The sequence below is a fragment of the Sciurus carolinensis genome, chromosome 5 (genome assembly GCF_902686445.1).
Source record: "Sciurus carolinensis chromosome 5, mSciCar1.2, whole genome shotgun sequence".
Classification (NCBI taxonomy): domain Eukaryota; kingdom Metazoa; phylum Chordata; class Mammalia; order Rodentia; family Sciuridae; genus Sciurus; species Sciurus carolinensis.
Window position 1 is genome coordinate 121,582,720 of NC_062217.1, and position 70,333 is coordinate 121,653,052.

Consider the following 70,333-nt stretch of genomic DNA (forward strand, 5'->3'; position numbering starts at 1 on the left):
GTCTTCATAAAAAGCACACAAACACAGATACATAAATTCTCAGGTTCTGTGGCTGTGGCCACACTATGCTATCTCCCCAGTGGTGGACGCAAACGTTAATGTGGTTATTATTTCAGGACACTGAGAGCAACCAAAGTAGCATTTTTTGCGTTCACCTTCTAAGGCTCTCCCCAGAACTGGCAGAACCCGCGCCTCCGTCTCCCACCAAAGGTGAATCTAGCTAACAGGAGACTCTGGATGGTGACCACGGTGCCTCTGTCCCCACCTTTATCCTTGTCTTAGCTAGTGGCCCTCTGCGGAGCCAAGAGACCCGCCGGCTACGCGGAGGCCGCGCGGTTTCATCATTAAAGCTCCTGAAGGACAATAGCTCATCAAGCCCCACCGAAAGCCCCGGACCCATCGCGGAGCCTGGGCTGGCGGGGGATGAGGCTGAGCGACTCCTCCTAGAGGTGGTTATGTGGAGAAGGAGCAATCCCTTCTCCCTCCTCCTCCTCCCCCCGCTACTATCCGCGGCCCAGAGAACTGCCGCTTGCCGCCATTGACACGCACAGATAAAACCCAAAGAAAGGCAAAGAGTCCTGCCCGGCACCGGCGCCGCGCGGGCCGAACCTGCGCCCGGGGAGGGGCGCGCAGAGGGCACCGGGCGCCCGGAGCCGGCGGCGCAGCACCAGGTGAGCCCGCCATGGCGATGGCATTATTGTTTAGGGGCTCCGGGGTCTGGAAACAAAACGCGCTGCCAGGGCAGCGCAGGGGCCGGAGAGAGCCGCCCCTTCCTCTCCCCCAGCCCCTGCGGGCGCATCCCCAATAGCCGACCCACCCTCTGCAAAATAGAAAAATTAATAAACCAAACTGCCCAACTTGCTTCCTCGGGAAATAAAGGGGGGGGGGGGTGCTAAAGAAGCGGCAAAATTCCTGCGGCCGGCGAGGGGCCGGGGCAGCTCGGGCAAGGAGGCAGGGAGGAAGGAGGGATGCGCGGTCCAGCTGCGGGCCCCGGGCGAGGCTGGCCCTGGAGGGAGCCGAGGGCTCCCAGGGATGCGGAGTTTGGGGCGCAGAAGAGGGAGGCACCCAGACGCGGAGGGGGGCTGCGCCGGGTGCTGGGGGCTGCGTCAGGCCCGAGGGCGCCGGAGTATGGCCGCTCGGGGCCTCCAAAGGTGCCCGGGGTGGGCTTCGGCTGCTCCGGGCTGACAATGGAGGGGGCGCGGAGGCGCCGGGTGGAGGGAAGGGACCGCGGTCCGGGGGCGGGCCGCGCTGGGGAAGGTCAGGCCGGGGACGCCGGGCGGCGCGGGCGAGGGCCGGGGGCTGCTGCGCGGGCGGGCGCACGCCCCGGGGACGACGCGGAGGAGGGCGCGGGGCTGGGCACTCCCCTCCGGTTCCCTTTCCGGGGCGCCCGGTGCCGACGCGCGCTGCGCTTTCACCGGGAAATGGCGGCAGATCCGCGGCTCGTCTGGGCAGTCCCGGCTTCCCGCTTTGCGCGGGAAAATAATAATAATAACAACAACAATAACAGTAGCAATATAAAGAAAAAGGACATAAAAGTGGCCGCGGCGCAGGAAAGAACTGAGGGGTAGAAAAGGGTTGCGCCGGACACGGAGCGAATCGCACGCGGGGCGCGGCGCGCGGGGACCAGCCCTGTCTCTGCAGGCTCCCAGCGGGCAGCCCAGGTGCACCCTCCTTCCAGTCTGGCCAGCCTCCCACTTCGCGCCCGTGGGTGTCTTCTCCCGCCTTTCCTCGTGGGGGCGCCCTCCGCTCCTGCCCTCTTTGTTCCCCGCAACAATGGTCAAAGGTTCATTGGTGCTCCAAGGGCCAAAGAGCCTTCTCCAGGAGTTTCTCGAATCGCGAATAGTTCCTGGGTGACAAGGGCCAGCATGGGCCTGTTTTAGGCCTGCTCATTGCTGGGGCGTTTATGGCAATGGCCCCTTGATGGGTGAAGGGATGGAAGAGGCCAGAAAAAATGGGCTGAGAAGCCAAAGTGTGAGTCCCTGTGTGTTTGACAGAGTGCAATGGAAACCAGGCTCCGCAGTCTGCTTTTCGGGTAGTTCTGGTAATATAACAGCGCTGGGGAGCTGTTGGGGCAGCCTTGTCCAGCTCAGCGGAATTCAGAACAAGGGCCCCTGAAGACCCAGGAACCCCTAGGGCCAATCAATCCGCCATGGCAAATAGTGGCCTCACTTTTCTCATTTGTGTTTCAGTTGAAATACAATCGTACTCTCACTGAGCTGCACAGTTGCTACTGAGACGGGTCAATAGGTGAGAGAAAAAGAAAACATTATTAAGAACGAGAATGTCTTCATTTATGTTGTTTCAAAACACAAACTAAGCTGTATACAATTCTCAATCCATTCATATTTAACTGAAAGTCATCTCTTACCCCACAAGCAAACTCTTCTTATATTCAAATTAAATATTCAGAGCTACAAGATTTGTACTGCGCTTGTGAATTTCAGAATTGCTTTAGCCCAAGATTATCATATAAATAAATACAGGCATTGCCGGGTGGGAAAATGTATCTTGAATTGCACAATTCACATCTTCAAAACTCCTCTTTCCTACATCCATCTTTCCTCCTAAAATAAGCCCACTTTTCCTCTTCCTCTGGTTTTTCCTACCCTAACAGTTCTGCCTTACCGGATCCATTCCTGGTCAGACTGTGGACATTATTAATGGGATCCGCTATTTCAAACTCTATTAAAGAATTTACCTCGTTGGATCCAGAATGACTGAAAGATTCTGGCCCGGCTGCTTCACTATTCTACCCTCTGTTGAGTTCCCGGGTTTGTGAAGAGCTTTTGGTCTGCTGTTTCCCAATGGGTGGGACACCCGCTAGCTATTGTCTGAGACAACCATGTCTGTTTTCTCTGCCTCCTGCCAGCAAAGCAGGAGGTGAATTCTGTCGCAGGCAACTTTAAAGGAAAGAGATCTGTAACTTGTTCTTGGGGAGGGATGGATGTGCAGAAATTCGTCGGGTAAGAATGTTTTTCATTCTTCAGAAATAACCTCAACCAGGCTGGCTGTAATCTGAGAGACTAGGCAGGCTGAGGCGGGCGGATCACAAGTTCGAGGCCAGCTTGAACAATTTAGCAAGCTCCTCAGCAACTTAGCCAGAGTCATCGTCTCAAAAAATAAAAAGGACTAGGGTTGTTGCTCAGTGGTAAAATGCCTCTGGGGTCAACCCCCATTACAAAGACACAAAGAAAGAAAGAACCTCAAACTGAGACACAGGCTTGGGAAATGCTTTTGAAAACTTGCCTAAAGATGAGCAAAACACTTGGAGATCACTCAGCAGACATTTATACCAAGCACCCATTCATAAACACCTCCAAATGGGGGAAGCAAGTGTAAAAGTCACCATCCAGTGCTCACTGAGCTCGCACCTCAGGCCTCGGAGATCAAATAGAAGGGCAGCCAAACCAAGAGAAATGTGATGTTGGTGAACTACGGGGAACCTGGAACTTGGACATACTGCCGGCACGTGTGCACATTGATATAATCAACTTGGAGAGCCGTTTGGGCACTACTAAATGAATAATGTGCACATTGTGTGACCAGCATTTCATTCCTTGTTATATATCCTGAAAAAGTCAGATGTGGTGGCACATACCTGAGGCAGGAGGTTTATCTGCAACATTAGCAAGACCCCACCTCTCAAAACAAATTCATATATAAGGGCTGTGGATGTAGCTCAGTGGTAGAATGCCCCTGGGTCCAATCCTGAAAAAAAAAAAAGTAGGCACACACATGCTCAGCATGTGTAAGGATGTTCATTGCAGAGTTCTGGTTCATTGCTAAAATTGAAAACAACCTAATGGCCATAAATAAGGAATGGCTAAATAAAGTCTGGTACATCTATCTTCTGGAATATTAGACAGCTGTTAAAAAGAATAAAACAAATGTGTCTATACTGAGACAAAGTTCCCCAAAATGCAATCAATGAAAACAGGCAAATTGCCAAACAGTACCTATCATGTGGTACTGTTGCTATAAAAACAATGATATTTTAATTTATAGAAATTAATTTATAAATTAATAAATTATAAATTTAATTTATAAATTAATTTTAATTTATAGAAATATAAATATTTCTATAAATTAAATTGCTAACAGGACAGACAAGCTGCACTTGTCAGGAAGGGCTTTAGTCAACATTATTCATACCCATTTGTTACCATCAATATAATATTTGAAATTTTACACTTTGATTTAATTTATATAATGCTTGGATAATTGAATACAACTAATTTTAAAACGATTGGTAGATAATGTGCATTGAAAGTCAAAAATACTACAGTACTTTTTAACGAGACAAGAGAAAGACAAAGGTGGCATTTTAAGAAATACAAGGAGAACCTGAGGGTGGAGAATTTTTTTCCCTTGGGGACACATTGGGGTGGCTCTTGGGAATTAGGTTAGAAAAGAAAGGTATTTGAGAGCATAATTCATTTCCAAACAATAAATCACAGAAACTAAAGATGCTTTTGAAACAAAATTTAATTTGGTTTCCTTTATTGGGTCACTCATTTAAGGACTGATTGACTGTCCACTGTTAGTACCTAACACTCTGCTAAGCTCACAAGGGACCAGATGGAACAGAGCGTAGGAAAAGCAACCTCAGACCAGCGGTGCAGAAACTCGGGGGCTCTAGGCTTGCTGGCACAGACTGTGGCATGGACGGGCCTTTCAGTACCCCCTGTGCCTTCCAAATCACTTTTCACTGTAGGTAAAATAAGGCGGGGGCGGGGGTAACTCAGTCATCAACCACCTTTCAGTCCTAGATTATGATTTTGTGAAATCCTATGCTTCCAACCTCAAGATGATTGTGAATCCCAGGCAGGTGGAATTTGGAAAATATGGAATTAGATGAGGAGGGGACCAAACGGGCCCAACCTTGGGACGAACAAAGTATTTGTAGATTATGTGACTCGGGCACACCACCTCAAGCCCTATAGTATTGCAGTAACCGCCTTTGAAATGGAGAAACCAATAGAAATGTGCTGGAGAAGATGCTAGAAGACTATAGGCCACAAAAATAGCTCTCTGTGATGTCTTCTTTTGAGGAAGTAAACCTAATGGTTAATATTTATTAAATGCCAGGTCCAGTTCTAAACACTTTTAATTCATTTAATTCTGACAACACCCCTACAGGTAGGTACTTTTTTATACCCATCTTACAGAAAAGAAAAGAGGTGTCCAGAGCCAGTCACAGTGGCACATGCCTGTAATCCCAGCAGCTGGGGAGGCTGAGGCAGGAGGATCTATCTCAAGTTTAAAGCCAGCCTTAGCAACTTAGCAAAGGCCTGAGCAACTCAGTGAGACCCTGTGTCTAAATAAAATATATAAAAGGGCTGAGATGTGGCTCAGTGGTAGAGTGCTTGCCTAGCTGTGTGAGACACTAGATTCGATCCTTAACACCACATGTAAAAGTAAATGAAATAAAGGTCCTTCAACAACTAAAAAACATTAAAAAAAAAAAAAAAAAAGGACTAGGGATGTGACTCAGTGGTTACGTGCCCTTGGGTTCAATCCACAGTCCAAAAATAAACAGTGCTCAGAGTCCCTACTCAGGGAACTGCGGCCCATGCAGCCTGGCTCCGTGGCCCTCCATCTCCATGTCCCCACAGGAAACTGGAGGCGCCACTAGCACCCAGGGATCCTCCGGCTGTGTCGTTTGAAGACTAGGGTATACAAATTTTTATTTAAGAAACTCTTCATTTGCATCACTGTTTTCCCTGACTATGACAAATGAAAGATAAAGAGTTTCAGATTGAGCCACATGACACTGTACTTTAAACTGTCTTGTCACAAAGTATTAAATAAGATAAATCTGGTGGTTTCTCTGAAGCCCTTACTGTTCATTTATCCGTCTCACCATCCATCATACTTTGCCCGATTTATTTGACTGGCATTGCCAATTTGGACCTGGAATGGAGTAAGTAATTCAAGTCAAAATTCTCGTGCTTTGACAGAAATGTGTGTGAAAATATGCATCGACACCGGTCTAGGGACATCTCTCCAGCCGCTCCTGTGACGGCGGGAGAGTTAGCTATGGGACTGTATTTTTCAACCCAAGATGACAACGGCTTCTCTAGCCAGAGATCTGGGGGGTTGTTTCTGGATAAGAGAAGCAGTCCTAATGATTTTTTGGATTCCTAAATTGCAGGGGTAGTGGGGAGGAGTTTCCGTGACACAGGACAAAAATGTAATAAGATCAAATCAGCCCGATCCCGGCCCTGAGGCCCTGTGTTTGGTGGGCTGCACCACTAATGGTATATATACAGACTTATGTATTATTTTGAGCTGCCTTTGCTGCTCAATAAAGCATTAAAATTAAATAGTTATGGTGGAATACAAAAGGGTAAATTGCAATAGTTTATGCGACATACAACATAAACTTTTAGGTCAGATGATAATTCACTGCGTTCCCCATCAGAGTGGTGAACTTCCACATTGATCACTTGATCAGCTTTGCAGAATTTCAATGAAGTGATAATCCACTCAGGTGCCCCTGCCCCCTGCTGCCACCACTAAAATGAATTTTTCCTCAGCGGCTCTGTAGTTGATCATTGTCTGAAGGGGAAGAACAGACCATCCTAGGAGCAAAGTGAAAACAAATCTTTGAGGTTCAGCTTTGCTTTTCCATGAGGATCATAGACAATGAAACAGTGACCGCAAAGGACAGATCCCCTGGATCTGTCTTCCCGCTCGTGGCACCTCTGCAAGCCTAGGTAGCAGGTGAGGGTCGGGAGCATCTTCGAGGAACAGCAGCATCTTTTCAGCTGGAGACCTTGGAAACAGGCAGGTGCTGGGTTCTCAGGTGGGGCTCCTGAGAGCCCAGGGTGGGAAAGGGGGAAACACAGCCACCCGGGTTCCCACCACCGCCCCCTCTGTGTCATACATAAGAGCTCCTATAACTGTTCCAAGTCCAAGAGGATTTTAAAAATCTGATTTGCCTGAGGACAATGGCTGGTCCATGCAGAAGTGGAAACTCCGCCCTGGGCCACCACCCCTGCCCCTTCTAACACTACTGTGTCTCCTTGAGGTTTACCGGGTCTCCCACAAAGGGAATGGCACCATGTGACCAGGGATAGCCTGTCGCTGGCGCCAGTGCCCCCGGGACTGTTGGGTCCCACTGCCTGTCAACAGCACAAACACCACACGTGGAGCCAAAGCCACTGCCTGAGCATGTCTGCAAGGAAGCAGGGTAGCGGGCGCAGGCGGGGAAAGGACGGAGGAAGCGTTGCAGAGCGGCTGCCTCGGCTAAGGGCGGTCTGTTGTTCAAGGTTGGAGAGCAGACACCTGGCCCACCAGAGTGCTCAGCTGCCCAGCCACACTGATGTCTCTGGAAGTCGCTGCTGGATCAGTAGCTCCTGCTGTCTGGTACTGGTACCCTCAGCTCCCCGCCCCCACCCCCCGGATCCTCCATCCTCCATCCTCCATCCTCCGTCCTCCGTCCTCCAACCTCCATCCCCCCTGAGAAGCTCATCACAGCTCAGAGATGCCAAAGAGGCGGCTGCTCACACTAATTGTAGACTGTCCGATTTTGAGATGGTGACGTAGTTTGCCTGCCGCTCCTATTGGTCAATTCTCCAAGAGCCAAAAACACCAGTGACCAGGCAGGACCCTGTGAAGGTTTAGGTTTTTTGTTGTTGTTGTTTGGTATTTGTTGGTTTGTTTTTGTTTTCCTTGAATGAATAGACTGGAGAAGGCAAAAGCCAGCGTGTGTTCTGGGTGACTTTCTCCTGGAACGCATTCCTAACTCAAATTCAAACAAAACTAAAATTGTCGCCCCTTTCTTATTCAACTAGTCCCATCATCAGTGGCCACAGGTTTATATTAGAAAGTGGATGCAGAAACCAACTATAGAGCAACAACTTCTGTTTTCTACTGTAAAAAAAAAAATCGTAGCTCAAGTTCAACCCAGACAAAAAAAAAAAAAAAAAAAGTAAGAGTCTCAGTGCACAGAAGCACAGGTCTCCTAAGTCCCCCAGCCCCGCCCCTCCCCCTCCCCTGGCGCCTCTGGAGTGACCGAAATGGCCACGCAGTTCTGTGCCTCTGAATGACCAAGAACGTGCAGGCAATTGAGCTTCGCACTCCAAGACATGAATGGAAATTCTTTTAAAAAGGGAATGATTTGTTATCCAATAGTATAATTTAAATAAATTGGATTAATGCTTGGTTCTCACATTCATGGTTGGTTAATTTGGTTAATTTGATCTGTGTCATTTTGATGAAACTGCATTTGATATAGCTCTTTACATTATAAATTGTTAATGTGCTTTAACATATATGACGATAAAATTATTGACTATTCTCATTCACTTAAAGGTGGCCCTGGAAGAAAATGGTTTGGAAAGTATTACTTGTGCAATAATGATTTGCCCTTGGAGTTCATAAATGGAAGTGTAATAGAGCAAGTGATTTAGCTGGTATTACTGAAAATGGTTTTTACAGCTACAAAATAATGCTAACAAACTATTATTATTTTAATACAGTACTTAGGATAACACGCCAAAATATAATAGAATGCTATTAGGTGTGAAACTAAGAGATTTTTTTTCATGCCCTTTAAAATGTATTTCTACATATAGTGAATATATTTATTTTGAATCCCCCTATGTCCTACTTAGTTTTATTTCATCTCATTTTATTCTCCCAAAGGATAGTTTTGAACTGACAGAGTAAAGACGGTTCATTTCAGTGTTGGCTTCATTTTTCATAAATATTTACAGTATCAGATATTCCAAAGCACGGTATTGCAGATGAGGGAACTATCCTAGGTAATAACAATAAATAAATTGGAAAAATTTTCTGCAATTTTGAAACAGTACAGAGATCCATTAGAAGATGACACTATAAATTTCATGTTCATGAACATTTTAGAAAACAGTATTTAAAGTTTTTTTTAAGTCATTTTCATCATTAAAAGGCTGTAAGACCTCTTATTTCTAGAGTTAAAATAACATATGTGAAAGCATTTTGATTTGTATGCTTCCGAAGAGCTTGATCTTAAAAGAGTACTTTAAAATAAGCTGTCTTGTATCCTAGATCCTCTAGCAAATGGTTCATCAACCTGACCTTACCTATCTATGACCTATGATTACTGCTTCACCCTCAGGTTACTGATTTCTCTCTCTCTCTCTCTCTCTCCCTCTCCTTCTTTCTCTTTCTCTCCCCCAACCCATGTTCTGTCTTTTTAAAAACCTCTGTGTAGAAGTTTGACTATTAAAAAAAAAAAAAAAAAGGTCATTTAAATTAGGATACTGACTGGGCACAGTGGCAAATGCCCTCAATCCTAGCAACTCCAGAGGCTAAGGCCGAAGGAACGGAAGTTCAAAGTCAGCCTCAGCAACTTAGCAAGACCCTGTCTCTAAATAAAGCGTACAAAGGACTGAGGATGTGGCTCAGTGGGTGACTGTCCCTGGGTTCAATCCCCAGTACCCACCTCCCCCCAAAAAATCAGGGCACTGGAGGGTTCTAACAAACCATCTCGCTGTTTGGCTGAGTTTGTCATGGTCTTTATCAGTTTACCAAAAAAAAAAAAAAAAAAAAAAAAAACCTAAAATGTCAAGGAGTTGTTTGAGACATAAAAAATGCTTCACTCTTTATCAGCTCTTACTACTTGAAAAAGAACTTATTTGAATTAGAGGGAAAATGTTGGTCCAGAGAATCAGACTCTTTAGGAAGGCTTTGAGAGTGTTAAATGAAGTTAGCCATTTCCCACCGAAAGCAATTGATTCATTTGCCTCATAAGGGCAAATACTGAGAGTTTTTCCTTTCTTTCCCCTCCTCCTTTCTGGGATTACAATATAATACTAAATATTGTTTATGGGGACTCCATATGCTACAATCATACAGACACAGACACACTGAATTGGATTCTATTAATGAATCTTATACAATTTCTTGATACTAAATTTTATATTTTTTAATTATCTCCAGACCAGTTAGTTTCCAATGACTCACCTGATGGTAGAAGCGATCTTAATTTTTTAACATGACATTATTATTCAATTATAAGACAGTTGAACTATTTCTTCTTCACCAACACATTCATCTCCAGGCTAATTTGCAAATGACGTATGTTTAAAAAGGTGTTAAGTGAAAATGACTCTTCAGGTTTCCAGTTCAAAGGGACAGACCGAGCACATGAGCTTTGCTTCAGCCCCCTCCTTCTCGAGAGCCCAGAGAAATGATGGTAAATAAACACTCAAGAACAGAGGAAGGGGTCTGGTGTAGGTCATCAGCAAACTGGCAATTTCGAGAAGTTTCTGGAAGACTGAAAGGGCATAGGAACACGTGTGTGCTGTCTCAGGGGAAGCCACAGCTAAGAATGAGCACAGAAGCCACAGTGGGTGAAGGGGGACTGGGGACAGCTGAGTGACTTGACCTCTCTCCCTGCCCTGGGAGAGTCTCTGGAAATGTGTTCATTCACCAAGCTAACAACTTGAGGGTTCTGCTAACGAAATCTAACTACAGGACACATCTAGAATTTCGGGGAGGGATATGGCTCTGTGAAGTAAGGCTCCCTCAGTCTGACGTGTGGGGGCTCTTATCCCCTAATGGGGTAATCTAAGTTAGTCCTGCTAGTTGGCATGCCCTGTACACACACCCAGAAGCCCCAAGCAGGTGCATTCCTACCAAACAATAGCTCTTCTATCTACCTGTGCTTTATTCTGAAATACAAGTGTATAACCAAAGATTTCCAGGCATTTAAAGAAAGGGAAAAACATGAAAGGGAAAAATGAACATAAGTAACTGGGACAACTGCTTGGATAAAACAGAAGGTTACTTTAACACGTTCTAATTAGTTGCAAAGAATTTGAAGACATGGTACATTCATAAAAGAACAGGATGTTGTGAAAAAGGAACAGAGAAAACAAGAAATAGCTCTTGGAGATTAAAAGTATGATTCCCAGAATTAGATATTGAAAGGACTAAAAGGAAAAAGGAAAAATGCAAGAGACTTGGAGAGTAAAGTAGGAGGTTCAACATCTAGTTTATAGATGTTTCAGGAAAAGACAAGTAAAGGGAGACATGGGGGAAATAAAGGGATGCTGGGGTGGGGAATAGTCACACATAATGGGAAGTCCCCAAGGAAAGAAAACCCTCAAGTTTTCAGATTGAACTGGCTTATTGCCTAGTACCCAGCAGGATGAGTGGGATGGGGTGGGGTCATCAATGACTTTGATCGATGATTTTGTTAAAGCAAAATTATTTTGATGCCATCAGTTATACATCCCACTGAATGATAATCCAAGATCACTCAATTAAGACAGTTTCATTTGTGTAAGAAAACAGTCTACTCTTCTATAAACTTCCTGAAGAGTTACAAACCAAGAAAGAGGAATGGCTGGGATCAAGGATAAGCAGGAAGACAGCCCAGGATGACCACTAGGTAAAATAACTAGAGGCCCTCTGGAATGAGTTTCTGGAAAGAATATGGTTCCCGCAAAAAAAAAAAAAAAACATGTAATTGAGAAACTGGGTGATTTGGGAGATAGGATAGTGGTATGTTTTTCTTTAGTCAACAAGAACAAAGAAAAATACAAGCCGAGTATGGCGGCACACACCTGTAATCCCAGCAACTTTGGAGGCTGAGGCTGGAGGATCAAAAGTTATAAGGCCAGCCTCAGCTATTTAATGAGACCCTGTTTCAAAATTTTAAAAAAGTGAAAAGGATTGAAGATGTAGCTCAGAGGTAGACCACCCCTGGGCTCAATGGTTCAATCCCTGGTACCACAAAAGAAAAAAGAAAAATACTGTCCATTCTCATTATTCACTGATAACGTAGGCAAATTTTCTTAGGCCAAAATTTATTTGTAACCCCAAATCAGCGCTTACGGCACTATTGCCGTCACTCAAGGACTGTGCTTGTGCAAAGCTGCACAAAGTGCATCTCCCCAAGTGCGCATTCCCAGCCGAGGGTGAGCAGAGCAAGGCCCACCCTTCTTGCGTCAACACACACTGTAAATAAGCAGCCTTCTTGCTGTCTCTTTGGCGCCCTGCTATTCACCTCTTTGTGGGGTTTGTTAGTGTTCACTCTTCAGTGCGTAGTGCTGAAGAGCTGTCTAGCGTTCCTCGGTGCAAGACTCGAGATGCCATATGGAAAAAATATGGGTGTTAGATAAGCCACATTCAGGCATGAGCTGCGGTGTTGACCGGGAGCTCAGTGTCAAGGGTTCAGTGGCTTGTAGTAAAGAGATGTCTTTGAACAGAGACCCTACCACAGGAGAGCTTGCCTGGGTTCAGTCCCCAGCTCCCAAAAAAACAGCGGCCACAAGATCGGCTGGCCTGATGGTTGTGACCATAGGTGGCAGGAACTCGCCCTGTATCCCCCCTGCAGCACGCGTGTTAATGGGGTCCTGGCTTCTCTGCAGAACGTAACTACCACACTTAACAAGCATCAACTGCGGATAGCGACCTCAGGGGTTAGGGATAAAGGTAAGGTCCAAGTGTGGAGCCAGGAAAGCAGGGAGTGACTTTTTTTAATCTGTTCTTGAGGCTGGACCACAGAGACATGGGAGGCCCTCAGCCCCTTGAATCAGAAGGGAACAGCACGGACAAAGTCTTAATCACACACGTGCTGCCTACAGGTGTGTCATTTTCAAAATAAATCCAGACGAAAAGAGGTGAACGATTTTGTTGTGATTGGGGAACAAAATATAAAATGCGATGAGCCAGGATGATGGAAAGTACAGGAGACAGAGGTGGAAACCGGAGGGAGGGCGGGAGACAGCGGCTCAGTCTACACCATCACCGTGATGGCACGAGAGATGCCTAAAATCCACGGAGTCGGGACAGAGATGGAGACGGGCAGTCAGTGGAGGAAATAAAACTGAAAAGACAACCGCCAATGATTAGCAAAAGGAGGTGCCTGGTGGTGCACACACCTGTAATCCCAGCAGCTCGGGAGACCGAGGCAGGAGGATCGTGAGTTCAAAGCCAGCCTCAGCAACTTAGTGAGGCCCTAAGCAACTCAGCGAGACCCTACTCTAAATAAAATATTTTAAAAGCGCTGGGGATGTGGCTCTATGGCTAAGTGCCCCTGGGTTCAATCCCTGGTGCCAAAAAAAAAAAAATCAGAAAAAGGAGAAGAAAGATGAGTTAAGTTCTCAATTTTCTTAGGCACAGATGGAGACTGTGGGAAAATGAAAATGGATTGAGACATAAAGGTTTAAACTGGAGTTTGAAGGTAGTCACCAGAACTAAAATTTTTAAATTGCTACATGTAGTTGCATCTGGAAGTGAGATTGAGGATAGAAAGAGTAGAATGGGAGACAGTTGCATTTCAGTACCTTATTGTTTTTTGACTATATGCAAGTATTACTTAGATTAAAATAAACTCCAAGCCAGGTACAGTGGTACACCCCTGCAATTCTAGCAACTGAGGAGGCTGAAGTAGGAGGATTGCAAGTTCAAGGCCAGCCTCAGCAACACAGCAAGACTCTGTCTCAAAATAAAAAGTAAAAAGGGCTTGGGATATAGCTTAGTGGTAGAGTGCTTTCTTAACATGTACAAGGACCCAGGTTCAATCCTCAGCACTAAAAAGAAAAGAAAGAGACTAAAACTAAAAACATTAACTCCTTTCATGTTATTTTCCTTTCTTCAGGGTGAACAATATAACTGCAGATGTTCCTCGACTTAACACTGGAGTTATGATCCAATAAACCCATCATAAGTTGAAAATCTCTCCAAATTGCATTCAGTACACCTGATCCACCCAACAGCCTACTTAGCGACACAGCACACTTGAGTCTTGGTGACTCCCCTGGTGATCATGTGGCTGACTGAGAGCTGCAGCCCACCACCCAGCAATTTAAGAGACAATTGTACTGCGTATCGCTAGTTCAAGAAAAGATCCAAATTCAAAACTGGGGCAGGGAGTGCTGGGCATCAAACCCAGGGCATCACACATGCTAAGCAGGTACTCTACCACAGAGCTACACCCACACCCCCAAATTATAAATTGAAGTATTCTTTCTAGTGAATTCTTATACCTTTCACACCACTGTAAAGTAAAAAAAAAAAAAAAAAAAAAAAAAAAAAAAAAAAAAATCCTAAGTCAAATCACTGAAAGTCAAGGGCCATCTAAGTATGTTTAAGCTTGTGGGTGGTCAGCTGTAACACAGAAAATGCCCAAACTTTCTAGAGCTCACAGAGTTCTTAGTGTCTGGCATGAGTGCTTAATGCCACTGGATCAAAAGAAAGGTCTGTCAGTGCTATTTATGAAGAATTTATGCCCTGCCAATGTTCTAGCTATTTGAAAATTAACAATAATGAATTCAGAGCAGGGCACAGTAGCACACACCTGTAATCCCAGTGGCTCAGGAGGCTGAGGCAGGAGGAGTGCAAGTTCAAGGCCAGCCTCAGCAACTGGCAAGGCCCTAAGCAACTCGGCTAGACCCTGTCTCTAAATAAAATACAGAAAGGGCCGGGGATGTGGCTCAAGGGTTAAACACCCCTGAGTTCAATCATCAATACCCCCCCCAAAAAAAGAATATTTTTATTCCATTCTCAAATAACCACAACGGATGGCAAATTGGCTGTGTGCACCTATTGGGCATTCCACAGGTGCTCAGACCTTGGAATCAGATTTTCCATTCCATGTCAATTTTCACTCGGCAAGTTTAATCCCAGCAATGGTCAAAAACAGATCTGGCATTATCAAAAGAAGCCTGATGCGATCTGAAACTGTGGGCCATCATAAACTGGTAGTGGGGATGGGGTCCAACCCGGATCAGGAATCCAAGCTCCGGCCTTCCTCCAGTGCTCCGGGCTCACCCATGGGCCCTGTGAGTTTGGGACCGGTGGCTCTAACATCTATCTGAAGCTTTACTATGGTTCATTATGACCTTTATTATGGTATTACGGTTTACTTATTTTCCAATGCAACTTCATTGGAAAATATTTAAAGACAAGGATCGTGTAAATTCCACAACATCTAATGTGGTTTCTTGTTCAATAACAAATGCTCTATGGATGCCATCTTTCATTGACACTCTGGGTCATTGATTGTACGATGCATACCAATTTCTCGAGACAGTAAAATGAAAAAAAAAAAAAGTGGCTCATAAAATCAGTGAAATACAGTAGTTATTGGAATAGGCTGGTGTGAGTTTATTGCCCGTGTCTGAGTCAGTGCTGCAATTTAATATTTACCCTGTGTTATCTATAAAATCTAACTCATCGGTGGCCTTACAGGCTTAAAACCCAATCAGGGAAATAAATCCTAGAACAACAGAGCCTGAATAGCCCTCTGCCCCCAGCTCGCACACCAGTGAGGGTCTCTGCCGTGCCCTGGGGGTGGCACGGAGGAGTAGGCAGGCTGTGTTCTCCCTCCTCTGAGTTTGGAGTTTTATTTTCCTGCTTCCCACCACCAACAGCTTAAAACTCTCAGATTCACTTTGGAAGGAATTACGAGAGTCTATGCCTGGATCTTTCAACGGTATGGACCAGAAACATCAGAGATCTAGGCTTTTTTTTTTTTTTTTTTTTTTTTTTTTTGGTACTGGAATTGAACCCAGAGGGGCTTAACCACTAAGCCACATCCCCAGCCCTTTTTATATTTTATTTAGAGACAGGGTCTCACTGAGTTGCTTAGGGCCTCACTCAGTGGCTGAGGCTGGCTTTGAACTAGCGATCCTCCTGCCTCAGCCTCCTGAGCTGCTGGGATTACAGGCATGTGCCATTGCACAACTAGGCTTTATCTGGTCCCTAAGTGCCCCCCTGCAGCCCTTGCAGTGCGGGATGCCCCACAGAGCCCCATCCATCCTGTTCAAGCCTGGAAACAAACATAATGTATTACAGTCCTTAAGTTTTGCCTAATCAGAGCAAAATTGTTTTAGAGCAGAAGGTAAATAAATGTAAACATTTAAGTATTAGTCTGATGGAAACAAATTTCCCTGTTCCAATGATTCTTTTCTCTTTAGACAGTAGACCTATATCAGACTCAACCTGCAGAATGTGGAAAAAATCCATTCAAGTCTTTAACTCCTGACTTCCCAAGACCGAATCCAAAAAAAATAAAAAAGACTGAATAGCATGAGAGGACAGGGTATCCTGGAAAAGAAGGAAGTTAGGGGCTGTCATTGCTCCTAACCCCAGGCACAGCTTAGGGGAGGTGTGGTCTTGGGATGCAGGTCCTCTCTCCAGGGCCACATCTCAACTCCCACCAGCCCCTCCTGCTTCTCCTGGGGGTTCCTGGAGTTGATCTGATTTGCACTGACTGGCAGGGGCCTCGTGTCTCTGACACCCAGCCAGGGCCCACAGGTAGGTGCTTGGTTGCTTAAAAACAACACCACGTCTGTAAAGGGGATCACCATACAAAGAACTCTCGGGTCCTGGTGGAAGGACGTCAGTCCCTCATCTCACACTTAGACCTCACCTGGAGCTGCCTCCCCAGCTCTGCCAAGGCCCTGACCTAGAGGAAAGTGAGGCCACAGAAGCGACTCTGGTATAAACTTCTGCGCTTGGGATGACCCCTACGGTTAAGGGCCGTTTTGCAATTTGCGACTGGTGTGTTTCTCTGCTTGCTTCCGCCTCGATTTTCCTTCCTTGGCTGTTTTGTCTTCTTGACTGTTTAGGCATCAGCTCCCTGAAGTCACCTGCTTTTCTTCCTTCCTGGTCCTAATTTCTAATTTTTAGGGCCGTGTGTGACTGCTCTTGACTACTAACATTGGGGAAGTTCCCGAGTAGCTTTATTGTTGAGCTGTTTTATTTGAGGAAAGTGTGTATGTCTATCTGTGTGTGTGTGTGTGTGTGTGTGTGTGTGTGTGTGTGTGTGGAGGGGGCCCTGCCCTTGTGTCATTGCATCATCATGGTGGGAGAACGAAGCTGGGAGAGGTTGTGACCATCCTGCACACTCCGGATCCACAGGGCATGTCCACCCTGTGATGGGCTTTTCAGGTGGTTTCCTTGGCAACCAGACTCACTAATCCTCCCTCCACACAGACCCACACTTACCAGTAACTGGGGGGAGTGGGGAAGCACATAATTGGCTTAGTGGATTCACTAGTGCATCTTTGTAAACCTACAGTCTCTTAACTCTTGAGAACCAACTTCTTAAGGAGGCTAAGCTGCTTTTCTAAAACCATTTGTAAGTGCATTTCAGAAAAATGAGAAAGTTTAAGACCAGAAGGACCCTAAGGATCAATTAGCCTCCCCCCTTGTTGTGTAGATGAGGCTCTGGGGGCCCAAGGAAGTGACTTCGTGAGCTCACGCAACCAGTTATGTAGAGATGGGACCACTCCCGGGCCTCCTGCCCCCTGTCCTGGGCTCTTTCCACTCTATCAAGAACCACCTGCATTTGGAGCCCCCTCCTGGCTAACACACGTGTGGTGTGAGGACAGGGGCTCCTTGACACTGCTGCACACGTCCCCTACCCCTGGGAGGGTACTGGCCACCAGCACATGCTCCACAGTCACATGCCTAGCCTCGGTTTCCTCAAGACGCATTGACACCTGCACCGCTTACTCGCAGGGGCTTCCTTCCCCAAGCAGAGCACGTGGGCAGGGGATTGACTGGCGTGAGCAGCCTCAGACAGCAGCGCTGGAGACTCAGAAATCCTAAACCGAAGATCATGCTTTATCCAACTGTGTCTTGCTGTCAGAGGGGACATTCTAAGGCTACTTTTGCATGTACTTAAGCGATGAACACCCACATCTTTTGGTGGCAAAAGACATATAAAATAGAAAAGTAGTAAGTACACGAGAGCATCCTAAAATAATGTAGGTCAAGTGTCTAACAAAGTGCCCCAAACTCGCCTCATCTACCTGGAGGACAGGTGGGTTTTGAGAAAAGGGTTTGTTCCTCATTCCAGAGTTTTTATATGAAACATTTCAGTCATAGTAGAGTCAACAAACCCTACAGAAAGCTGTTCACGCTTTCGTCCAGATTAAGCAAATCCCAGTTGCTCCTCCGTTTCAGATGAGCCATGCGTTCGTTTACCCCTTTCTTCCGTCAGTTTTAGCCCCGTTCTTCTTGCCATCCTGGCTGTGGGTAAGATGACCCAGTCAAAACTTAGATGGCCTCCTTAATGGGTGGGGACAATTTCCATCTCCAGAGGGATGCTGTTACCCTGGCGCAGAGAGAGAGCTTTGACTCAGCAACACCTTTCATAGAAAATCTCCATCTCCTTGTCCTGGGTCGTGTGTGTGTGTGTGTGTGTGTGTGTGTGTGCACGTGCATGTGTGTGTCTCCTTTGTAATTTCCTTATTCTGAATTATATCACATTTTTGGTCACAATATTCCCTCAACCAATCGTTCAAACACTCCCAAGATCTATTACAAATTATTTTTGGCCTTACAAAGACCTTGTCCAAGAGGATGTAGCTATTTTATTGTCCCCCAATGATGCCTTCCTTAAGTAACAGTGAGTTATACACCTGCATCCTGGGGCACTCTACAGAAGCCTCCTCTTCATGGTTTCTTTAAATCCGTCCCCAAAATCAATCTGGATTCCCCATTCCAAGGAGCAGAAACGGGTTGTATTAGTCTTTTCATTTACATGTTTGGTTACTCCACAGGAGCATATTCAATAAAACTGCCTCCTCGGGGCTGGGGTTGTGGCTCAGTGGTAGAGCGCTTGCCTGGCATGTGTGAGGCACTGGGCTTGATCCTCAGCACCACATAAAGATAAACAAATAAAATAAAGGCACACTGTCCATACACAACTACAAAAATTTTTTTTTTAAATTGCCTCTTCTGGCCTGCTTGTTTTTGGGAAGGCTACATTATTGTTGAACTTAGAAGGGTGTTTCCCTCTGAGAACTGCGAATCAGCTTCAAGTCACATGCATCAAAGCTAACAATGATAATGGGCGTGGTCACATGGGCCGAGAGGACCCGAGTTCGTTCTCTTGATGCTGTGTGTCAATTACCTCAAACTTAGTGGTTCCAAACAGCACAGACAGGGGTGGCGGCACACGCCCGTGATCCCAGCTCCTCGGGAGGCTGGGGCGGGAGGCTTGTCTGAGCCCAGGAGTTCAAGGCCAGTCTGGGCAACATAGCAAGTCCTGGTCTCAAAACATAAACAGTAAAACAACACAAATTTGTTACCTTTGGTCCCAGTTTAAAATGAGTCTCGGTGAGCTACAGGGAAGGTATTGGCAGGGCCGGTTCCTTCTGGAGGCTCCGAGAGAACCTGTTCCCTCCTCTTCATACATCTCCTTTACTCCCTCTGATTCCCTGGCTCTGGGAAGCATCCTGGTGGTTACATTAGGCCCGCCTGATGATCCAGGTGGTCTCCTATCTCAAGGTCCTCAGTTTCATCACAAGGTCCCTTGCCCTGCACAGTAACAGCCACGGGTTCTGGGGATGAGGAAACGGACGTCTTTGGGGATCTCTGTTCAGCTGACCGCAGGCCCATAACCCACCTCTCAGTGACAGTCGGCCTGTCCTCTTGAAGTGTTTGTGGGTGGTGGCCTGACAATGCCCGGCTCCCACCGGCAGCCAGTCCCCACGGAGCCCCCGGGCCACTCCACGGTGCCCACTGTGTCTCCACGTCTCCTCACCCCTGCCTTCTTTCCTTCCCAGCATTGCGAGTGCCAGGAAGCCAGCGTGTCAGCAAGCTGAGAGGGAAACTGAGGCAAGATGTCGGGTCGGAGCGGGAAGAAGAAAATGTCCAAGCTGTCCCGGTCAGCCAGGGCCGGCGTCATCTTCCCCGTGGGGAGATTGATGCGTTACCTGAAGAAAGGGACCTTCAAGTACCGGATCAGCGTGGGCGCCCCGGTCTACATGGCGGCAGTCATCGAGTACCTGGCAGGTAGGGTGACGAGCAGCCGCTGCCAGGTCTCCACCTCCCGGGGCCCCTTTCACACCAGCTGGGGAGGCCTGCTCTGAACCACCCCGTGCCTGGCTCAAGGCGACTGCGGGTAGTGACAGGGTTTCACCTGGCCTGCTCGGCCTGGGGACTCAGAAGGACAGGTGGTCGACATGGAAGACCCACAGTTAAATGGCTCTTCCAGGTCTGCACCCTGCAGGTGTGTCTAGATTGAAGCAAATGCTACCCCATATTCCACCACATAACCGTCACCATCTCATTACCTTATATTCACAAGTGTTCTGTGCATCCTGATTTTGCACCAAAGACAGTTTAGTAATAAATGATTTTTACTTAATCATTTAATAAATATTATTTAATGCTGGCACTTTAAAGCTTCGCATAATGGGTGCATCCCATATTTTTGCAAAAAAAAAAATTTTTTTTGACATACAATCTGCAAGGATTTTGTGGTGAACTACCATATGTAAATATCTAGGCTCATGAAGAAGAGAAACTTCAGGGAGAATTTTGTAAACAGGAATTTTTCCTTTATATCAAATTGCTCATTAAACATCAGTTTTTCCTGGTATATTTAAATTAGGACTCAGTGTCCATCAGTAACACTTATCTGAACATCAAAAGCATCTTCACTTGGTTCCATAAACCCAATGCAATATTCAAATTTTGCCCTCTTTTGAGGCAGTTCTCTGTTTTCTATGGTTACACAGGAAATAGTTTCCATATATGTTGTTAAATTAGTTGTTTTTACTAAAAGGTGAGATTTTTACTGTGTGTGTTCTTCCTATTTAACTTTGTGTTGCTTTTCTCTTATGTAATAGGTAAATTGAAACCAAGCTTCACAATATCAGGAATGTTTTCTAAGAAATATATAACATAAAAATAGATAAATAAGTGTAATTGCTTCCTCATAGGGTCATTTTATCCATGAGCAACAGGGTCTCTAACTTTGCCCAAGATTAACGAAAATACCTGGACACCAAAGATAAGTGCCTTGGAAATTCTGTCAGATTAAAAATTCAGACTCTGCAAACTGTCCCTGGCAAGCGCAGCCCCTGCACTGTAACATGCAAACCCTGGGCAGGTCTCTGCCTCCTGCTTCCTGTTTCTTTCTTAGTTTCTTTCTTTTGGTGGTCCTAGGGAATCAAACTCAGAGTCTTGCTCATGGTAGACAAGGGGGCTCTGCCTGAGCTGTATCCCCAGCCCCCGTTTCCTCTTCCCTCCAGTTCTTCCCTCAGGAGCCATGGCTTCGCCTCCTGGCCACTCCCCAGTCAGCATTTCCTGAAAAGTCTGCCCTGGTCTATGCATGGACACAGTCTCCCTGGGAGTTTCCAACGGGCAGGCCTCAGCACCTAACTTGTTACCAAACGAAGGCCTGATCCTGGACTGGATACCTTTCTGGATCCTTCGGGAGGTTGGAGAGATGACTGGGCGTCTCCAGGACTCAGTCCATTCAAATCCTGCAGAGCAGTGCTTCTCAAAGTGGGGACCCCACAGGAACCGCATTGACAAGGTCGAAGACTCCAGTGGTGCTGCCGCTGCTGGTCCAGAGACCACACTTTGAGTAGCAAGATTGCAGCTGGCCTTCTGGCCACAAGCCCACAGACTTGAGAGATGCTTGTTTCAAATGCAGGTTCCTGTCTGCACCCCAAGGTGGTCTGATTTCACCGAGTCTCAGAGGGACTAAGAAACCAATGGGAGCCAGGTATGGTGGCACATGCCTATAATCCTAGTGACTTTGGAAGCCGAGGCGGAGAATAGAAAGTTTGAGGCCAGTCTCAGCAACTTAGCAAGGACCTAAGCAACTTAGCAACCTGTTTCAAAATTAAAAAATAAAAAGGACTGGGTATGTAGCCCAGAGGTAGTGTGCCCCTGGATTCAATCCCCAGAACCAAAAATTAAAATTAAAAGAAAGAAAAGAAACTGGTGGGAAATTTTCCTAACTCAGGGAGGGAGTGGAGGTCAATGAAGCTTCAAAACAACCCACTGAGTCTAGAAGACACTGAGCAACGTGAAGATCCCTCAGCTTCCAAGTGGGGAGCTGGAATTCGGGGACTTCGACCCCAAACTGTGCACTTTTTTGCTACATATACATGTAATAAATAATAATTATGCTTTTCCTATGTCTCCATTTGGTGCACATAAAAAAAATTTGGTCTTTTGAATCATAGGCCTCTCTGCTCTTTGGCTCAGACACGTTCGATGGGGAATGTTGAGTTTTCCTATCCATTCATTCATTCCGCAGTATTTGCTGAGTCCGCTTTTATTATTATCTGCACATCAGTGCCCGCGGTAAGGCCATGGCTGGTGAGTCCTGGTGGGCGAACTGGCCATGGATGTGGAGCAGGCAGGAAAGGGGAGAGAAGAGAGGCTGAGCAGAGCAGGATGCCATATGCATGACAACCCTCCCTTCCCCCAGCCGGTGCCAGGATCCAGCTGTGTCCTCAGTCCTGGAGGAGAAGGCCTATCCTCTCTCTGTCTCTCTGTGCTTTATGCCTTTTGCCCCCACAGTGTTAGGGTTTGGATCCAGACAAGGGCTTGCTAGGCCAGCACTCCATCACTGAGCTACACCCCCCCAGCCCTTTTTATTTTATTATTATTTTTTTAAATTTAGAGACATGGACTTGCTAAGTTGCTAAGGCTGGCCTAGAACCTGTGAACCTCCTGCCTCAGCCTCCTTGTTGGGATGACAGGTGTGTGCCACTCCATCTGGCTCTTAGTGTTTTTTCTCCCCTCCAAGCTTAGGTTGGAACTGGAGAGCACAGACTGAGATGTCACTTCAAATCCACATTTATCCATTCATCAACTGTTACCTTAACCTCTCTGAGCTTTGGAGTTTTCCAGAGCTAGCTCGTTTAATTTAATTAAATGAGTTCATGCATGTACAATGCCTGGTGCAGAGAATGCACTCGCTAAACAGTATTTCTTTTCCTCTTCCCTCTATGAAGTGTTGATAAAATCATTTGGGGCACAGTATAAATGACTCATTCTGTTAAGGTGGTGTATGCTCAGGTTGAATTTGCATTTTCATGAGACAAGGAACTTTAATTCAACTTCCATTAATTTGATTATATTAGTGCAATTGCAGGCCACCATTGACTAAGTGAAATGGAGGATTTGTGTTTGTTGATTGGTGTTATGGTTTGAATCTGGAATGTCCCCACTAAGCCTCATGTGTTGAAGGCTCAGTCCTCCACTACAGCAGCGTTCTCAGGTAGGGCTTTAACCTCCACAGTGAATTGATCTATTTGATGGATTAATAATTTGAAAACTATTGGGAGGTAGTGGAAATTAGGAAGGTAGGGCATGGTTAGAGGCATATGTCACTGGGGGGCATGCTCTTGGGGACCCTTCCCTCCTCTACCTGTTTCTTGCTGCTATGAGCTGATTCCTTTCCTCTACTACATCCTTCCGCCATGATGTTCAGACCCAAAACAACAGAACCAATCAACCATGGACTGAAACTACAAAGGAAAAATCTTTCCTCCTCTAAGTTCTTCTCGTTGGGTATTTTGGTCCCAGCGATGAAAAGCTAACCCAGCTGGTCAGTCTGTTTTATGAAGGAGCTTCCACTGACTGTGGAAGAAAGTGTGTCCAAAATGTACAAACCTCCTGTCACCCTTGAAGTCACCTTCACAGTCATGGAACAAATCCTGATTGATGCAGCCTTTGGATCAGACCTCCACAGGCAGGCGTGGTAAACCTTCCACATAGTCTGGCAGGGAGGACAAGCAGGAAGCGTGTCACAGGAGAGGAGGTGCATGCTGGGCGGGGTGGGAGGCGCCACCTGATAGGAAGCAGGGCCCTTTAGACCTCAGCCAGGCTCCCCACCCTGGCTTTGCTCAAGTCAATCGGTGTTAAATCGTGATACCAAGAACCCCCCAGAGATCCTGAGGTATGTTCCAGGCATTGGGATTTTTAGAACGTGCCCCAGGTGATTGTGGTGGAGGCCAGGGTGGGGCATGCGTAGGAGCTGGTAGACCCCATGGGTCGGATGGAATAGGAGGAAACAGGAGAGGGGAGGGGGTGAGAGTCCAGGGTTCAGAGGAAGTGTTGGGGGTCTCTGCAGGATCTCAGGAGGTTCGGTGTGTCCAGAACAGGGCTGGGAAATGGCTGTGGGTGTGGGTAAGAGAGGAGACGGAGGCCACGTGGTGCAGGCTGCATTCTGACGGTCCTTGAACCCTGAGAGGATGTGCACGTTTTATACACACAGGGTGGGCTGGGGACACTGAAGGCCAGGGCTGGCACTGGGGGGACTCTAGGTGAAGAACTGTTGTCAAGAAGTAAGTCAGAGTCCAGGAGACCAGTGGGAGCTGTTTTAGTGTCCCCTCTGAAACGGACGGTGGCCAAGACTGGGGCTGCACAGAGGGCTGATAGAAGTGTAACCTGGGGGTGAGGCGGGTGGGGTCCGCTCCGGCCAGTCCTGGACAGGCCAGTGGGAGGGCGTCAGAGACGACGGGCTCGGACTGGCTGCTCTCTGCGGGCCAAGCTGCACAGTGTTAGTCACTTGTTATGGTCGTACCCAAAACACCTGACAGCCTAGGGGAGGAGAAGTCAATTCTCCTGGACTCACTGCTTCAGGCGTTCCGTTGCTTTGGGCCCAAGGCGAGTCAGAACATCACGGTGGATGGCCAGGACAGAGAGCCTGGCTCTGCTCACAGCCACCAGGAAGCAGAGAGCGAGGGGAAGGGGCCACAGGAAAGATGAGCCCTTCCAGGGGACACTCTTGGGGACCCACCTCCTCCAGCTAGGCCCCACCTGCCTACAGCTACCACCTGGTTGGTCCCTTCAAACTAGGATGGAGCGATGGGCCACAACTCATTTCACCTTGGAACATTCCTGCCTAGCACAGGAGCTTCGGGTGGAGACACCTTGTATCCAAACCATAACACCCTCTAGGGCAGCGTCCGTGTGGGCGGGGAGACTGGAGGGTGGGGAGTGAGGTCCCACAGCTCAACGAGGGAGGCAAGAGGGAGAAGCACGGGCAGCCTTCGGGGCTGCGTGTGGGATCTGTGGAGTTTGGGTGTCTGTAAGATGCCCAGGAGGGCAGCGTGCACAGGAAGCCAGATCCTGCCCGGCCTGACCTGGAATCTGACTCTGCCATTTATCAGTTAGGATTCCCTCCCTGGCCCTCATGTTACTGTGAGTACCGCTCAGCACGTTGGCAGCTCTGCAGGGAAGACCTCCTAGGTGTGTCTTTGGCCCAAAGTGACCTCAGGCTGGGTTCACAGAGGAAGACTTGAGGTCCTGGGAGTGAGTGTGGTCATGCAGAGAGAAAGCGAAGCCACAAGACAGAGTCCAGCACCAAGCTCAGGGGATGCCATGGTGCCTTGGTAGAGGGAGAAAGCTGGCAGAGGAAGCAGAAGTGGACAATGCCAGAAAAGCCAGTGGGGTGGGAGTCTGACCCTAAAGAATCTGCTGATAAGAACCAGGCAAGGGCAGAGGATCCACCTGCTCAACGTCATGGAACCTTCCTTGGCTGGGATGAGGCAGGTGGTCAAAGCCTAACTGCAGTAGGTAGGGAAGTGGAAGTCGGAAATGAGGGACAGTGAAGGGGGCAGAGGGCGGGAACGGAGATGCAGGAGTTGAGTGGGTCACGGTTCCCACGGGAGAGGCTCAAAAAATTCTGGCAATGACAGTGATGGTTACCCACGCAACATTATGGATGCGCTCGATGCCACTGGGTTGTATACTTAGAATAATTAAAATAGGAAATTTTAGGTAAAGACCAAGCACCTTTTGAGAAACAAGGCAGCTTGGGCCTTCCTGGACTACCAGAACGTTAGTCCCAGCACCAATGAGTCCTGGGCCCTGCAGGAAGGAGAGCGAGCAGCTGGGGCCTCCGGGACAGGGAACCAGTGGGGAAGCCAGACCAAGGACTCAGAGCTGCCTGGAGCCCTGACCCCACAGTGAGAGGCAGCTCCTCCAGCTCTCAGAAGCGTCTGGAAGCAGGTGCTCAGATCACAGTGTCCTCCTGTTGGGACACGGGTGTCACTTACACACCCTCCAGGATCACGCAGGTACAGCCTCTCCCAAGCCACCCTTGTAACTGAACTTTAAAGTGACGGTGCTCAGTTCCACTCTCCCTCCCAGATCTCTGAGGCAGACCATGAACTGGGTCCTTCTGCTGATACCCTGAGGGCCATGCAGGCCACAGGCCAGGGCTTCCTGAGGCCAGGTTACCTTGCCTCTGGTTTTCACGTCTGTGGTTTCTGAAAGTCACTGCCTCTGGAAGGCGCTTAGGGCCCCAGGAAGGGCCAATCAGAAAAGACTAGGCTGCCACAGTCAAAGGTTGCATAGCTCTCAGCAAAACTGAGTAAGGAAGTGCCAGGCAAGGCAGGAGGGGCTGCCTGACCCACCCCAGGTGCACACACGCAGGATCTGGTCCCAGCTGGTTGGGGAGATTGCATGAGCTGGCAAAGAATGTCACCCACCTGCTCATCTAAAGATCCCGTTGACCCGAACATGCTCAGAACGGTCCGCAAATTCCTATCTCAGTTCCTTGGCACAGAGAATCTGGCAATATTGTCCCAGTTCACATCTCCAGTGTAAGTGGGGAAAAAGCACTGAAAACACAAGCCCCAAAGTTCTGGAAAAAGTATTTTTCACTTACACACACACACACACACATGTGCACGCATTTATATATAACATATATTGATCAACCATACATAATATATATATTTACCAACCATAAACATATTCTAAATGTAAGATATGAGAATGAATTATTTATAACTATTTTTGGTGATAATGTGTTCAGTAATATATTTTTACAGGGCAAATAAGTCTTAAAACAGGGATGAATTTCAGGGCACTCTCGTTAACTCAGTGTGTAGCACAGAAACCTGTCATTTACACTATTTCTAGAAAATTAGGTCTCTCCACTTAATACCAAGCATTTTCTTATCTAAATATTTTTGTTTATTATCCTGTGTTTTGAAAAGATTGCTTTGTCAGCCAGGGTCATGTTTGGGTTGTGCTGGTCACACACTGCACAAGGACACGCCTTGAAGAAGTATGCTTGCCATCAGAGTGCAAAAAAATTGTTTATTTATTATAGAGACTGCCAGCAGATGGCAGTCAAGTGTCTTGGGGAAGGGGCATCTTTTTCTTTTTTGCACAAATGAACCTATGGGCCATCGGGGCCTCCTTAGCATGAATCTGTAGGACAGAACAAGGGCTGGGGAAGTCACTTAGATGCCATTGCAGTTACCTGCGCTAGAAGAGAAGAGCAGCTTCACTCAGGTAATGGAACAGGAGGAGGAAAGGTGTGTAGGACTGATGAAGCCCATGGGGTTCCTGGGAGAAGGGGACAGAGGGAAGAAGAAAGGCAGGAATGACTGGCAGCTCTCCTAGGAGCCATTTGTGGACAGAGCTGCAGTCCCAAGAGAGATGGGAGAGGAGTCGGGGGATATGATTTTGATTTGGAGATGTGGTGAGCTTGGCTGGCCTGTGGACCCCTTGGGGCAGGTAGCATGGGCCGGGCTGGAGGTAGGTGGGCAGGGCTAGAGGGATGGGCTCTCCCACAAGACTGCAGAGCCCAAGCAGAACAGTGGGCATGGACAGAGCCCGGGGGCACTCCTACTTTTGGGGGCAAGAGAACAAGGAAAAAGAGACCAGGAAAGGAAACAGTCTTGAAGGGATGGCCATTCCGTGGCCCCTGTCCCAACCCTACATTTAACGTGGAAGTTCCCATCTTCTGTGAGCTGGAGAAATCCAGTGTTTGTGTGCAGAAAGAACACCCACTCTCCCAAAATAATGAGCGTGAACTTGGCCACACCCTTTGGCTAAAGAAACCATTCCTTAACTCCCTCTCAGCCATCTTCCACGTGGTTGTTATGGCTGGACCCCAAGCGCAGGGTCTGCTCCAGAGCTCTGTGGGCTCCCATGGGTGCTTCAACCACTTAGCAGAATAACAGCCTTCCCACAAATTTTGCAGTAAAACAAATATGTATAAATCCAGTTCCCTGATTGCCAATGTAAAGATTCCTTTGCCCCCGGGATCAATAAAATAGCTCAAGAATATAGCAAGCTTTTATCACCCATATGATAATAACAATGTCATAATAATATTCAGACTTTGAAGGATGATCGATGCCATGTAAATGGTGACATCCCTGTCCCAAAGATGCCCAGACCGAACATCCAAAAAGATAAGCCCAGTCAATCTAGATTTTCTACTCTGTATTATGTAGAAGATTTTAAAGAAAAAAAGTCCTACCTCTGTTTTTTGCACTAGAGCACATGATCAGATTTTCCTCCTTACAAATTCTTTCAGAAGGTCTGATTCAAGAGGGGTTGCGCGTTCGCCGAGTTCCGCCAGCCGAGCTCCGCCAGCCGAGCTCCGCCAGCCGAGCTCCGCCAGCCGAGCTCCGCCAGCGTGCCCCACGCCCCATGTTGCTGTGTGCTAAATCTCTGCCTTTCTCTTCCTGTGCTTCTTTGATTCCAGCAGATTCTCTGTCTGTAGATCTACTGTCCGTGCATTTGTCCGACAAGCTGAAAGCAACCTGATCTTCCTCGGGGGCTTCCTGAAGGCTCCAAGCATACGGAGCTCCCCGTTAGCCCTCCTCTCACATAGATGGTGGGTTTTTGAATTTGGGGAGGATGCTTTTGCTCTCCCTCTAAATGCAGGTAACAGGAGGTGATGGTCCGTGATGCTAAATCCAGTTCCATTGCTCAGAAACTTAAAATTGAGAGGCTCCCAGATCCCCCTCTTTCCATCTAGAAAAGAGAGTGAGCTGAGAGTTCCTTCCTCCAGAATGTGCACTGGGAAGTGACAGTCCCCAGAGCAAGCGGGTGCTGCAAACCCCACTTCCTGGTGCACAGTAAATTGGAACCTAGGGTCTGCAAGCCTACTCCTGCGGGCTCTGTAACCCCATTTCTGGTTGATGTGTATCATTTTTAAGAGAAAGAAAAGGAGAGAGCAACCAATGTAGCAAATTAGACTAATACCGGCATTAATTTCAAATTATCCGTTCCATTGTCCCAACGAGGATGCTCATACTTCTTTGGTTGGGAAAGCACGGATTGTCAGCAAACACAATATACATTGCTTAAATCTGGGAAAGACGGGAGAATGAATTTGCAGCGATTTAGCACTTTTCATTATGGAAATGCCACATAAATATTTAACTCTAATGTTTATTTTATTCTAATTTTTGTTAATCACATTTGCTTAGTTAATATGGCATACTTATGCCAAGTTTTTGTTATTGCCACAGATTTTATGAATGATGGCAATTTCATGTGCTGTTTTATTTGAAATTAGGTTGATTGTAAAGACTCACACAGAATTGCCTGTTAATTTCAGGACTGAGTATTGATGCCACTGTACCAGCAGATTCCCCCGCACACACTCGTGTGACACACACGACATATTCACACAAGGGCACAGACGCACACTCTCCAGCCCCCGATATCGGTGAGACAGTACGCTGGCACATCGCTTCTTCTCTAAGAGGAGGAATCTTTCTTTAAAGCTTCCTTCCTATTTCTAGTGGCAGACAAATGTGATTTGCACAAAATCCTCCTAAAATTAAGGAAAGAAAGAGAAATAACAAAACAAGACAGAGGAGGAAGGTGGGAAGCATCCAGATGGTAGAAACACTATTCATTCTCACATGTTGGACCACAAAACTGTGATAGCGTGTAAAACAGTTGGGACAATTCCTTTTTATCAGCATTTGTTTAAGTATTTCTTTTAGTTGTCAATGGACCTTTATTATGTTTATTTATTTTTATGTGGTGCTGAGGATCAAATTCACTAGGCAAGCGCTCTAACACTGAGCCACAACCCCAGCCCTTATCAACATTTTAAAAATTTTTTTATTTGTTTTAATTAGTTTTACATAACTGTAGAATCATTTATACATTTTGATAGATCATATATAAATGGAGTATAATTTCTCATTTTTCTGATCGTACATATTGTAGGATCACATGGGTCATGCAGTCATATATGTACATGAGGCAATAATGTCTTTTTCACTCTACTATCCTTCCTACCCCCATATATCTTCCCCATCCTTCATTCCCCTCTACCTAATATAAAGAAACTATTCTTCCATGGCACCCCACCCGCTGTGCTTTATTGTGATTAGCATCCACATATCAGAGAAAACATTCAGCCTTTGGTTTTTTGGGATTGGTTTATTTCACTTAGCATGATATTCTCCAATTCCATCCATTTACCAGCAAATGTCATAATTTCATTCTTCTTCAAAGGTGAGTAATATTCCATCGTATATATATATATACCACATTTTCTTTATCCATTCATCTGTTTAAGGGCATCTAGGTTGGTTCCATAGTTTAGCTATGGTGAGTTGAGTTGCTGTAAACATTTATGTGGCTGCGTCACTGTAGTATGCTAACTTTAAGTTCTTTGGGTATAAACTGAGGAGCTGGGTGAAATGTTGGTTCCTTTCCAAGTTTTCTGAGGAATCTCCATACTGCTTTCCATAATGGTTACACTATTTTGCATTCCCATCAGCAATATATGAGTGTACCCTTTTCCCCACATCCTTGCCAACTTTTATCGTTGCTTATGTTCTTGATCATTGCCATTCTGATTGGAATGAGATGAAATCTTAGAGTAGTTTTGATTTGCATTTCTTAATTGCTAGAGATGTTGAACATTTTTTCATATATTTGTTGATCATATATATCAAATATATATATATATCTTCTTCTGTGAAATATTTGTTCAGTTCCTTAGCCCATTGATTGATTGGGTTATTTGGTTTTTTGGTGTTAAGTTTTTTGAGTTATTTATTTATCCTAGAGATTAATGCTTTATCTGAGGTGCATGTGGTAAAGATTTTCTCCCAACCTGTAGGCTCTCTCTTCACATTATTGATTCCATCCCAATTGTTGATTCTTGATTTAACTTCTTGTGCTTTAGGGGTCTTGTTAAGGAAGTCAGATCCTAGGTCAACATGGTGAAGATTTGGGCCCACTTTTTCTTCTAGTAGTCCCAGGGTCTCTGTTCTAGTGCCTAAGTCTTTGATCCACTGAGTTGACTTTCATACAGGGTGTGAGATAAAGGCTTAATTTCATTTTGTTACATATGGATTTCCAGTTTTCCCAGCACCATTTGTTGAATAGGCTATCTCTCCTCCAATGTATATTTTTGGCTCCTTTGTCTAGTATGAGATACCTGTATTTATGTGGGTTTGTCTCTGTGTCTTCTATTCTGTACCATTGGTCTACGTGTCTGTTTTGGTGCCAATACCATGCTGGTTTTGTTACTATTGCTCTGTAGTATAGTTTGAGTGTTTAGTATGAGGTACACAGTTTGAGGCCTGGTATTGTGGTGGCTCCTGCTTCACTCTTCTTGCTAAGGACTGCTTTGGCTATTCTGGGTCTTTTATTTTTCCAAATGAATTTCATGATTGCTTTTCACATTTTCACATTCACTGAATGCCATGCTGAAACCCTGAGAGCTGCCTTCCTGCCCAGGACTCGTGGCTCTCATCATTGGGAATTCACTTTTTAAGCTAAGCATTTCCTCATCCCACAGTGAAAGTCTGTTCTTCCCATCCGCTTGCTCAAAAAAAGAAGGGAGGAAGGAGAATCTCAAGGGATACCAATGGGTCCCCCAGGCAGCCTTTATACCTGTGTCACCATTCTCCAGAGTCAGCCCTGCTCGCTATAGGCTGAAATCCAGATCCTATGTTAAGATTCTGTTTTGGTCAAGATTCACTTCTACCGACAATAAAGAAGAGAGTTATTTCACTCTTATATAAAAGAAATTTAGAAAGATGGCCCCAATAATAAGACTCAGTTTCCTTCTGTCTTGTTGCTCTACCATCCACGACTTCTTGACCATAGATGGCTGCCCAAATTCCAGCCATTGCATCCTCAGTCCACCGGTAGAAAGGAAAGAAGGGCGCAGCTCCTTTATTAATAGATTCTTCTCAGAAGCCCCATACATCACAACTGCTTGCCTTCCATTGGCCAGAACTCAGTTACATGATCACATTTATCAACAGGGAGGATGGGAAATGTAGTCTTTGTTCTTGTGGTTAAGGGGTCAGGAAAAAAAAAATCAGAAACTGGTATACTAAGGAAGAAGAGGGAGAATTAATTTTGAGGGACAACTAGATGACTTTGCTACAGGATCATATAGGAGGTCTTGCTAAAATATCTTACTTATCTATAACCTGAGTTCATTTCAACTTTCTGGATTTCTCAAGCCCAGGCATAAAAATCACAAATTGATGAATGCCGCCAACCTTGAAAGCCATTCCTCAAGAAAAGGAACTTGGACCCCATTCTGCAATTGTCTGTTAATGCCCCCTTGTAATTTCAGCGGAAATCTTAGAACTGGCGGGGAATGCCGCAAGGGACAACAAGAAGGCCCGGATAGCCCCCAGACACATCCTGCTGGCTGTGGCCAATGACGAGGAGCTCAACCAGGTATGACCGAAGCTCAGACAGCCGTGGGATGGGTTTGCCAAGCACACTTCTGCAGGTGGACCCAACCGGCCACGGTCTTCCCTGTGACAGTTCCAAATCCCATCTATGCCAAAAAAAAAAAAAAAAAAATCAGACTGGGTAAGAGAAGGAGAAATTCTGCTATCTCTGTCTTTCAGAGTCAGAGTTAAGTTGCCCCGGAATAGATCCCATTATGCTATCTGGATCTTGCCAGACTCCTCAGTAAAGACAAGCCCCGCGTTGCTGAGAAGGGCAGTGCAGGTTCCGCCCTCCGGAGTCTCTTCACCCAGATCACACTGATAATTTATTCTCACGAGAACAGAGACTCCTTATTTACTTATTGGAACTGACCCTTTGTATTTTGAAACTAAGTCCAAAGTCCAGTGAACGCCCCACTCCCACCCCAGGATACACAAGGCGGTGGGTAAATAGTAGAATTTTTATTAATATTTGTTTTCTAATCTCATTCTTCTCAAGCTGTAGTGGAGAATCATTGCCCAGTGTCCTAGACTCAAACTAGGTAATAAAAATGGATTACTAGGAAAGTTTCAAAAAGACATATGAACTACAAGCCATGACTGTTCGTTATCAGATTTAACAGGTCTGCAATGACTCTGTCAGTTTGCTCTAAACGTGTCTAGACTCTTACTTCCAAATTCTATGCTTCTCTTGTCCCAGTTGGGGAACTAACAGATTAGAGGTGAGCCCTGGTCTCAGATCACCCTTGGGGCCATGCTGGCTTAGGATATGCAGAATATATTAGTGTAGCGGGAAACATCAATTATTTGCAAATAAGGAAGCCTCTCCACGGGAGGTACCTGGCCAGACAGGTTTTACTGATGATCGCGTGTTGGAGAGTATGCAGACCGCGGGTGTGTTGTGAACCGGGCTGGTCTTTGCGTTGACCTTTGAACCCAGTCTTGTTCAGCTGTGCTCCTCCGATGTGAAGCCCTTCATCCTCTGTCGCCTTCTGGAAGCCCTGAGCCCTGGGCGGCACCCCTGGTTTCGACTTGCATGATCCTTTTGTTTTGATGCCTTGCAACCTATAGAGACATGCTCTCCAAGTCCAAGAGGGGAAGCCCATTAAATGTGTACCGTGTCATGTCTTCAGGAAAGCACAGAACTGTTTTAAATCCAGAACCAACGAGCTCTTGGCCGTATGAGTGCATGCATTTCTCTCTTCAGCTGCTCAAAGGAGTGACCATCGCCAGCGGAGGTGTCCTGCCCAGAATTCACCCCGAACTGCTGGCCAAAAAGCGAGGGACCAAAGGCAAGTCGGAAACTATCCTCTCTCCACCCCCAGAGAAAAGAGGAAGGAAGGCCACGTCAGGCAAGAAGGGAGGCAAGAAGTCCAAGGCTGCCAAGCCACGGACGTCCAAAAAGGTGAGCCCAGGCACGCCCCCTAGTGGTCCAGATGTTCATGTCCTCCCACAATTCATAGGCAGAAACCTGACCCCCAAGGGATGGGATTCCGAGAGCCTCTGGCAGGCGATGAGGTCTTGGATGGCTCAACCCTCATACACGAGATCAGAAGAGCCTGAGGGAGCCGGCGTGGTGCTGCACGCCTGCGATCCCAGGGGCTCGGGAGGCTGAGGCAGGAGGATTGTGAGTTCAAAGTCACCCTCAGCAATTTAGCAAGGCCCTAAATAACTCAGTGAGACCTTGTCTCTAAATAAAACTTTTATAAAAAGGGCTAGGGATGTGGCTCAGTGTAAGTTCCCCTGAGTTCAATCCCCGATACCAAAAAGGAGCAGCCTGAGGGAGCCTGCCTCTCCCCCAGCCTGTGAGGACCCAGCAAGGCCTCCTCTATGAGGAAGGGGCCCTCACCAGACACAAACTGCCCGAGGCTCGATCTTGAAACTTCCAGCCTCCAGAGCAATAGGAGTACATTTTGTTGTTGATAAGCCACCCAGTCAAGGGTGTTTTGCTATAGCAGCTTGAATAGACTGACACCCCAGAATGAGAAAAAAGTTTAAGGACAAAATGACGAGGGCACAGTCGGCATCTCCAGAGGACCGAGGGCTCTGCAGCTTTGTGCTTGAAGAACGTGTAGGGGAAAGAAAGGACCCTTGAGATCAGAGCTCTTGTCATCAAACGGGGTGTGCCCAAGATTCCCAGCCCCGAGGTGAGAGAGGTGGAGACAGGAGCCTGGAGTCCTGCTTCTTGTTCCCCAGGGGCATGCTAAACAATCCCCAGTCTCCATGTACGGTTCCCTGGGTGGGCAGGTCAGATGCCAGAGGTCGTGGGTGGCTTGCTAAGCTAAGTGCCTTGTTCAATGGCACCACTTGTGGAATGATATTTTCTTTTTTCCTGTTTTTTTTTTTTCTTTCTTTTTCTTTTTGTGATATTGGAGATCGAACCCACGACCTTGCCCACGTTAGGCAAGCACTCTACCACTACGCTAAACCCCCAGCCCTGGAGTAATTAATATTTTCAGATGCTGCCCCGTGCGGTAACCACCAGTCACGTGTGGTTATTGGAACTTGAATTAAAATTAAGCCACATTAAAAATTCAGTACCTGGAAGGCACTGGCCATCTTTCAAGCCCTCAGTAGCACTCGGCTGTTGACACGGAGGAGCTGCTTCTCGGGAAGTTCCACTGGACAGCGGTGCTGCTGTCGAGGTGGCGAATTCACTCTGCAGACGTCCCTAACATAAAAGATCATTCAGGAGTGGCCGCCCTTACCACGGGCCCCAGCGAGACCCTGGGGAGAGGGGAGGTTGAGCAGTGTGCTGGGACCACCCGCTTGGCCCTGATGTCTGTCATCACAAACTGCAGGCATGGAAGCCTGCAGAGAGGTTGACGCATCCGGGCAAATGAGGACTTCAGGGAGCTGTGAACTCCTTTCATACACTCCACTTTTTTGCAGGACCCTTTTCTTTTCCTCGCGTCGCTGTCCCTTCATAGAATGGCAGGGGGCGGGACCGGAGCTCGGTGGTAGGGTATGAGCTTAGCATGCACAGGGCCCTAGATTTGGATCCTCCCATCAAAAGAAAAGCTTCAGGCGTGGTGGCGCATGCCTGTCATCCCAGTCATGTGTGAGGCTGAAGGAGGAGGATCATAAATTGGAGGCCAGCGCCAGCAAACTTAACTAGACCCCGGCTCAAAATTTCAAAAAAAAAAATTTTTTTTAAAGACTAGGGGTGTAGCTCTGTGGCAGAGTGCCCATGGGTTCTGTCTTTAGATCAAAAGAAAAGAACAGAAAGAAAGAAAAGGAACGGCAGAGCATAACTTCTAAAGACTCCTTTCATATCCAAGTTGGCTGCATCGTGGCGAGAGCTTAATGCAGCCACACTGGGCTTTCTCTGAATTATTCTCATCTGTCCTGATTTTTTACCAACAGTCCAAACCAAAGGACAGCGATAAAGAAGGAACTTCAAATTCCACCTCCGAAGATGGGCCAGGGGATGGATTCACCATCCTGTCTTCTAAGAGCCTTGTTCTAGGGCAGAAGGTAATAAAGAGAATCGTAATGTGCTGCTGTAAAACACTATTGCATTTTTATAACCTACTCTTTCCAAGCAGTGACGCCGCCTTCGTCCCTTGCTTCCTTAATATGACTTTCACCCTAGCCTTGAATTATTCATTTCTAAACTAACGAGCTATGGTGATTTCTACACCGTGAGAAAGAACCAACAGTTGAGTGCTGAGGTTGGCCATGCCGACCTTGGTCAGCCAAAGGTAACATAGAGAAGCTTTCTGGTCGGTAGATAGGATGACATTACATTCCCCAGATCCCAGTTATTTCTGCACCCACCAAAAAAAAAAAAAAAAAAAAAAAAAATCCATAGCTAACTGCCTCCAACAGCTTCAGAGAGACCTGTCTTCAGGGTCTGATGTCATTTATCAGAGGAAGAAAATAGAAATACATGTTTCCTGAATACCCCTGGTGTTGGAAATGAATTATTTGCCAATAAGTCAGTCTGCTTGCCTTCCCTGGCTGCAGAAGGAAAACAAACAGGGTTATACATTTGAACAGTCTCTAGCAACACAACAGCCGCCCAGCCAGACATGCAAATAATTCATTCCCACAAGTGTGAAGTTTACAGAGCAGACAATTTATCTACCCAGTCAACTGGGGCTCAAATAAGACACACGGGGAAATAGCCGGTTAATCATCTCTCTGGTCCCTGAGCACTCACCGCCTGACAATAGAGTGAACCGCCACTCCAGCCTCTAGAAAAGCGTGCGGTAAGAAGAGCATACATGTGACCAGTTCCTAATTCGTCTCTGCCCAAGCAGAGCAGGAAGCAAAGAGGAGGAATTTATGTCCCCTCCAGGGGTTCTCCATGGTGACATGATGATTAGCTTTCCCTCTCTTATCTAGGGGATTGCCAGGTTCTTGTTCACCTGGGGGAAACTCCCCACCAATGTGGTCCCCCAAAGGCAAGGTCGCAAACCCAGAGCCCATTCACCCCTCCTGCAAGATCACTGGCCTCAGTGCCGTACCCCAAAACTCCAGGGCTGCTCAGGGGGAAATTCAGAACCCTGAGAAGAAAATGCCGGCCCTGAACCTCTCTCCCTCACAGACGCTGCTCAGAGGATGTTGCACAAAAAAAAAAAAAAAAAAAAAAAAAAATCAAGGCCACCGGGTTGGGAACCAAAGGCGTAAACCATCAGGGAAAGAAATGAGAAGTTCCATTCTTGTTCAGGCAGATTTGTTGCATTCTCTAGCCTCAAAGCGAAAATCAAATCCACTGAGCTCGCACGAGCTCTTCAAACCCAAACACCAGCTGGGTGCGGTGGCGCCCTGTCTCAAAATAAAATAAAGTCAAATAAACAGAGCTGGGCATGGAGTTCAGTGTTTAGAGTGCCTCTGGGTTCATTCCCTCAAAATAAAAATAAGTGTAAAGGGCATGGGGGCACGTGCTTGGAATCCCAGCAACTCGGGGGACTGAAGAGGATTGCAAGTTCAAGGCTGGGTTGGGCAACCGGACAAGGTCCTGCCTCGAAATAAAATGAAAAGGGCTGGGATGTGGCTCGGGGGAGAGCGCTTGCCTAGCACGCACAAGGCCCTGGGTTCCATCCCCAGCACCATAAGGAAAAAATAAAACCCAAACCTGGGAAACGTTTGCTCCACATGCGGCCCCTGTGTTGACGTTCAGTATGAATTATTGAGAGTGCGTGGAAGATTCTTCCATGGAATTCGACCTTTCCCATATTTTTCCTCTTTTCTTCCTAACTCAGCTGTCCCTGACCCAGAGTGACATCAGCCATATTGGCTCCATGAGAGTGGAGGGCATTGTCCACCCAACCACAGCCGAAATTGACCTCAAGGAAGATATAGGTAAGGTCCTGAGACTTCAGCAGAGGTAGCACCCGGTCAGGCACGTCCTCATAAAGTCAGCCATTGTCCACAGGGTCCCCTGTCGAACTCCATCTCTGTATGTCATTGAACAGCATCCCTACAGAGTAACTCAGACACATTTCGTGAGATTCATATTGAAGTATCGGGTAGAGACACATCGTCAGCGTATGACTTGATGAATTTTTCTCAAAGCAAATACCACCAAGCCACCAGCACCTAGGTCAGGCAGCGGTCCCTTAGGGCACCCCGGCAGCCTCCGCGGCCGCGCCCCCCCCAGGCTGCCGTCTTCTCCAGGGGTCACCTTGCCCTCTCTTCTCACACGTGGAGGGGCTTCGTCTCTTGAACTTTATTGAAGTGACATCAGGTACTCTCCTGTGTCTGGCTCCTTGTCCTCAGCATTGTGTCTGTGAGATCCAGCCGTGCTGCTGAGCGTGGCTGTGTCCCCTCATATTCTGGGCCGCACAGCATTACTCTGGACAGATAGACCCCAGTTTATCCACCCCTTCTGCCATTGATGGCATCTGAGTAGTTTCCAGATTATTCTACATGTTTTGGATGAAACCTCATGCCCTTTGTAAGGCATACTGAGGATGCTGTTGGTACAAGGGAAACATGCGGTGGTCTGTAAGGCCCTGAGCACTGGGTTATCTTACCGTTGGTTTCCACCTGTCGCAGGAGGGGGGAGGGCCCTGGAAACACCAGCACGGCGAGTGGTCACCACCCCACCCACTTGTCACCATCTTGTCCATTTTTACAAGACAGAACTGCCTTCGCTCCCCATTGAAAGGGTACAGTGAACACAGGAAAGGCCCTGTTGTCCCCAGGGAGGGGGCTTGCCTCTTGTGGGGGCCCTGAGAGGAGAGATGGGTGGAAAGGTGGCCAGATGGTTAAGAGAGCAGGTTTTGAGCCCACCTGATCTGTGTCCTGGCTTTTACAAATCAGCTCCCAGGGCTGGGGATAGAGCTCAGTTGGTAAAGTGCTTGCCCGGCAAGTACAGACCTTGGGTTCAACCCCAGCACCGAAAAATAAATAAATAAATAATCTCCTCCTGCTCTGCGACCTTGGGAAGTTTTCTTTTCTTTTCTTTTCTTTTTTTTTTTTTTTTTGATGTTTAAAATACCTTTATTTTATTAACTTATTTTTATGGGGTGCTGAGGATCAAACCCAGTGCCTCACACACACCAGGCAAGTGCTCTACCACTGAGCCACAACCTCAGCCCTGGTCAGTTTTCTTAACGTGGCTAAACCTCCGTTTCCTCATCTGAAACTGAGAATAGAATTTGTCTCACGTTGTGCTGTGAAGATTAAGTAGATAACACACACACGGGGCTCTGTGAAGAGCTGGGCTCACGACAGTTAATAATGAGAGTCTGTTATCGTTGCTGTGTTGTCAGCAGGCCCAGCCGTCCTGAATCAGTTCTCCACCATGAACCCAAACCAAGCATCCCGTGCAGCAAAGACCATGATTTATCCTTTTTTTTTAAGGAATTGAACCCAGGGGTGCTCTGAACCACCACCCACACCCTGTTTTAGGTCTGTATTAAGACAGGGTCTCGCTAAGTTGCTGAGCCTGACCTCAAACTTGCAAACTTCCTGCCTCGGCCTCCTGAGTTGCTGGGATTACAGGCGTGCACACCGTGCCCAGCAACATGCTTTATTCTTTTAAAATATTCTGTTAGGGGCAGTAAGTGTAATTCAGTGGAGAAGTCCAGGGTTTGATCCCCAATTCCCTCTGCATGCGAAAAAATAAAAATAAGTTATTACAAAAAAATTTTAGCATACACACAAATAGGAAAATGTAATGGACTCTTCATCAGATGCAAGAGTCAGCTGCAAGCGTGATCTAGCATGTTTCAGCTTTTAACCCCTCCACATGCTTCCAGACAAGATATTATTTTATCTGTGAGTGGTTTAGAACATTCTCCAAAAGATAAGGCTAATTTTTAACAACATGAGCATAATACCATTATTATGCCTTAAAAAAATAAATTCATATCAACATATAATGATATTCAGATTCCAATTGTATCATGAATGTTAATTTTTTCAATTGATTCAGAATCCAAATGAATCCACACACTGCAGCTGGCTGATAAGTCTCTGAGCTCCTCAGTTCCCCTTTCATCTCTCTTTTTCATTTCTTTGCAAATTTATTTGTTGAGGAAACCAGGTCATTTGTCCTGGAGGGTCTCACACAACGTAGATTTTGTTTGTTTGCATCCACATTAAACATCTTTTCTTCTCTGTATATTTTTGTTGTTTTATTTTGTTTTGTTTTTATAAATTGGTAGTTGGATCTAGAGACTGAACGAGTTCAAGTTCAGGAAATCTGGGGCTGGGGATGAAGCTCGATGGTAGAGTACAGGAGGCCTTGAGTTCAGTTCCCAACACATAAATAATAATTTGAACCAGACTCCTCGGCCAGGGATGCCTTTTTGGAACAGGATGCGGTTGCCTCTCTGGGTGACACTGGCAACCACAGGCGCCCTTCCTAGCTTGCCCGTTTGCCGGGGTTGCTAAGGATGGATAGTGTGATTCTAGCGTTTCTTCATTCCTCATGGGACTGCTTCCACAGAGAGAAGCTGCCTCCCCAGCCCTCCAGGCTGCTTTGTTCTTAAGAGTTTAGTGAACAGGGTGGCCTCACCGTGCCTCTACATATCTCCATTGGGTCCCTGACCTGAAGGCAGGGTGCAGTAGCTTTGGTTTCTCGGCTTCTCTGTATGAACTGCCTCCCAGCTTCGGTTACCAGCCTTCCTCAGGCTTCTGGACCCAGCAGATCCATACTGACCGGGAGTCTGGGAGCCAGAAAGGAGACTCAGAGGTGGTTGACATAGCCTGCAACCACCACTTCCTGGTCATATCATTGAAACCCAAGTACCAACTGGACTAGGTGGTGCATGCCTATAACCCCAGTGACTCAGGAGGCTGAGAAGGGAGGATTGCAAGTTCTAGGCTGGCCTCAGAAATTTAGTGAGCCCTCAGCAACTTAGCAAGACCCTGTCTCAAAATAAAAAATAAAAAGGACTAAGGATGTAGCCTAGTGGTAAAGGTCCCCTGGGTTCCATCCCCAGTACCAAAAAAAAAAAAAAAGAAAAGAAAGAAAAGAAACCCAAGTTTTGCTCCTGGCGGAGGACCAAAGCAGAGGAGGGAGGCAGCAGGCGAGACTTCAGCAGTCTGAGTCCATGGTTCCCAATGCCCTGTGGTTTCAGTAAGTGCCCCACTGGCTGGAGGAAGATGCCACAAGAGTGACTTTGGATTCACCCACAGCAGGCAGGGGCTGTGACCAAGTAGAGTCAACAGCCAGCTTCAGGTGTGGCCTGTTCTCATTCAGCTACAGTTGCTAGCTACACTGCCCAACAGGCTCTAGCGGCGCTCGCACAGTTACTGCTGCCTAGGCATGCGCAGCCGGCACAGCTGCAGTTACCAGGCCCAGTCCTACAACAGCTGTTGCTCTGGAGGCTACCCCCGGCACACACAGCAACAAGAAGCCCCACCACCACCCCCAGCAACTACACAAAACCAGCTCCTGGCTGGGCACAGTGACACATACCTCTAATCCCAGCAGCTCGGGAGGCTGAGGCAGGAGGATCACACGTTCAAAGCCAGCCTCAGCAGCTTAGCGAGGCCATAAGCAACTTAGTGAGACCCTATCTCTAAATAAAAAATAAAAAGGGATGGGGATGTGGCTCAGTGGTTGAGTGTCCCTGAGTCCAACAATTCCTGGTACAAAAAAAAAAAAGTCCGCAGCTGCTGTTGTAACTTACAATCATAAGCAGTTAACCAACAGCCAGCAGCAAGGGCTGTCGCTCGGTGCCGCAGTCAGGCCTCAACTGTCTATTGCTGAAACCGGCCACCACACGGCCCCCAAAGCAGGTGGTGGCCAAGGTGCAAGTCAGTATACTCAAGCCCAGGAAAAAGAGAAAAGAAAAGGAGAAACACAAGCCCCTTAATGAAGAAGCCCCCTCCCCAGAGAGTGACTGCTAGAATCGGCATTTGTCCTGACTGATCTGCACAAATTGTGGCTCTCCAAGAATACTTGAGTGTCTCGAGTGTAGAAAATCTATCACTGAGGCCCTAGGGAGGCCCCTGAACCGGGTGACGATGACGATGGTGATGTGGATGATGACGAGGATCCCTTATGCAAAATGTTGGGGATCCCTTATCCAAAAGTGTTTCAGAGTTTGGATTTTTTCAGATTTGGGACTATTTGCACATACATGAGAAATCTTGGCGAGGGGACCCAAGTCTAAATACAAAGCTCATTTAGGTTTCATTTACACTCATACCCGTAACCTGAAGGTAATTTTATATGATATTTTCAGTGCACTTGAGTTTTGAGGGTGACCCACTCATCACAAGAGGTCAGGTGTGGAATTTTCCTTATGGTTCCATATTGATACTCAAAAACTTTTGGATTTGGACCAATTTGGATTTGGGGATTTCAGATTAGGATGCTCAATCCATAAAGATAACTAATAAAAAGAGAACTGAGACTTGCCCCAGACATTCAGATCACCAAATTCACTAGAAGATGAGAACTGCTGAGGAGAAACAGCTCATTGCCCATGGAGAATAGCCGCCATCCTAGTCTGACCAACACCCATGGCCTCTCAGAGACATGGGAACAGGGGAAGAGGTGCTGGGTCACCTGGTGAGCCCAGATGAGGTTCCTGCTTGACCAGGACAGCATATTTCCGCTGTCTCTTGGGGGCCCCAGTTGACCTCTGTAGAGGCCAAACCCCACGATATTGAAGAACTTGCCCGAACGTCAAAGTTGGGGCAGCTCTCCCCACAGGAAGTCCTTGGAGATTGGCCTCCCAAATTTCTGCATGTTTCCACTACAAATTGAGGCCTCCACTGGAGGAGCGGCATACTGGGCTGCCCTGGGCCTGTGTCCATCCTCTGACCCAAGGACTTAGAACTTGCGGCTGATGAGAGCAGGTCTACAGAGCTCTGTGACTGCTGAACCCGTAAAGCAGAACTGGCATCTCAGCCAGAAGAAAGAAGGAAATAAGTCATCTCCAGGGCTGGAAATCACCTCTTAAAAGTCCTTTAAAGCAGCTTGCTAACCAGCCGGGCACAGGAGCTCATGCCCATAATCACGGCAACTCAGGAGGCTGAGGTGGGAGGATTACAAGTTCAAGGCCAGCCTCAGCAACTTAGCAAGACCTTGTATCAAAATAAAAAATAAAAAGGTCTGGAGATGCCGCAGTGGTCGTGCATCCCTGGGTTCAATCCCCAACCCCCAGTACTGGGAAAAAGAGAGAGAGAGACTTGCTAACCTAAGTCGGTTACACCAGAGGCCCAAAGACCCCCAGACCAGTGATCCCTGGCAAACCAGGATGACAGCCAGGAAGTAAAATTTCTAGTGTCTAAGGATGCCCTCCCCCGCCTACTAAGAATATGGCCAACAGTGTGATTATATTGAAAACACACCACGCAGCTTCCCTTGTTCTCCTCTGCAGGAAAAGCCCTGGAAAAGGCTGGGGGCAAAGAGTTCTTGGAAACAGTAAAGGAGCTTCGCAAATCCCAAGGTCCTTTGGAAGTGGCTGAAGGTAAGCATAGAACGGGCTCCTCCCGCCCCGCCCCGTCCTCGCCAGACTCTGGCCTCGGGCGCACGCGTATCCAGTGTCTGCAACAGAACATGCCGTAACTAATCACCAAGCGATTTCAGCATCTGATGACTTGAGCAGGCCCGTGGAGATCACTTCATATGCTCTGGGGACTGTAAGTGTCTGGATAGTTCATGTCCATGTACATCAGATCCCCGCAGAATGGCGGATTTTGTGTCTGCAGTGAGATACGTAGGACTTAAATCTTGCCATTGTAACCATCTAAAGTGCGTGAATCCAGTGGCACTAGGTACTTGACGATGTCATACAGCCATGGCCACTGCCTACCTCCAGAGCTTTTTTATCACCTTGAACAGAAACCCCACCCCATTGAGCAGTCACCCCACTCGCACTTCCCCAGGCCCTGGCAACTACTGATCTACTTTCTGTCTCTGCAAATTTGCCTACTCTGGACAGTTCGCATCAATGGGGTCATACAGTGAGTGGCCCTTTGGGTCTGGCTTCTTTCACGTAACATGGTATTTTTGAATTTCATCGAAGTGGTAGCATGTATCAGTACTTCTCTCCCTTTTATGGCTGAATAGTATTCTACCTTGTTTATCCATCCAATTGTGGGGGGTGTCCACCTTTGGCCACTGTGAATAGAGCTCCTGTACACCTGTGCAGCTTTTGGTGTGGACACCGGGTGTCATGGCTACTGGTAAGGGGATCCAACTTCAGAGCCACGTTCCCACCACAGCATCCCCAGATCAGTCCCTCACAGTGCTGCACTAATGCAGTGACCGCAGAGGTCAGGGGAACCTGCTGCTGTCCTCAGACATAATAAATCAGCACTGAGGGGAAGGTGTTGGGGACGCTGACTCTTTGGGGCGGGACACTGTGACCGTGGTCATGAGCAAGCAGGGAGGAGAGAGCAGCAGCCAAGATGAGCTGAGCCCACGGGCTGCGTGATGAGGTCTGGATCTGACTCTGTATGGACCAGAAAGGCCACCTGGAAGTTCAGGCAGGGGACTGTCATGATCAGACTAGACTGTTCGAAAAATAATGGGAGTTCCCAATCTAGAAAGAACAGGAGTCCATACTTTAAAGTCCACATGCAATGTGGGCAAAATGTCCTTTTTTAAACTGTTAAGACAGCGCCTTTGAACATAGGATCAGCACGTGTGCAGATGGAAATAGAAGACTTGTGAGCAGCCACCACAGGGGCATTGCAACCACAGGGTCACCAGGATCCAGGGCAGGGACTCTGCAGAGCCACAAGGTCAGCTCTTGCCTGGTGATGGACGGCAGTCACTGGTGGAAGGAGCAGAGCTAGGCTCACTGCTCAAAGCAAAGGGCTGGAGAAATCTCCCCTAGTCTTTCCCAAGGCAAAGCTCTGACCACCTCCCAGGACTTCGGCTTGGGTGAAATCTGGCTTTCCGGGGTAGAGAAAGGGGTCCGATCCCCTCACCCAGACCCGAGGCCACATTGCCCACTGACCTCAGTGTCTAGATGAACCACATCCCATCACCTTGAGATAAAACCCAAAACCATTTAAGGCTGCACCTGGTCTGGGGGGTTGGGGTCTGGGGGAGGCTCCCAGCCCCCTGCCCGACAGGGTGGGAGGGAGAGAAAAGTAGCTGCTCTCCCTAGAATGAGGGGCTCTGGCACACTTCTAAACGGTTCTAGAAGCAGAAAAAACAAGACGTAGAAGCAGTATTTAAAAAGATCATAGCTGAGAATTTTCTAGAAGTAAACATGAGCCCTCCGATTGAAAATATCAGGCATTATAAATGAAAATAGATCCAAAACCTGACCCATTCTAATGAAGGGTCAGAAGTTCAGAAATCAAGAGAAACCTCCAAAGCAACCCAAGAGAACAGGTCGGTCATTTGTAAAGAAATGACAGTTCCGATGACTGCAAACTCCCCGTCAGCAACCTGATCCTGGAAACAGGAAAGAAATGTCTTCAAAGCACCAAAGGGAAAAAGAAAAACATGCCAACCAAGAATTCCGCATGTTGCTATGTTTTCATTCAAGAGTGAGGGTTAGCAGGGCAGGATGGCACATGCCAGAAATCCCAGCAACTTCGAGGCTGAGGCAGGAGGATCGCAAGTTCAAGGCCAGCCTCAGCAACTTAGCAAGACCCTCTCTCAAAATAAAAAGTAAAAAGGGCTGGAGATGTAGCTCAGTGGTAAAGCACCTCTGGGTTCAATCCCCAATACAAAAGAGAGAGAGAGAAAAAAAGAGTGAGAGTAAATAATGCACAATTTCAGACATGCAAAAATTGAGAGGCAGACATTCAGAACCTTCAGGAAGGAACCAGAAGTCAATCAGAAGGAAGTGGAGAGTTGCAGAAAGCAGTCATAAATTGATGCAAATATGTTGTGTCTAAGTATGTGCAGTCTGGGGCCAGTTAGGGCTCGCAGCCTGGGAAGAAGGGAAAAGGGGAGAGAGTTCATTAGGATCTGACTTCATGTTTCATTTAATTAAAAGACACCTTGGTTTTAAGATATGCCTTTATTGTATGGACCACTAAGATTAGATTTCAAAAGTGGGCTAATAGGAGACCCCACATGAGGCTGGGACGTTCAGATTAAGAGCATGGTGATCCACCTGCAGAAAGGACGGTCAGTACCCGTCTTGACTTTGGCATTGGGTGGAAAGAGGTGGGGAGGAAAGGCCGCTTGCTGGTCAACCTGAACTGCAAACCAGTACTCCTGCAGGTTTGCAGCCAGGCCCAGTGCTGCCCAAAACCTCAGGTAGAGAGGTCGGTGGGGTGCGACCTCTGTTTGGTAGTGTCCCCAGGGGACATAGAAGGAAATGCAACTTTTTTTATGAAAGAACTCAGCTTCAATCTTGGCTGACAGCAATTGTAAGATGCATCCTGATTTCAAAATTATTAAAATAAGTAAAAAAATTAAATGGCCTGGGGGTGTGACTCAGTGGCCGAGCACTTCCCTAGCATGCACTGGGCCCTAGGTTCAATCCCAGCATCACCACGACAAAAAAGACAATTTAATAATTTTTTTAAGTGCACTTGGGATGGATAAAGAAAGCAGACCAATGACAGTGCAGTCCCACCCTGATGTTACAGGGTGTGTCAAGGGCACATTAGGAAATATTTTAGGAGCAGCACCAGTGAGGGGCAGCACCACATAGCAACTTAGTCAGGAGGGGATGCCAAGAATGGATGCAGGGTTTACAGACTGAGTAAGTGGATGGAGAGTCAGACTTCCCACTCATCCTGTGGTTATTCAAGCACCTGCCCTGCCACATGCTGCCCTGGGAAGTGACAGAGACTAGGCAAACACATCCCTGAATTTGTTGTTGGGGTCAAGCCAGTTTGAGTTAAGCATCTGCAGTGCACACTGCAGGGTGGGAGTAGGGGCTGTGGTTGTGAAGGTGGTCCCTGCACACTCCTGTGGGAACTTGACGAGTGAATGACGAGTTTGCTGGGTACATGTTGGGCCTGGGGCACCAGAAAGGTCACAGGGTGCAGGGTGCTGTTGAAAGCTGACGGGGAGATGGCTTGCAGATGGATCCTGCAGCAGGCGAGAGCCCTGGACCCCGCAGGCAGGAAGACCAAGGCGGCTGTGGGAAGCCGAAGCCCCATTAGAAGGAAGACCGTGGTGTCATGGAGACCAGGAATCCGCAGTGCCCCCAGCAGGACAGCAGGGTGCCCTGCAGTTCCTTTTTGCTGTGGTGATGCCTGAGAACATGTCAGGTATTCCACACTGTGACGGTCCCCTGAGGGAAGGTTCTGGAAGCTTGTAGCAGCAGCATGCCATCCTCAGAAAGCACCTCAGCAGGTGAAAGTGTTCCACCAGGGGACATCACATCAGATCAGAGATGGCTGCCGGCCAGTCGGTCAGTAGGGTTAGTAGGTGTTATACCAAGTGCTTATACCAACAGCGTGACCCGTCCCCGGCACCTCCCGGGAGCATCATAAGCCACGGCAGCTGATGCCATTTCCCATTTCCAGTTGCCATGGAGATGCTGTGCTCTGGATTGAAGTGCTATCATGGGCTACCTTCAAAATCATTTTTCTCCCCTTGATGGAATGTTTCATGCTGCCAATAGGCATATTCCTCTTGTTTAAAAATGACTTTAGATTCAGAAGAATATCATTCAGCTGGTAACATGACCATAGTTAAAAAACATACAAAATAAATCAGTCATGGGTGTGAAGAACCAACCCCTCCAGCCCATGAGAGCAGCGAGAGCCTCAGAAAAACTGCCCCAATCAGGGCCAAATCCAGGGTCCCAGGTTCTCTGCAGAACAGCCCCAGGTTCCAGGTTCCAGGGCACCATGTCCAGATCAATCGGCCACATTCTGCCTCTGCGTACAAACACACAAGGTCGTAAAGTCGTAAACCCACTGGGAAGGTGAGGTACTTACGGTCTACTGACTGACTGGGGGTCCCCTGGACCTAGTCTCCAGTCATCCAAGCAAGTAGTTACAGCATCTCTGACACTGTCGGATCACTAGGACGCACTTCTCATAAACTAGGTGGGCATCACGTACTTCGGATAAATCTCCCAAGCCAACCCCACACCTGGCTCCAGAGCATGGCAGACACGTGTATGTCACAAGCACTGCCCTGGTGGCCATGACTGCCCCAGAGTGCCAAGGCACCCAGAGCCTAGTCACTTTAGGAGGACTAGGGACCCTTGAGGCACAGAGCCCGGCTCCGCCAGGCAGGTGGCTTAGGGACAAGCAGCACAGGACTGAAGCTACAGCTGCCCCAGGGATCTAAGCAGGGCCAGTGGGTCAGAGGACTGCTGCCCTGGGGATGGGCAGCCACAGGGACGTCCCTCAAACTCAGCAGCCACAGTGCTTATCGGCTCCGTCGCCAACGGGAACGATGTTCAGGGGAGTAAAAAGTAAGACAAAGAAGAATGGGACCAGGCTGGTATGGTTGACGTTTGAAATTGTGGGTCCAGGTTGGCTGGGTCTCACTTTGAACCCCTGCTGTCTGCAGGATACACGGAGGCCACCCAGTACTGCTAGGGGCCGAGGAAATGTACGACCAAGTTAGAGGCTCTCGGCTCAGGAGGGCCCCCAGATCCCAAGAGCACAGCACAGGCCTACACCTGACCCGGGCGGGATGTCTGTGGGGCCGGGTCGGACAGACACGGCTGTTTTTAAAAACGTGCATCTTTTTCCCGTGCTGCCCTGACACCACAAACTCGGTGGCTTCAAACACAGATACGTTCTTCCAGCTGTGAGGTCAGCAGTCCACAGCGAGCTCTCAGGGCCGAGACCAGGGTGCTGCAGGGCCGGTGCCTTTGGAGGCGCAGGGAGAGGCCTGCCCTGCCCTTCCCGGCTCCAGGCCCTGGCATCCTTGGCCCCTGGACAGGGCGCCCCCGTCTCTGCGTCTGCCACCTTGCTGTCTCTCACTTTGGGCCCTCCTGCCTGCCGCCCTCTCAGAGGGTCCACCTGATCACATTTTAGGGTCCAGCAGGTCATCCAGGACAATCTCCTGTTTAGTCACATCTGAAAATTCCCTCTGGCCACCGGGGTCAAGGCGCATCCACAGGTCCCAGGGGTAGGACCTGGGTGTTGTGGCCAGGCCATTACCCAATCTACCGTGGCACCAGAGAACACGCGGATGTGTTCCTGCTACCAAAACCCCAGTGAGCAGGTTCCTCGCTGGCAGACCACGTCAGGTTGACCTGCTGTCACATCAGCGTTGGAGGCTTTCCCCGAAGCTCGTGCTGACCGTCCAGGGCCATCCCAGCAGCGCCCGATGGGAAGCAGAGAGTGTCGGCCCTTCCGCTTCCTTGTCCCCGACCCCTCCCCACCCAGCCCCTGGATCAGACTCCCACGTGTGCTCATTGGCCTAACTCCCGCCATAAAGCGAAATTAGGAAATAACCTGCAGCGTTTCTCTCCCTTGTCCCAGCCGCCGTCAGCCAATCCAGTGGACTGGCAGCCAAATTCGTCATCCATTGTCACATCCCCCAGTGGGGCTCCGACAAATGTGAAGAACAACTTGAAGAGACCATCAAAAACTGCCTGTCAGCAGCCGAGGACAAGAAGCTAAAGTCGGTCGCCTTCCCGCCCTTTCCCAGTGGCAGGTAGGGGGCCATCTCTGGAGTGGATCTTTCCAGTCTTCTCACAGGAACCAGGTGCCGCTCACCTTCCATCTCATCTTCCATTCGAGAAGATTCAGCCATGGCATGTTAGCCAGGCAGTAGAGAAAGGAACCCGGTTTCCCACCTTCCAAATGGGGAAAGATAGGCCCCTGGCCGACCAGGAGGCGGCTCTCCATGGCTGGGGCCAGCCCTGCCTCCTTGACGTCAAAGCCCAGACAGAAAGGGGTCCACAGGGAGCTTCCTGTGGCAGAGGCAAGGTGGCGTGTTCATGTCTGACCAAGTTGCCTGCCCTGTGCACAGCCTGCGGTGTGCAAAGCCCACATCCCCACCAGCTGCCCACCGTGTAAAACGCATGATCAGAAAACACCAGCTTGAGCCGGGCACGGTGGCACACGCCTGTAATGCAGCTGGGGCAGGGAATCCCAGGGTGGGCAGCTGAGTGAGACCCTGCATTTTAGTCAGGCTTTTTGCTGCTGCAACCCAAAGACCGAAAAGTTTACTTTGGTGCTCACGGTTTCTGAGGTCTCAGTCCATAACAGACAAGTCCATTGTTCTGGGTCCAAGGTGAGGCCAAACAGCATGGTGGGTAGGTGTGGCACAGAGAAATGGCCCAGGACATGGAACCAGGAAGGAGAGAGAGAGAGAGAGAGAGAGAGAGAGAGAGAGAGAGAGAGAGAGAGAGAGAGATAGCGCTCCCCTCGCCATGGACAAAATACAAACCCAAGGCACATCCCCAATAACCCACCTCCTCCAGCCACACCCTACCTGCCTACAGTTACCACCCAGTTAATTCATTCCTATCAGGGGATTAATTTACTGATTGTATTAAGGCTCTCATAAGCCAGTCATTTCACACATGAGCTTTTGGGGGGCACCTCATACATAAACCATAGCACTCCTTTTTGTTTTGTTTTGTTTTTTTAATTTAATTTTTTTTTATTTTTACAGACTGCATTTTGATTCATTGTACACAAATGGGCTACAGCTTTTCATTTCTATGGTTGTACACAATGTAGATTACACCATTCATGTATATAGGGTAATACTGTCTGTCTCATTCTACTATCTTTCTGTCCCCCACACCCTCCTGCCCCATTTTCCTCTACACCATCCAAAGTTCCTTCATTCTTCTCTTTCCCCCATCACTCCCCAACCCTGTTATATATTGTCATCCACTTATCAGAGGAAACATTCGGCCTTTGGGTTTTTTGGGCTTGGCCTACTTCACTTGGCATATTTTCCAAATTCATCCATTAACCAGCAAATGCCATAATTTTATTCTTCTTTGTGGAAGAGTAATATTCCATTGTGTATATATATATATATAATTTTTTTTATCCATTCATCTGTTGAAGGGCATCTAGGTTGGTTCCACAATCTAGCTATTGTGAATTGAGCTGCTATGAACATTGATGTGGCTGCATCACTGTAGTATGCTGATTTTAAGTCCTTTGGGTATAAACCGAGGAGTGGGATTACTGGGTCAAATGGTGGGTCCGTTCCAAGTTTTCTGAGAAGTTTCCATACTGCTTTCCAGAGTGGCTGCACCAATTTGCAACTCAATCAACAAAGTATGTGTGCCTTTTCCCCACATCCTTGCCAACATTTATTATTGTTTGTGTTCTTGATAATAACCATTCTAATTGGAGTTAGATGAAATCGTACGGTCATTTTAATTTGCATTTCTCTAATTACTAGGGTTGATGAGTCCTTTTTCACATATTTGTGGATCACCTGTATATCTTCTGTGAAGTGTCTGCCCATTTCCTTAGCCCATTTATTGATTGGGTTCTTTGTGTTTTTGTAAACCATAGCACTCTTGTCAAAACAAAATAAAAGGGCCGGGGATGTAGCTCAGTGGTAGAACACTCATGGGTTCAATCCCTGCTACTCAGTGTGGTCCATGGAACAGGGCAGGGCCATCACCTGGTTAGGATATGAACTCTCACCCCCACTCCTCATCTGCCTTGGAATCACCAGGGGATTTATTCCTCTGCTGCCCTGCGTGGAACAGCAGAGCCAGGAGGCAGAGGTCTGCAGACACACCCCAAGCTGTGAAAGGCCACCCCTGAGGGTGTGCTTACCTGAGGCCGGGCTCTATAACACAGGCAGGCACATCCCAGGAGGAAGAAGAGGCAGCGCCTGGGTTCCTGCTGTGACCCTGTCTCCACCACAGCAGCAGCGCTGGCCCTCCCCAGTCTAGGCCCGAGGCCCTGCGGCTGCATTCTAAGTGGGCCCACGGGACGGGCAGTGCTGGTCCACACTGGACCCCCCCCCCCCACACACACACACACACACACACGTGAAATTCACACAGGGCAGGCCCATCCTGGACCTGTGCCAGGGGTCTTTGGTGGCCGACCCCAAGTAACCCTTATGGCAGGGTCCCCGGAGGCTGGTGGACAGCACTCTTGGTGCTTGGGACTCTCAGCAAACGTACAGCAGCCCAGCCCTGCCTGGAAGCACAGACGAAATCACACTGGCACATCCAAGAGCCCATGAAATAGTGAGTATATGGAAAAAGAATTTTGAAAACAAGCTGTTGAGCTGAATTGCTAGATTTATTTTTTTTGGTACTAGGGATTGAACCCAGGGTTGCTGAAACCACTGAGCCACATCTCTAGCCCTTTTTAATTTTTTTTTTTTTTTTTGCTGTACTGGGGATCGAACTCAGGGCCTTGTGCTTGTGAGGCAAGCACTCTACCAGCTGAGCTATCTCCCCAGTCCCCTTTTTAATTTTTTATTGAGACAGGGTCTCACTAAGTTACTGCAGCTGGCTTTGAACTCACAATCCTCCTGCCTCGGCCTGAGCCACCACACCCAGCCAAATTGCTAGTATCCTTACAGCCAAGTTCTACTTGATCCAGGCAATAGTTTCAAACCAGAGCACCCTCACCTGGCAGCCCTATGATGTTGGCCAAAATCATACCTGTTGGTGTGGTAACTAGAAAGTGGGGACAACAACTCCAAGATGGCCCTTTGGCTAGGCTGGAGGTGACATGTGACCCAACCCTGTGCCCAGTGATGCCTCACTCGGTACAAATGAGAGCCCAAGGCCAGAATAAGAAGGAACCCAGGGCATCGCCCTCCCAGGCTGAGGGAGAGTTAGGACCCAGGGTCTTGGGACCAAAATGACACGTTCTCTCCTTTTGCCTCGGCACAGAAACTGCTTTCCCAAACAGACGGCCGCCCAGGTGACCCTCAAGGCCATCTCGGCCCACTTCGACGACTCCAGCGCGTCCTCCCTGAAGAACGTGTACTTCCTGCTCTTTGACAGCGAGAGCATCGGCATCTACGTGCAGGAGATGGCCAAGCTGGACGCCAAGTAGCGGCTCCGGCAGGGTCGCGGGAGAGCCACGAGTCCCGAGAGCGGGGAAGGGAGCCGCAGGAGCAGAGGCGGCGGAGGGGGCAGGGCCGCGGGGCACCGGGAGGTGCCCTCCGCCACTTACTCTCCTTGCCAAGGGCCTCGTCTGCATTTAACCAGGTCCCCACCAGGGGTTCCTTCCATGTTTTCTCCCTGTTGTTTTAGGACTTTTTAAAAAACAAAAAAACAGACCTCGTTTTAGATTTCTAGCATCGACTTTTACACGCACTCACACACAAAAAAAAAATCCTTTTACGATTCTTAAATCTCTCGCTCCTCCTTTAGCCAAGGGAAGGGGCGAGAGAGCGAGTCGGGCTCGGTGGCTCTGCGGCGGAGGCGGCAGACGTCCCGCTGGTGCTTTTCTGTTTCCGGGCCCCTCCCGGCCCCTCCCCCTATGGTATCTGTAACGACTCCTCAAGTTTTTGTTTTTTGTTTTTTGTTTTTTTTGCTTTGGGCTTTTTATTTGTTTGTTTTATTCTGTTTTTTAAAGAAAATGAAAGGAAAAAAAATAAAAGATCCAGTGTCTTTCTTATAACATATTCTTTATTGCAACATTCTTCCTCCATATGGAAAACTGCATCCCCCTGGATGGATACTTCTAGAATGTTCTAGTAAATAGAACAAGGCTTGTCACTCACGGGCTGAGAGTCCCACCATGCTAGGCCAGGTCCCAGGTCAGACTGGACCACTGCCTGTGTTGCCAGGCAGTGGTCCAGCCTCTGGGAAGGGTGAGCTGCTAGCTGTGGTGAAGCCACCAGGGGGGTCACCATCCTCCAGGAGACAGGATGTCTCACTTAGGCCTTGGCAACAAAGTGGAACAGACCATGGAGCATAGCCAAACGTGGAATGGGCTGAGAACCCAAGTGAGTCTGGTGTCCCCAGGACTCTGTCCCAGTCCCCAGAGGCCACCATCAAAGGTGAGCAGGGACAGGGCAGGAACAGTCAGCCTGGATTTATTCATATGGACTCATCAAGTTCTGCCATGGAGATTTGACCTAGGTGATCCACAACGGACTCTTCCACATTGGAAGATCTCTCTCAAATGCAGAGTCATTTACATACCTTGACAGGTCAGTGACAGACATTACTGCCACAGAGCTGGGCCTGCAGACAAGTGCCTTGAGCAGTCCAGGAAACCAGACGCACAAAACCCCAAAGTCCCTCAAGGACCCCTCCCACTCCCAGCAGCCGGAGTTTTGTTATTTATAATTTTGCCAGTGACAGTAGCCTGGAAATATACTGGGGCACCTGCAGAACCCCCTCCTGCTCCCTGAAGGGTAACAGGACGGCACCCTACCTGCTGCCTTGCCTTAAATACCTCCAGAAGCCAGCAAGGTGGGCTCCAGTCTTAACCCTTCAGCTTCGTAAAAACTGTCAGAAGGGATTCACCAGAGGGGAAATTTGTCTCTTTCTTCTTAAGTGCACCTATGGCCTACAGTCATGATCTTAAAATGGAAATAGGGTAAGGGTCATGAGAATTAAGGCACGCAGGGACTAGCCAAGTGCACTGACAGGCCCTGTGGTCCCAGCTACTCGGGAGGCAGAGGCAAGAGGATCACCTGAGTCCAGGAGTTTGAGACCAACCTGGGCCACACAGTGAGACCCCATCTAAAAAGATACCCCAAACAAATCAAAGGAGTATAGGCACTAACTGTGAAAGGGAGTTTTTTTTTTTTTTTTTTTTTTGGGTGCTGGGGATCAAACTCAGGGCCTTGTGCTTACAAGGCAAGCACTCTACCAACTGAGCTATCTCCCCAGCCCGAAAGGGAGTTTTAAACGTGACTCCTGGCAGTTGTGGGATGTATAGACTTCACCACCCCATGTGACGGGAAAGGTCCAGGGTGCAGGCCACCTCCCCTGCCCAGGTCCTCTTCCGTGGCTGGTCTCAATCTGCAGGCTCCCCTTCCTATTCTCACAGATGGGCTTCCAGTCTCCAGGACTCAGCTCTCTGCACTGCCCTGAGCTCTGAAACCTCCCCGAGCCCTCCGCACATGCACATGTGCACGTGCGCACACACACACACACACACACACACACACACGCGCGCGCACGCGCAAGTGTCCCAGAGGAGCCTTTCCCCAAGGCCTTCCAGCCAGCGCTGCTGCAAGCAGACCTGCCAAACCCAGAAGGAATCCTCTAGGACATGTCTTTTTAATGCCTCCCCAGCCCTCCCTCCCTCCCTCCCACGTTTGGCCTCGCAGGTGCTGTCCTTCCAGATTGCACATCATTAGCATCTTATTCCTGTGCGCTTTGGCACTTGTCAGGCGGGTGCCTTTGTCCTGAGGTCCGTCACCATCTGCGGCAGTGACACGTCTCCCACTTGGCCTCCCCATCAAGGAGGGGACTGCCTCATGGTTTTCCAGCTTGTGGAGACAAACAGGTCCCTGCTCTTGGCCAGCCGCACCATGAGCCGACCCACGTAGAAGCCACTGATCTGGCCCACGCCGTCGTTTCTGCCCATGGACAGGAGGAAGGTCAGCGCACCTGTGGAGCAGACACACACAGAGCAGAGCCCCCTGAGGGTCACCAGCCTGCGGCTCCCAGAGCGCACTCCTCCTGGGCCTGCAGACTCAGGGCAGGAAAGTGTGTACGGCTTCTGGAAAGGCTGGTGAGTCCCCAGTTTATTTTCAAAAGCTTTGAGAGTGTGGTCTAGTTGTCAGTCATCTTATAGCACAAAGTCTTCCCCATATCTAACCCCAAACTCTCTAAAACTGGGGAGCACCGAGCTTCCCTTACCTGGCTTGTAGGCCTTGAGGGGCCTCTGCTTCATGGAGTTGACGAGGTTGGTCACAGCGACCTTGGCATGGAGGCCGGCGTGATAGGCCATCTTGGGCTCCTTCACATCAGCGCAGTCACCAATAGCATAGATGTTGCTATAGCCCTCCACCTGGAGGAACTCGTTCACCCGCAGAGCACCGCTGCTGGCCAGCCGGCCCTCTGCTAGGCAAGGAAACACCCAGACCAAGTCCCTGAGTTGCTGTGCTACGCAGCCACCAGACACAGGGGATGAAGACGGGGTGCCAGTCCAGTGGTCCTCAGAGGCACATGCTTAGGAAGCCATCCTCCACCTTCAGAGTTCCTGCTGGGGTCCCCACCTCTCACCCCTCCTGCAAAGGCCAGTTTATAAGCTCCAGGGCGGAGACAGTCAAAACACCAGCAAGCTGCCTCCTCTAACGTGCACAGAGCTCCTTCACTCCTTACACGTTACCATGACTAGCCAAGTTTTAAAATTCCTTTTGAACACAGACCCGGAACTTTAAAATAAACGCAAGGCTTTAATAAGTGATAAACTAAGCCAGGTGTGGTGGCACATGACAGTAATCCCAGTGACTCAGGAAGCTGAGGCAGGGGGATTGTGGGTTCCAGGCCAGTCTAGGCAACTTGGCAGGACCCTGTCTTAAAATAGAAAGGGCTGGGGTAGACTGCCTGGGGTTCAATCCCCAGAACCATAAAAAAATAAAATAAAATAAATGATAAACTGCTTTAAACAGTCTTTCTTTTTAATGGATTAAAAGAATTTTCTTGGAAAGCACATTAGGACCAACCCCACCTGTGCACACCCTCAACTGGCTTCTTTCTGGAGGTGAATAATCACTTCTTGCAGGACACATGGCAGAAGCTCCTTGACAGGGAAGGATGCTCAGAAGTAAGTGATGGGACTGGGGCTACTGGAGGCTTAAACACATCCGTTGGTTCCCCCCAACTTCTAGGAAACTAAACAGCTTGGGTTCCTTCACATCAGCCCGAGTTGTAAGAAACGAGGGCATGCCAGGCCAGGTGGCGCACGCCTGCAATCCCAGCCCCTCAGGAGGCTGAGGCAGGAGGATCACAGGTTCAAAGCCAGCCTCAGCAACTTAGTGAGACCCTAGGTAACTCAGCAAGACCCTGTCTCTAAATAAAAAATAAAAAGGGTTGGGGATGTGGCTCCGTGGTTAAGCCCTTCTGGGTACAATCCCCAGTACCAAAAAAAAAAAAAAAAAAATGAGGCCCCATGCCCCAAAGTCATTAGGAGCTGAGGAAGTCCTATGTTTAGGTTCAGATTTGGAAAGAACAGGGACTTGTGAACAGAGGAACTTCCCAGAACTTCCCTCACATCCCCATACATGTAGCAGGAATAGGACTTTCTCATCTCTTAGAAGCTTGTTCCTACCTCTTACCACTAGGGGGCAGTCCCAATGCTAGAAGATTCTGGTCTCCCAGCAGGGATCCATAGTTTGAGGTCACCATTCAAAAGAAAGCAAGTGAGCAGCGGGGACAAAGGGGACGTGGACTGATTCAGGGTCAAGGACTACAGCGCATCTCAAAGAGTGCTGGACAATGAGGCAGTGGCCTGGGTCCCCTGCTTACCAAATGCACTGGAGTAGGCAGAACTGTTGATCTTGATGCCGTTGCAGAGAATCACCAGGTTGGTGGCCACCTCCGTGCCCTTGTCTGTCTGCACTTTGATGTACTCCCGATACTCATTGAAAGGCAGTTCCTCCAGGTTGCTCACCCGCTCACCTGTGTGGGAGGGGGAGGGTGGGCCCTTGACCAGGAGGCTCGGCAGTGCCAAGGCTGACTGCGGGAGGCCCAGCTAGGCAGTCTCTCCGCTCCCCTCTCCCACCACGCCCTTCCCCTGGCCCCCTAACTTCCCCAGAAACACAACTTGGACATTTGGCCCCAGGGCATCCAACTGGAGGAAGATTCCAAGAAGCTGCCAGAGGGGAGTGAAGCTGAGCTTCCCAAGAAGTTCTGGGAAGAGCTATTCAACAGAAAGCCTCAAGCGTGCCTTGCGGAACGTCAGCCTCCTGTCCGTCCAACACACCACGGGCAAAGCAAGAACAGGGAAGAGCAGAGAAGCCAGCTTCCTGGACCCTCAGCCTGAAATCAGGGCACCAACCATCCTCCACAACCAGTGAGGGACTTTCATAGCAGACACCTCACCACCATCCCCACAAAGCACAGGAGGCCAAGGTCCAGTGCAGTAAAATATGGGTGTCACACCACTGCGATCAGAGCCCCCTCTAAAATGCGGGGTGGGCCAGGCACAGAGGCACAAGCCTGTAATCCCAGAGACTCAGGAGGCTGAGGCAGGAGGATCACAAGCCCAAGGCCAGCCTTGGCAACTCGGTGAATTCAGTCTCAAAATAAAAAAGAAAAAGGGCTGGGGGGTGGGGGTGGGTCAGTGGTTAAGTGGCCCCAGGTTCAATCCCCAGTATTACAAAAACAAAGAAAAGAAAAGAAATCAAATGCTGGGTAGGTCTCTCCCCTCCCAATCTGTACAAAAGCCACGCTCATCACTCTCAAAGGAATCCAACGAACCTATTCCCTCTAGCAGAGACATCAAGTCTCAGGGCAAATCCTTCAAATGCACTTTTTTAAAAAAAAAATTCAGTGTCGGGAATGGTGACACATATCTATAATCAGCAACTCGGGAGGCTGAGGCAGGAGGACTAATAGTTCCAGGCCAGTCTCAGAAACTTAGCGAGACACTGCCTCAAAATAAAAAATAAAAAGGGCTGAGGGTGAGGCTGGGTGATAAAGAGCCCAATCCCCAGTTCCAAAAAAAAAAAAAATTAATATACATACATGGTTCATTATACATGAGGTTCATGAAGTAGGTACCCCACACCATTGTTTAGCAAACCGATGGCCCGCGTCCGCCCCGTGCCCAGAGCAACAGCAAGGCATTGCTGCCTGTGTGACGTGGGCCTCCAGCTGGACCAGGCTCCAGTGGACTGTGATACTTGAGACTGTTTCTGGTGCCTCGTGCGGAACCCCCAGGACACAGAGGAAGGGGGACTGGGTGGCCGCGGCCAGCTCTGAGCCCCATCTCGGCAGGTCAGGGAGGGGCGGAGGGCTGACGTCATACGTACTCAGCAGCAGCTGCACGCCCTTCCTAAGGAGGATCTCCTTCACCTCCTGCCGCACGCAGGGCAGGAGCTCCTTGTCAGCCAGGGGTACTTGAGAGTGGATGAGAGTGACCTGGGAACAAAGCAAGCACAGGGCCTCAGAGGAACCCCTGAGTCCCCGGCTCCTCCGCCCCACCTCCAGGACGCCCTCCTCCTTCCCTATTTCAAGTTTCCTGCTGAGAAAACCGAGGCCTCAGGGACGTCACGTGCACAGCGCTGGCACCCATCAGTGGTGAGCAGGGCTCCAGCCCACATCCAGCCTAGGACCCTTTCAGTACCACCTGCAACCTAGGCTGGAAGACCACTCCTGTGCCACTATCCACACCTTACCTCGGGGCTACTGGAAAATTATATTCAAGCATCCTACTAGTGGCGTTCCAACTTTAAACCAGGCTGGTGCCAACATGATAGCTGGTTCAAAAGTAAGCGCTTCCAGGTGTGTGCCTGTGGGCTGCATCAGCACTAGGAGCTCAGGGGGCCCAGCATGTTCAAAGGCTGGCTTGAAGTCAGACCACCTGGTTGAAACCCCAACTCCAATGCTCAGACACCTCCCAGAGACCTAGCAAAACGGCACGGTTGCCCCCTTAGGAATGTTGCAATCATAAGCAAGAAAATATGTTAAAAGGAGATAAGCCTAGGCATGCTAGCACATGCCTGTAATCCCAGCAGCTCGGGAGGCTGAGGCAGGAGGAGTCCAAGTTCAAAGCAAGCATCCTAAACAACTTAGTGAGATCCTGTCTCCAAATAAAATACAAAAAGGGCTAAGGGATGTGACTTAGTGGTTAAGTGCCTCTGGGTTCACTCCCCAGTACCAAAAGAGAGAGAGAGAGAGAGAGAGAGAGAGAGAGGAGAACCTAGCACACATTAATTCCTCACTAGAGAGTGGCCGCTGTGTTACTCTTATTTGCCTACAAGGTATAGATAAAGAGGATATTATACTGAGTTATCTGACCTTATTTATTACTTTAGACTGGTCCTTACACCTGTGATATAACAAATACACATACTGGTCTCCACCCCTGCTTCCTGACAGAGCTCTTAACACCCCTGAACACCCCAGGGGTGCAGGGAGAATTCATCTGTTCTAACATTTGGTACTCGACCCTAGTTTCTGACCTAAAGCTTCTAAGACCTTTGTAACGTCCCGAATGCAAGCAGCATCTGACCGGAGGGACGAATCGCCTGGAATTTCTTGGGTGATGGGAGCATCTTTCCCTGGCGGGGTGAGTCCTGGTGGGCTCCTGGATGGGGACCAGCCACCAGAAAGAGCAAACCAGGTTCCAGCCCCACTCTGCACCCTCCAGGGAGGGGAAAGAAGCCGAGAGTAAGTTAACATTTGGTCACGCCTAGGTGATGACCCTCCAAATACTCCAGGCAGGGCTTGGAGAGTCCCATGCTGGTGATCACATCCACGTGCCAGGAGAGTGTGCACCCCAGTTCCAGGGGACAGAAGCTCCTCCACTCAGGACCCTTCCAGACCTCATCCTATGAACGTCTTCACCTGGCTGTTCATTTGTACATAACCCTCATAAATCAAAATGAATAACCTTTAATCAGATCAACCACTCATCACAATTGCCAACAATTTGTCAGACGACAGTCATACATCAATTAGCCCACATTGATTTCTTTTTAAAACCAACCTGCTTTTCCCCAGGGAAAAGAACCAGCTGGCTGGCTCCCTCCTCTGGGAAGCTGCCTGATCGGCTCTAGGCAGGCACCCGCCCAAAGGACCAGGGTCACCAACATCACTCAGCACGCGCCAAGCCAGGGCAGGCCAGGACCTTATCTTTCTCTCTAGGTGCCGGGCAGGTTCTCTATCCCTGCCCCCTGCACCCCTGAGCATTAGAAAGGTCAGAGCAGGACAACGCCACCCTCCCGTGGACAGAAGGCATGCTAGCCAGTGGTCCCCCAGCCCGGGCAGGCACGGGGCTACACAGCAGGCTCCCACCGTGGCCTTCTCGGGCAAGGGCTACACCATCGGGCACAGTCCAAAAGCCACCTGAGTATGTCCTTGTTCAAGGTGGCTGTCAGCAAGAAGAGGTAATCAAAGTCTAGGTTTGGGCTAGAGATAGAGCTCAGTTGGTAGAGTGCTTGCCTCACAAGCACAAGGCCCTGGGGTCAATTCCCAGCACCACAAAAAATAAGTAAATAAATAAATAAAAATTTAAAAGTCTAGGTTTTATTACCAGGGCTTAAATTCTGAAGGTGACACAGTTCACTTTTTGCTTGTTTGTTTGTTCCAAGAATTGAAGGCACGGATGCAACCATTGAGCCACATCCCAGTCCTTTTTATATTTTATTTAGAGACCGGATCTCGCTGAGTTGCTTAGGGCCTCACTAATTTGCTGAGGCTGGCTTTGAACTCATGATCCTCCTGCCTCAGCTTCCTCAGCCGCTGGGATGACAGGCATGCACCACTGCGCCCAGCTGACACGGTTCACCTTTACAGGATATCTCCCCTGGATCGGATCCTTGGATTCCGCCAAGAGAGCAGCACCTCTCCCTGAATGAGGCACACCCAGAACAGCTCTGCAAAGTCAGAGGTAGGATCCTGGTTCCCTGGGGAAATTCCCTGCAGAATCTCCCTTTTTTGCACAAGACAGGTAAACACACATATGTGCCCGGCTTATATGAACAGGGCTCTAACCTCCAGAGCCCTGAGCAAATTCCTGACGTTCATCAGGTGAAGTGGACAGAAGCTCAAAGCCAAAGCGATCACTTGGAGCTCAAAGCCAAGGTGGCCTGCCTCACCTCTTTGTCAGGGTAGTCTGTCTTAATCTCTGCTGCCATCTCCACTCCAGCGGAACCTCCGCCCACCACCACGATGAACTGTGAGCGCTGGATCTGGAGAGAACCGGGACATAAAAAACACTACACATCCACCCTCTGCCTGGTGGTTCCGCCTGTGGTGTGAGCTCCCTGGCCAAAGAAAGGTAGAGACCTGGGGAGATAGCTCAGTTGGTAGAGCGCTTGCCTCACAAGCACAAGGCCCTGGGTTCGATCCCCAGCACCACAAAAAAAGAAAAAAGAAAGGTAGAGAATTCTTTCCATATCTGGGATCCAAATAGGCCTCCTCCTACCCTCCTTGTAGGATCACCGTGCCAACTGACGGAGATCACGGGGACTAAACCTGCTCTACAAAACCCAAAGCCCTGGGCAATCAGGAGGGCAGGTGAGTGTAAAGGGATGAGCCTGGGACACACCAAGCACAGCAGCGTGTGGGGAGCGTGTGTCCAGGCCTCTGTGACAGGTCCAAGGTCTCTCCCAGGAAATGTCTTCCTAGCAACTCTCCAACTCTCCAGCTGCTTCAGCAGCTCTGCAGCTCCCACAGTCTCCCTGCTGCAGCCCAGCTGTGGCCCCAGCTGTCCCCTCATCTGCTTTCACTGCCCATGCCTGTCTGCAGCAGCTCACCTGCTTCACCATGTCCTCATAGGCCTGGATGGCGGCCTGCTGACTGGAAACCTTGGTGAACTTGCCAGGGAAGGGCCCACTGCTGCCCGTGGCCAGGATGAGATGTGAGAAGGGCAGGGCCTGTGAGGGACAAGACAAAGAAAGATGAGCTGGGTGCAGGGGCGCAGGCCTATCATCCCAGTGACTCGGAGGCTGAGGCACGAGGCTCACAAGGTCGAGGCCAGTCTCAGCAACTGAGTGAGATCCTGTCTTAAAATTAAAAAATAAAAAGGGCCGGGGCTGTGACTCAGTGGTAAAGTGCCCCCGATTCAATCCCTGGCACGCCCCTCAAAAAAATAAATAAAAAAGAAAGAAGAAAGGAAGGAAGAAAGATGAGGGTAGGACAGAGTGGGGGAGGCTTCTGCATCTAACGCCAGATCCCCAGTGGCCAAGGAGCGCCGGCTAGAAGAGGCCCGTGGGCAAACCAAGGGGGCAGCCCTCTTGAAAGGGAGTGAAATTACCAAACCAGTGGGGCCCAGGAAGGGCACCAGAACCCAAGACTGAAGCAAGCAGACTCTACCTCCTGCCTGCAGCACACATGACCCACGGAGTCAGACCCTATGGGAGGGGAGAGTCTCCACCCCAGGAGGCAGGTCAGCAAGGAACAGGAAACCAGGCACGGGAATGCACGTACTTCCAGTGTAGAGTCTGGGGTCTCCTGGACACTCTAGAAGGCTCCTCCTATCCGTACTAAAAGAACAGAGTGGAGGAGGGGGAGAAGGGCAGGAAGGGAGGGAGGAGGGGAATACTCTGGAGCCCAGGTACAGAGCTGCTCCCGTGGGAGGGGTCTGGGGAGTCTGACCCACTCAGCCCACGCCCTCGTGGACCCTTCAGGACTCAGAGGAGCACAGATCAAACCTGCAGGACTAGGAGACACTCATCTACGAGTCACTGGGATGATAGGCCTACGCCCCTGCACCCAGTCATCTTTCCAACTAGTGAGTCCCTGGTCCCTTAAAATAATTCAGGAACCACTGGTTCACACTAAGTCACATCCTCATTGAGGACAGGAGCTTGTCTCCTGTTTCCAGTCCCCCCTTAGCTGTACACACTGCACTGGGGGCTGAGCTAGAGCTGTCCCTCAATCCACTGTGTGGGCTGGTGGCCGCTCACAGATAGAGCTCAGCCCCTGCAAGCATATACCAGGCACCGGGCTTGGACACTGGCGTGAGGAGCGTGAAGATGAGTGAAGGAACCCCCGGCCCCTCTGGCCTCCCAGCTCGGAGAATGTAACCTCATGCTTGCGTCTAATTAGCTTCTGGACAATGAGGAGAACCTCAATGGCTGGCCAGACCTGGGCCTCGTCCAGGACACTGGCTTCCAGAGCACGGACCCAGGGCTGAAACTGCCTGGATTCAAACCTTGGCTCAGTCTTTTACCAGACGGGTGACCTCAGGCAAGCCATTTAACCTATCTGTAAAATGAAGGTACCACCTACCTTATACTGTCATGGCAAACGTTAAATGAGATTTACATAAAGGGTTAGGACACTGCCTGACGTACAGGCAAAACTCAAGAAATAGCTGCCACCATACCCTGTGGCTGCTGTGGTCCCGCCTCCCTTTATGAAGAACCTGCTATCTGTCCAGCAACAGGCAGGGCTTGGAGGCCTCAGGTGGCTCTCTCTCAGCCCGAGAGCCTCTGGTCCTCCAGAGGGCCTCCTGAGGCTAGGGGACAGCTGGGCCAGCCCGCCACACTCACCTCGCCACCCTGCAGCAGCACCGTCTGATTCTTCAGGTCTATCCCCACCACCAGGCCCTGCCGGAAGTTGTCCTTGAAAGTCACCGAATAGGAAATGAACGTCTTTTTGGCGAACCCTAGGGAATGGACATGAAGTTCACAGGGCAGAACCAGGCTGAGCTGCTCCTGAGCCACGTGCCAACAGGGCTCCCCTGGCCAGAGCTGGGCCAGCAGGTGCACCCAGGTCCCCCTGACTGCTAAAGTGTCCATCTGGGCCCTGGGTCCTTGGAAAAGCCCAGGCTCTTACTGTGAGGCCTTAGTATGGCAGCTGCTTAAGCCACTGACCGGAAAGTATCTACTGGTGTAATTGAGGAAACCTGCCCTATGTGAGAGAATCAGTCCCTGAAATTATGTCCCACAGCAGTGACAAGACCATGCTCACAAAGGCAGCCCCGGAAAGGAACACCTTACCGCTCTCCACAGAGGCCCGGAGGGCAGCCACGTTGTGGTGGAAGGAGTCCTTCATGTCCACCAGCAGGAAGGGGATGTTCAGTGCCTGCAGCTGGCTGGCGGCCTCGATCCCACCAAAGCCCCCGCCCACGATCACCACGTGCAGGGCTCCCGTGTCCACCGAGACCTGGGACCCCATCTTGAACCAGGCACTACTGGGCTGCGAGAAGAGACCAAATCAGAGTCAAGGGGGCAGGAAGGACAGGGGTGCCCACCACAAAACACAGGCCTGAACTCCAATGCCAGGAACTGACCTTCACCGATGAGGTCAATCCCTCATTAACAAAACTTCAGTAAAATGAGAATTAAATTCAGAAGTGCTATCCCACCTCCACCCCAGCCCCCGCCCAGCCTGCTCCCTTCTCCCGAGATACCTATTTTTACCAAGTTTGTCTGCGCAGCCCCAGAGATGTTCTTCGCACCTATAGTTCTGACTATTTTTTGCACACGTTAAACAAACTGTTTTGCCCATTTTTTACCCAGTATGTCATCAGACTTTGGAAGATGGTAATAGTCACTCAGCGACACTCACATGGAGCATCTAGTCTCTGACATGCTCTTGCTGTGGACCCCGCCCGTGGTCAGACAAACTCGGCCCCTGCCCTTAAAATGGCAGCGCTTCCCAAGTCATTTACATTATCAGGTGCACAAGGTAAACGATGTGGGAAGCTGGGCAGGTGAATGGCAAGAGACGGGGGTGTGCCCGTGCAGAACTGGCCAGCTCAGACTCAGCCCAAGGAAAGGCAGGCCCTTCAAGACCTACACGAAGCAAACACAGCAACCAGATCCTGCCAGGCTCGCAAGTCACCAGGTTCTGGCCCACATCTAAGAAGGTCAGTGAGCAGGGTCTGATGGGATGGCCTCAGCTTCCAGGCCTGGACCAGAAGGGGTTCCAAACTTTAGCTCCTCTGAGACTCCTCCAAAACAGAATGCTGCTCTGGTTAGAATGTATCCCCCAAAGCACGTGTTGCCACTGAACAGGGTGGTCCAGCCACTCCGGAGGGTCATAGACCCAAGGCCAGACTCAGCAACTCAGCAAGACCCTGTCCCAAAATAAAATTTTTCAAAAGGACCAGAGATATAGTTCAGTGGTAGAGCATCCCTGGGTTCAATCCCATGGTACCGTTCAAAAAAAAAAAAATCGAACATGTTGGAAACGAAGTCCCCAAATGTGACCATGTTGGGACCTAATGGAAAGTGCTTGCGTCATTTAGGTTCTACCCCAGGAAAGGAGCAGCAGTCATTATAAAAGACCTTGAGCCGATGTGGAGGTGCACACCTGTAATCCCAGCAGCTCTGCACGCTGAGGGAGGAGGACTGCCAAGTTCAAGGCCAGACTCAGCAATTCAGCAAAGCCATAAGCAACTGTCTCAAAATAAAAAAATTAAAAGGGTTGAGGGATCCGGGTGTGATGGCACATGCCTGTAATCCCAGTGGCTCGGGAGGCTGTGGCAGGAAGATTGAGAGTTCAAAGCCAGCCTCAGCAAAACCAAGGCGCTAAGCAACTCAGTGAGCCCCTGTCTCTAAATGAAATACAAACCAGGGCTGGGGGTGTGGCTCGGTGGTTGAGCACCCCTGAGTTCAATATCTGGTACCCACCCCACCAAAAAAAAGGGCTGAGGGATGTCACTCAGTAATAAAGGGTTCCTGGGTTAAATCCCCTGCACCCAATAGACAAACAAAAGGCCTTGAGGCTTAGTGTAATCTTCTGCCCTCGTCACAGGAGGACACAGCAAAAAGGCCCTCCAGATGTAACCCTGCCCTCCTGGACTCCCAGCCTCCAGATGTGAGTCAGGACATTCCTGTTGGTATTAAATCCCCCGCTCTGTGGCGTTCTGTCACAACACCACAAATGAACTTAAACAAATGTGGTGTGAAATGAGGCTGTGACCATGGGGTGGGGTGGAGCCGGCAGGGGCCAGGTCCCACACCTGCAGCTTTCCAGGGACAGTTGGGAGACGTGCCCCCAGAAATGGGACAGCCAAATCCGTCTGGGAAAAATCTCCAAGGAATGTCTGCTGGTCAGAGAGGGTCAGGGAGGAGGGCACTGTCAGGCAGGCTCCATGTGAGAGGTGAGAGGTGGCAGCAGGGACCCCAGGACAAGTGCGGTCATGGGAGAAGCAAGTAGGGAGTATGCAGGGCCAGGTCTGCAGGCTGGACCCACCCCAGGCTCCCACTCATCCGCCATTAGTTCCCAGCAAACTGAGAGTAAACCTTGGAGAAGCCAGAGGAACTGAAATTGGGGAACTCTTGGCCCAGAGTCAGAGCTGAGGAAAGCAGTGGCCAGGTCACTAGATGCTCAAACACAGAGCTGACAGAGGGGAAAGGAGCCTCGTGGCCGGGTGTTAGGGTTTAGACATGAGGCGTCCCCCAAAAGCTCAAGTGTTGGATGATGCAAGAATTTTCAGAGGTGAAACAACTGGGTTATGGGTCTTAACCTAATCCATGACCTAATCCACCGTGGCAAGCGGAGGCAGGAAGGGTGTGGCTGGAGGACGTGGGTCACTACTTTGGGACTTTACATTTTGACCCTGCTTCCTGCAGATCATATCCTGAGCTGCTTTCCTCCTTCACACCCTTTCACCAGGATATTCTGCCTCACCTAGGGGTCAGAACAAGGGAGTCAGCCACCTACAAACTGAGACCTCTGAAACCATGAGCCCCAAATAAACTTTTCCTCAGCTGGGTGCTATGGTGCACACCTGTAATCCCAGCAGCTCAGGAGGTGAGGCAGGAGGATCATGAGTTCAAAGCCAGCCTCAGCAACTTAGTGAGGCCCTAAACAACTCAGAGAGACCCTGTCTCTAAATCAAATATAAAAAAGGGCTGGGGATGGGGTTCAGTGGTTAAGTGCCCCTGGGCTCGATCTCTGGTACCAAGAAAAAAAACAAAAACTTTTCCTCTGTGTTATTTTTACTAGTCTTTTGATCACGGTAATGATAAGGCTAACTAAAACATCAGGGCTCCCCCAGGGCACCTGGGAGACTGTGGACAGGGTCACCTGTAGCATCCCAGTCTGCCCTTATGGGGGCTAAGAGGCTGACCTGGGGTTTTACCCAGAGGGCTTGCTCCAGCCTAGCGGTACCCCAGAGACGGACACATATGGTGTGCGGCCTTCAGACAGTGGAAGCTGAAATCCTAAGAGCAGCCGGGGTTGCTGTGGACACTGGCTCAGCAACAGGCAACCACACCTGCCCCAGACTGTGCCAAACACAGGCGAGGGCCACTGGGGAGGCGCCAGGGGAAGAGGCAACGCTCGCTGCACAGAGCATCGAGGGAGGCCCAACAGCTCCGCAAGCTTCAGGGAGGGGGAGGCAGACAGTGGGGGACAGGCAGGGCTGTCCAGGGAGGAGGACACGGACTCTGAGGTCAGCCTTGAAGTTGCTAAACAGCTTCCTGGGGATGCGGGTTCCAGTCCATCCGGGACCTTCTGGGGCCACACCACAGCACTGGAAGGTCCTGATCATCAGTGTAGCCTGGGGCACAGTCGCTTCCCTCCTTAGGCCTCAATTTACCCCTGGAGCCGGGTCGGGTGGTGCACACCTGTGATCCCAGCAGCTCAGGAGGCTGAGGCAGGAGGATCGCAGGTTTGAAACCAGCCTCAGAAACTTGGCAAGGCTGTAAGCAACCTGGTGAGACCTTGTCTCTAAATAAAACATACAAAGGGCTGGGGCTGGGGCTCAGTGGGTAAGTGACCTTGAGTTCAATCCCTGGCACAAAAAATAATAAAATTTACTCCCTATGAGTGGGGCTATAAGACCCACCAGTTCTAACACCCTGAACTGTCCTTGAACACATAGAGCTCCAAGCCACAGTGACCCCAACACGGTCCCCCAACCTTCCCACAGTCGGGGGTGGCTTACAGTTAGAACTCCAGGCACGGTTTCCCTAGTGTTCAGCTGCCCACTGCTCACGTTTTCCCTGAGGGACACAGGGGATGGAAGCTCTGGCACGGGGGTTTAGAGGGGATTTAAGTTGTTTCCCATTGGCCAAATGACCCCAATGCACTGAGGTTGGAGCATCCCTCCCATTTTACAGATGAGGAAACTGAACCCTAGGCAGGGCTGGGACCAGGACAAGTACCCATGGGGACAGGGCTATCTTCACAGCCCCAAGTCCTCAGAAAGGTTGTCCAGAATTGATCCCAAGTATTCCTCAGACTAACTCTGCCAACTAGGCCAAAAGAAGAACATTCCTGGGTCGCCAGGAGCCAGGGAGGTTCAAGATCCCAGGCACAGGTAGGAGAGGGCACCAGTAGCTAAGCAGCGCCTGGGAACATGGAGGCCAAGAGGCAGGCCACAGGTCGGGTGGGTTTCCCCTGCCCCCTTCAGCGTCCCTCTGGGATGGGCCCTGCCCCAAGGACTGGCAACCAGTGATAAGGTAGGACAACATCCTGAAAGTCCCACTTCCAAGCGGGTTGGGCAGGGGCTCTGGAGGCTATGCTGGGGACAGAGGACCACACTGGACCACCCAGGGACTCAGGGCAACATCCTGGAGCTCTAAAAAGAAACTGGGTCAGGGGCCTTTCTGGAGGAGGGGACAGCACAGGCCACAGCCCGGGGGGTGGAGGCAACAGTAGGAGTTATTCAGCATACATGTGGCAGAAGGTAGGGTGGCCAGGAGAGCAGGGGACAGGTGTAGCACAGATATCACCAAGTGCCTGTCAGGTCAGGGTAGCTTTAATTTCCAGGTAGGCAAACAAACCTGTTACCAGGCCCTCCAGGGGACAATGTTCCTGTGGAAAGAGAAAGCCAGCAGCCCCAGGGCAGGCCTCACAGGCAGTATGCTAGCCAAAGGAGTTTAGCCCAAGTGCCTTCTGTCCCCAGGGATCATTAGCCTTTGACTCACCCAAGGAGGCAGACCCACCCACGAAGGCAAACTGCTTCTCTAAAGACGGTGGGGGTGCCGAAGGAACACCCAGGCCTTCAAGGACACCAGGGCAGGGTTATGGGAGGGGAGGCCTCTTCTGGAATCTGTCTTTTTCTCTGCTCTTATGACCTCTGATGGCCTCACTTGGGGAAGGGAGGCCAAGGGTTCTCCAGCACATTCCACCCTTCCTCTGCAGCGGCCCCTTGCCCAACACTTCTGGACACCCCCGCTCTCCGTGGCTCCTGCAGTATCCATTCTTACCCGGCCCCTAAGGACAGCTGGACTCCTTTCTGCTGGGCCGTGACCTAGTTAGCCAGACACCTCAACCAAGGGCTTAAGCCATGGACCTGCACTTCCAGCCATTTACCTGGTAGGTGCTTAAAATACAAGCATGGAATGAATGAATGTTCAAAGACCTGTTCTCGTGGCAACAGTGCAGGCGAAACTCAGTCAGTGGGAGACTCCATCAATCCGTGAAAAACACCATCAGTGGGAGAACACAGGGCCAACGATTAAACGGCCACCAAAGCTTTTTTTTTTTTTTCAGTACTGGGGACTGAACCCAGGGGTACTTTATCACTTTTTTTTTTTTTTATTATTTCGAGACAGGGTCTCACTAAGTTGTAAAGATTAGCCTCAAACTCGCTATCTTCCTGCCTCAGCCTCCCGAGTTGCTGAGATTACAGGTACTCAGCCTTATCCCCGAACTTTTTCATGGACAAACTTTTAACGTGGTTTGCACTGGGATTTGCTCAATCAGACATGAACCTGATCCCGAGGGGTTCTTCTTTAATAATAAGAGGCCTTTAGGAATCCACTGGAAAGCAAAGAAGTCACATTTCTGCCAAAGCTGATGAGAGGTCAAGACTCAGAAGACAGTAGGAGACATGCCGGCCCAATCAAGGCAAGAGCATGGCCCGCGTTGCTTCATAGAGATCACAAAGACAACCCCAACTTTTTATATCATCGTGGCTTATGCAGAGGGTAGATTTCAACACTGGCCTTTGGACAGTCATATTTCTCAAGTGGCCACCCACAATGATCAGGCCACTAACGTGTGACTGGATGGGCCATGAGCATCTCCTCTTCTACCTCAGGGACAGGGAAGAGCTGGAGACCTCCCTCACTGGACACTAATGGCCAGGCTGAGAGTGGGTACTCCAAGGCCAGACTCCCAGGGGAACACACCCCAAATGTATTTAAAAAAAAAAAAAAAAGACCAATTTCCAAAGGGACTTAAAGTTTGAAAAGGAGCTGGCTGCCAAGGCCCCTACCTGTAATCCCAGAGACTCCAGAGGCTGAGAAAGGAGGATCACGAGTTCATGAGTTCAAGGTCAGCCTCAGTAACTTAGCCAGGTGGCCAAGCTACCTGTCCATCCTCCTCAGAGTC

General features: G+C 49.1%; 2 protein-coding genes across 6 annotated transcripts in view; one reads left to right on the forward strand and one right to left on the reverse strand.

The window, feature by feature from the left end:
* The first annotated feature begins 494 nt into the window (after positions 1-494).
* Positions 495-53,006, forward strand: LOC124985130 (core histone macro-H2A.2). Its single transcript, XM_047553517.1, has 9 exons — positions 495-671; positions 19,527-19,755; positions 32,090-32,196; positions 33,400-33,597; positions 35,559-35,669; positions 37,403-37,502; positions 42,989-43,078; positions 48,984-49,158; positions 52,340-53,006. The coding sequence occupies exons 2-9, from the start codon at positions 19,584-19,586 to the stop codon at positions 52,503-52,505; spliced, it is 1,119 nt and encodes a 372-aa protein (XP_047409473.1). The 5' UTR covers positions 495-671; positions 19,527-19,583; the 3' UTR covers positions 52,506-53,006.
* Positions 53,007-54,724: 1,718 nt separating this feature from the next.
* Aifm2 (apoptosis inducing factor mitochondria associated 2) overlaps positions 54,725-70,333 on the reverse strand; it is a 17,161-nt gene continuing 1,552 nt past the window's right edge. For 3 of the 5 annotated variants that reach the window (XM_047553520.1, XM_047553518.1, XM_047553519.1), the window contains exons 2-9: positions 64,036-64,234; positions 63,586-63,701; positions 61,846-61,965; positions 61,186-61,278; positions 58,396-58,504; positions 56,888-57,040; positions 55,277-55,480; positions 54,725-55,024 (exon numbers count right to left, since the gene is read on the reverse strand). In XM_047553520.1, coding sequence (XP_047409476.1) covers positions 54,873-55,024; positions 55,277-55,480; positions 56,888-57,040; positions 58,396-58,504; positions 61,186-61,278; positions 61,846-61,965; positions 63,586-63,701; positions 64,036-64,213 — 1,125 coding nt within the window. In that variant the 5' untranslated portion in view covers positions 64,214-64,234 and the 3' untranslated portion in view covers positions 54,725-54,872. The remainder of the gene's footprint in view (positions 55,025-55,276; positions 55,481-56,887; positions 57,041-58,395; positions 58,505-61,185; positions 61,279-61,845; positions 61,966-63,585; positions 63,702-64,035; positions 64,235-70,333) is intronic. The other 2 variants (XM_047553521.1, XM_047553522.1) reach the window with 2 other exon arrangements.

Bases quoted from the DNA above. Each gene is read 5' to 3' on its own strand.
- LOC124985130 (XM_047553517.1), top strand. From the start codon at position 19,584: ATGTCGGGTCGGAGCGGGAAGAAGAAAATGTCCAAGCTGTCCCGGTCA. The intron at 32,197-33,399 runs GTATGACCGAAG...TTCTCTCTTCAG, and splicing joins ATGACGAGGAGCTCAACCAG to CTGCTCAAAGGAGTGACCAT. The intron at 33,598-35,558 runs GTGAGCCCAGGC...TTTTACCAACAG, and splicing joins AGCCACGGACGTCCAAAAAG to TCCAAACCAAAGGACAGCGA.